The sequence below is a fragment of the Trichoplusia ni genome, chromosome 4 (genome assembly GCF_003590095.1).
Source record: "Trichoplusia ni isolate ovarian cell line Hi5 chromosome 4, tn1, whole genome shotgun sequence".
In the NCBI taxonomy this organism is placed as follows: domain Eukaryota; kingdom Metazoa; phylum Arthropoda; class Insecta; order Lepidoptera; family Noctuidae; genus Trichoplusia; species Trichoplusia ni.
This window is the reverse complement of record NC_039481.1, coordinates 17,135,703-17,207,791: the sequence shown is the minus strand read 5'-3', so window position 1 is coordinate 17,207,791 and position 72,089 is coordinate 17,135,703. Positions and strand designations below refer to the sequence as shown.

Here is a 72,089-nt window from a genome sequence, read left to right as displayed (position 1 = left end):
CTCAATACTTAGCTAGTGTGGTCACGCTTATGGATCAACGGATAGAGTTTTGAAATATAATACTATTCTGTACTCATTCATACATTCATGTTTACCCAGAAACTACACCAGAAAGACTAAAATAAATTAAAGGAGCCTTAACATTCGTTTGGTAATATTTCTCACTCCAAGTTTCATCGACATTTTTTTTTCATAATGTTCCTGCTTGCTCAAAATTTTAATTATGCATTCAGTTTCAAATTACACAGAGAATGTGTTCATTAAAGGGCTGTTAACATAATTAATTGTTCATTGTAATAGCACTTAACATTGCGCACTATATTTCACGGACATGAATGCTTGTAAACCACAGATTAAGTTATCATGGCATGCCAATCACTGTTATCACGTTATTACCTACTCGTGTGATTCACATTACTTATATATCAAATGAATGCAAACAGAGTGTGTTGACGTGTGCTCGCAGAAGATAAATTCTATGAAGTTTATTTTTGGATTTTTTTATAATGTTGTGAGTTTGGAAAAGTTTTTATTTGCACTGTCACTTAGGCACAATTTAAAATGCACATTTTTTTTTTTAATAAGATGAATGTTTGTGTAATGCCTAATTTTTTATCATTAGATTAAATGTTGCTAAATCATGGCTTTAATGTTTAATCAAAAAACCTAAAATTTCCCAAATAGCAAAATTTATATAAACATTTTACTTAAGAATGTTGTGTGGATTACACTTCCTTATTTTTACCTAATCAGGTAAGTCTTTTAAATGTCAGGAAACCTAAAAGTAAAAAAAAACTTTATTTATTTTAAATGGCCTAACCTACACCAAGTCTGGGAACTCCTGTAGTAAGTGTTCTGAAGTATTATGAAAGCTTATAAATGCATGTAATTTGTATGTTATTTGACTTACTTACCTTACTTCTACTGATTACCAATGTCCAAATCTAACTAGACCCGAGGAACATGTTATGACAAGTTCACAGTTTGTTACAGCATTCAGGTAACTTGCTGCTGCTTGTCACAAATATTTCTATCCTCCAGTAAACATATTTTTTGCATCTGTAGAAGATAAATTATTATGCATATCGCTTGTTAACAATAACGGTTTTAAACACATATTAGGTTTTGTAGCAGCGGCTATCAAATTGGCCTGAACAATATCAGAGTTTTCATTCAAGATCTTGTGAGGCTCTTTCTTCTTATCCATCATCATGAGCCTTAAATGGCCCACTAGCATAGGCCACCTTTTGTTAATGTAATTCTCCCTTGCATTGCCATAAGTACAAGTTATAACAAATTTTATTACTTCTTCTCGAAACTTCCCGTTTTTAGATGTACATCATGATGATGCTCATTTCACAGAAATGTCACTGGAATCTAATCTTAATGGAATTGTCATGTTTTAAAGTTTCCTAAAATTTTTGATGTTTTGAAGGTTGCACTGCTGTTTCATCATTACTGTTTACTTTTATATTATATCCTGTTTCTTTTGTGCAATAACGCACAACATTGTAGTTATTCCATACATCATTTGTGATTTAAGTGCATTGATTGTTCCATATCCCTCTTGTTGTAGTACCTATGTTTTTTTATGTTGAAAAGACACCCATGTTTAAGACAAAACAAGTTATTCCATAGAAGACAAAATAGTTCTTCAGTGATAAATATGACAGAATTTAATGAATAGGTAGTATTGTGTAGTATTGTTTTGAGTCATAAAACGTCCTAGCAGACTGTTATGACATAAAAGAATGTTTATGATTAGTTGCATAAGAAAATAACAATTTATAGGTTGGTACTAACAAATTATTCAAAGAGTCTAGCATCACCTCCTTAAATATTGCGGTGGTGGAAATGAAGTCTTTATTCGATTCTCGAGCCAGTCCTGAAATACTGCTATCGGAACAAAGCAAAATTGAGCGAATAAGTATCGATAATTAGCGTAGTAAGCGAAGGTAGTACCAAAACATGCTACTGTTCGAAGAAATCAGGGTGTCTTTGTTCATGTGACTTGAGTGTTTGGACTAAATTCCTTAGAGCGGGAGTCGTATAACAAAACTCGATCTCATTTCGATAAAAGCCCTCGATTCTGACCGGTAAAAAGCCCATCAATAAACAAGCCAGGGTTAATTTTAGTATTAAGGTACTTTAGTTTTTATTAGAAGATACCTTAATAAATTTATTTATAGTAAAATTAAAATTGATAAAAACGTTAAATACTGACCTGTTTTGTTGTTCAATGATTAGTAATCCGGAGTTACTTAATTGATAAATTAATTAAGCCATGAATTTTTACTGTTATTATAAGTGATTGCTTTTATAATTATTGACTGTAATTTCGTCATATTATAATTGCACTTTGAACTTTCGGCATAATAAAGAAGTAGTTCTTTAGTTGGTTCGATTTTATATTGTTAGTACTGTAGGTGTATAGGTAGTAGTAGTAGGTAGATACAATAGTCAGACTTGATTATAGCAATGATAAAGATGAAACATCAAACCAGTTTAACAAAAACTTATAAACTTTAGAAACTAAATTAAAGGGGACTTACAAGAGGAGTCTAAAATCTGTACTCATGTGGTTGTGTCGCCGGGGAACACCCTGTGTCCAATCGGTCGAGCTTCCGCTGCTGTGAGGGGCATATTAAATGTATAATGACGTACGCATGGTCAGCAACGATACTCGGTAAACAAACGTAGATTTACTTACTTATAATAAAAGTATAGGTACTTGGTGTACTTTGGTGAACATTGGTTTGTCCAGCAATTTAACTGTCGAATTCTGAGCATCCAAAAAAATTACGCGCTTTTCGATTTAAAACGATATTGTGGTTGGAATTTCACGATACATTGTCACTTCAGTACGCTTAACGACTCCCACACCAAGGAATTTAATCCTTATATCGCGGGAGATTTCACAAACATTCAAGTCAAAAAGACACTCAGACTCGGAACAAGCTTTCGTGGATAACGCACACGCTTGTCCCACGCGGGGATCGAATCCATCGCACACATAAATTGAAGCTGGGAGCTAACTGTAACTTCACTAGAGGCTTTGGCTACTTGGTCTACCACATTTAACTAAGTTGTATTTGGCTGAATTCAGGAGTGATCTAAATCTGTATTAAGACGTGCTCATGCAGTTAAGTTGCTGTCTGTACTGACATAATATGTAGTCTGGTGTCAGCTGAGACGATTAATTTTGGTTTTGCCTTGTGACGTCGGTAAACCTGTTTTAATCGTCTATAAAAGACATTTATTTTAGTATGTACTCAAGTAGTGAAATTGGGACTTACTTACTTGCGTTAGCAAGTTAGTATATAACCGCTAAATTAGCCTAAATAGTAACTTTGAATGTATGAAATACTGAGAAAGGTCAATAGAGTTCCTTGCATCCTTAATTAACATTTTAGGAAGGTATTAAGAGCTAAAACGATGTTTGAACTTTCTTTGCGGTACACTTTAATTGCGCCAACTTGGATGGTTTGGAGTGAATCTTAGTAGAAGTAGTGACGTCGTCCTTTTTCTTTCAGAATAATACCAAAATGGAGGAAAGTGTTATTCCAAGTACGTCAATTAGCGTTCCGATTTGTTTTGTTATATGCACTTTTAAGAATTGCTCGCCATGAGTCAATGGCATCTCCGTTATCAAACACCATGTTCCTTTGCTTTTTCACCTCCCCATCTGCAACTGTACTCAAAGAAGCACGCATTTTATCTTATGTCATTAGAAGAAATTCACAGTCCCAGTTGGGTTCCAAAGCAAAATTATCCGTATATTATTGTCGAATTTCGAATACCTCAACATCAACATACATTACATACGGAAGTAATTCCTCGGTCGTTAGAAATAAACTGATGTTATTACATTAATGTGTGTCGCACCGTCGGCCTGTATGAACAAATTGTTAATTCATTACCGTAATGACCGACACACGGTTACGCAAGTCTCAAAGTAACACGCGGACGTTTTACAAATATAGATATAGTTGGTACAATTTTAGTAAGTAATTGATTATTGACAATTTTTACCTACCTATTATAATTAAGTTTTGTGTACAAATGATTCTGTAGCTGCATGTGTTTTCAGCTTTCATAACATCTATTCTCTGTCAAAGACCTTTTCGTTCTATTTCCAATTGATTTAATTGTAATCAATGCGCTAATAGTCTCCTTTCACCGTCTAGATCAGAAATTGTCTTATGAGGTATTGTAGCAGACTTGTGAACTCTGCCATGTCTTGATATGTTTTCTATTCCTTTACGTGTAACCCTTATTTATGGTATTTTTATAAAATACCACTTGAAAAGATTGTCATTATAATCCCGTCTTCATTATAAATCCCGCTGTACGTGAATAACTCAAACACATAATTGCATTTTCCCCGATGTAAAGAGAGGGGCGTTGTGAGTTCGACGTGTCTGACCGTCTGTCTGTCACGTGTTTGATGAAAGTTTTTACGGTCGGGGATTTTTATTTTGCTTACATAGAAGTAGGTTTTATGAATATTATTTAATAGAATATAAATTTCGGTAAAACAAACGTTTCGATACAACTAAATAAGACGAGCTTCTGATTGATTGTAAAGCGACGCTGGCATGAAAACAAAACCATTGTGGCAGACGTCCCCGAGCGTTGGTTTTTCGCTTAGTTTAACATCCGACAGTTTATCATTACATTAGTAAACACTTTTAAAAACACAAAATACCTCGACATGATATTTATAAACCGAAATTATTTTGTTTTCGCGTACGACTATCTTTAACCTCTGACGTCGAAAAAACCAAGGTCAGAAGTAATGAGTACAAAAAAAACTACTTATTGTTTTCGCATCGTCAGCGGACAGCCGCCATTTTGGCATCCACAGGTTTGTATGAGTTGTAGATACGTAGATATTATCGTTTGTGAATGAAGCATAGCGGCTAGCCGTGTATCTATCTAACTTAGATTTCATACTCGTACATCGGCTGCGTTAAATACCAGATAAGATAAGATAAACAGTTATTCAAAATAGCTCCGAATTCGTTTATATAATTTTATTCGTATTTTTGTTGTCTGAATTTCAATAGAAGCTGATCTGAGGTGTTCGGATAGTTCTTCTCAGGACAGGTTTTCTAGATTCGACTCCAAATTTGAAAAGAAAATTAGTCATCCATCACATTTATGACCGTACCAAGTGTACCAACGTACATAAATCGCAAATGTTATTTTTATTTGTTGTTGCGTGTTGCTTCTTTATCATTTGTGATTTTCAACTATTTAGCTGTTAGGGTTCATGGCATACTGCGTAGTGAAATATGGATAAACATGAGACAGCGGAGCCTTACTGATAGGGTTCCTCACGATATGTCCTACACACCAAATAAATATTGTAGTCTTACGTTTTGAAGCAAATGATTTTCCGTCACAATACAACAAGTTATAACTAATTCCATGCAAAAATCAGGTCGTTGTACATTTGATTATATGTACCTAGAAATTTGATAAATACTGATATTTGTCTATCCGGACAGGTTTGTCGTTAGCATGTGTGGGTCATTCTTGTTAGGAATATTGATTTGTCCTGCATCCATCAGAAAATTATGTTCTACTTCTCTTCTTCCTTCTCAAACTTTTAGCTTAAAAATAATACATTAAACGTGTAATAAGTTTGTTTGTTTACCTCACCAGAGCTCAGAAATTACGCCATTACGATAATCCAATATTAAAAAAAAATCAAAAACAGCACAGACCGAACAAAAACATTATTTCGTCAATGAAGCGATAACATAGACATAGAATATCCACTATCAGTATCCACTTACCACCATTATCTTTCGGCAAACATTACGTTTGTCTCGCATAACTTAATCCTGGCCATATAGTTTATCAGCTCGACGCATCCGCGACGCCACTCCAGCTTGAACGTCATTCAGTCATTCGGAGACTGTTGCCAGGCGACCTAGTACACCTAGTGCCATAGAAAGTCGCCCACACGTTACTTGGAAAACTCGGAATACCCCGCCAGCATTCTTGCTGTTGATAAATAAACACAGTTTTATTTACTGAGAGTGTTCACTTTGTAACGAATGCCGAGTAATTTGTTACACGTGTTTTTGGGAACTTTTGGATATATTTTTAGATTTTTGTAACATCTGATCGGGTTTACAGATTATACTAATGTTTGTAGTTATTTTGAGAGATGATTATTTTGTTATAGCGAATGTGTGTAGTTAGACAACATCATATTAATTAATGAGACTAGTATAGTAGGCATTCATCGTCATCATTATCATCTATAGCTTTATTCCTCCCATTGCTGGGCACAGGCCACCCCTTTCTCGTGCCTATGTCTACGGTCCTCTGCCAGCCTCATCCAGACTCGACCCGAGACCTTTACTTCATCGATTCATCTTGGACCCTGACGCTTCTTTTGCCTTGTCTTGGCCACCATGCTGTCACCGATAGTAGGCATGGCCTTTTAATTTATGTTAATGACTATTCGTCATATGGCATGAAAACTAAAGTCTTCGCAAATCTGGAGCTAGTGTCGCCTAGCGTCCGAAAACCGTAATACTACAGACCTCATAATATAATAGACACGGCATCAAGTTTTTTCCTTAAGTACATATTACTAACGATTTACAAAGTTTTTTTGCGATAATTTGAAGTATCAAGATGTGTTATGTAATGGCATTGCGATGTTTTCCTTATCAACCGACATAAAGAGGAAGAAGTTCTTAAGTCTGTGTTTTTGTGTAAATGTGTAATATTGCTGAATACAATTTAGTTATAATGTTGTTATCAAGATTAGACCAAGAACTTCATAGATATGCACGTAAATTAATCATCATCGGCCTGGCCTTTTCCCAACTATGTTGGGGTCGGCTTCTAGTCTAACGGATTAGCTGTGTACCAATATTTTACAAGGAGCGACTGCCTATCTGACCTCCTAAATCCTTGTTTATATTCCGTACTTCAAATATTGGCATGACTAAGTAGTTAAGTTCATCATGCCAAACCCAGTCGCAGGTTCGATCCCCGCCTAGGATAAACATTTGTGTGATCCAAAAGTGCTTGTCCTGAGTCTGGCTGCCCTTGTGCATGTATTTGACTTGAACGTTTGTGAACCCCACCGCAATAAAAGGATTAAATTCTTTAATGCGTGAGTCGTTTTATGTAAAAAAAGCAAAGAATATGTAAATTCATTTGAATTATCCCGTTCAATAAATTGAACGTCAATAAAAAATAAAACGTCTACAAACACGGGCTTTAGATAGGTACATAAACGCATAATATAAGTAATTAACTCGTATTAAGCGAGTAATGCGTTAATAAATATCGTTATCGGGGTATCATAACCTAGTGCGTGATAGTGCGATAATCATCTGGCAAGGTCGGGGTGGAGGGCTGACCTTACTGGAGTCGATACACTTGGTACAGGTTCAAAGGGTCTACCGGAGCGTGCAATATTGTGTTTAGTAAGCATCCTCCGAGTTATAGTTATTCATGTTTTTTACCAAAAAAACCCGAAGAATATTCTATTCTATTCTTAATATTACAAATGGGTTTTTGTATTTGTATAGACTGTGTGCCTCGGAAATACGACTAGGGAGGTTTATGTACTTTTTGGATGTACTCGCTGCAATCTTTGTACTGTATTTCGTTCTATTCACATCATTAGAGACTTCCGCCATACAGGTTTATAGAGGCTCATTAACAAAGGTGTAATCAAAGTTTGTACGTCGGGACGTGTCTTAGATGTATTATTTTGGATGATTTGAATTGCTAGAATTAGTTGATGTTTGAATGTATCTCCTACATTTGTATTTGTACAAAGCATCGAACCAGCCTTTTGAAGGCATCGCCTAACCTTCTAGCTGCCTTGCTTTTTTCTTTTATTGAAAAGTAACAAACACGCTTACCCAAAATTATCAGCTGTATTAAAATGAATCACAAGTATTAAAATACATAATGTTGTAATTCCAGCGACGCCAAGGATGTGGTGTTCCGCAATCCGCGTCACTCGTCGAAGTACCTGCTGGCGGACAGCGGGGACGGCTCCGAGGCGGACCTGCTCGGCACCACGCCGCCGCGCTCTAGAATCCGGGACAAGGAGAGGGGGAGACGGTGAGTCCATACACCTCAAAAAATAGTAATATTATAGAGATTTACATACGGCCCTGTAGTGCTTTGTTGACCCCCCACCCATAGACAATGGCATCTACGCCGGGCGCGTAGCTTTGGTCTCTAAAGGTCAGCTCTACTGGTCTCGCAATGTATCTGAACAGTACGTCAGATATGAACTTCCACCAAGTTCTATAGTGACACTTTAGCTGTTGTTAAAAAGAGATGCCGCTCTACGCCCTGTAGTATGGAATTTTTATCCCCGCAAACAACAGTTTTATGAGTTAAAATGTAGTGGCAAGCCTCATGATCCTTTATTCCGATTGAGGATGAATATATAGCGATGTTTTTTATCGTCATCTAATGGTTTAGACTCTTCCCAGCCACCGGGATGTCCGACTGGGTTATGGGAAAGAACATAGGTGTTATAGTCAATGAAAATCTGACTCTCCATTCCGCTCAACCCAAAGTGAGAGGAGGCATTCGATGATTTCCCATCCCAAAGAATGGGAGAAACTCCTACTATTTATACGGAAAAGATAACCCATACATTTCTGAAATCGCGCGTTTATTAAATTAAAACAGACGCAGTTCGCAGTTCTCGTCGGCGATTTGTAAATATATTCGCACGATAAGTGTCTAATGTACGTCTGTTTGAGGCCTTGACCAAATGTTTTTATTAATGTGTCGTCGAACGATTGTTATGTTAATTGTTTTTAGACTTTGTAATGTTTGTCTTCCTAGTTTTTATGTAGTATCAGATATTTGATCGTGATGACTAATGCCTCAAAATGCATCCTGGACGTTAGCGTAGACATTTTTATTCCTAAAATTTAGGAGTCCATTACTCTGTCGCTGGTCGATGTAACTGAAGCATGTACCATTGCAAGCGAGCCATGGAACTGGTCTTTTCAGTAAGCACGGGTGTAATCTTACTGTCCTAAATGGAGATAATATCGATAATGTATCCCATCCCAATTCAATATTCCAGGGCAGAAATCTAGGTCTCATTAAAAAAAAATGCGCATTACTTCGAATTTCATCAGACTCAAATTAATTGCTTCTCTACTTGAAATTTCATTGCTGCGGCCTTCAATGTCTGACAGTTTTAAATTCAGACTTATCAAACAAATGTAATTTCGCTTCTGAAAATATTTATTTACTCTCTTTACTATTCAAATAAAACAATGGAATACAAATAATTCGTTACCAAATTACAATTGAAAGGCGCTTGTTTGTTTAGATAATAACTTTCAGCATAATAGTCTAAGCAACAACGTTATATATTATTAAACAGTATCGTGGTGTGATAAGATATCGCTACACTACGTCTCTGTACGTACGATCGTAGCGATATAGATAGCGTCGCCAACAGCTTCTATTTACTTCGAATACATTCTTTGTGTCGGCGTGCATGCCAGCTGATGCCGTGGTGCAGGACATTGCAAGTGGCGAAGGGAGACAATGAGAGGTAGAAAAGTTCTCTTACATATTTTTCATGGGATTCGGCAATTTTATGTGATTGTTATGAAATATTTTGGACCATTTGGAATGTTGTCCGTATTAGTGTGTCATGTACAGTTGGATGCACTGGGATACTGATTAACAATGTAACAGTTATGGCTGTTTGTTTGATAAACAAAACGTTTTCGCGATGATACGAAGTTTTAGTTAGAGGTTTGGCGGTGTGTTCAGAGATGGCGTTGTTTTCAATATTATTTTATTTTTTCATTGATATTCAAGTCCTTTGAAAGGTTGCCTCACAAGCTATTTCTGTAAGGCGTTTTGCCTGGTGTTTATTTCGATATTCCTATCAAATACGCCTACCTTTTGTTGGACTAAAGCAACACGTGTTAAATTTCCTGGAAATTTCCAGAAATCGGAAAATTCTGCATGTAATTAATAATTTCATGCATATTTTCCGGGCTTATTTTACAACCTCCATTGTAGTTTTTGTTTCAATGCATTTAAAGTAGAATGAAACACAACATAAGAAGCAGCTCACTGCACTTATGCTCTTCGTTCAATGGATTTTTGAAGCAAGTTTGATGTAGAAGACGAGAATCTCTTTAGTAACGTTCGTTTCCACTCGATCCACGCCATAGTACGCTGTACGTTGATTTATGAAATTTGTCATATTTAGTGACGAGGGCTTGGTTTTCCTTTCCTTTCGTTCTGTATTTCATTGATGATGCGTAAGGATAATCACTTCTTAAATAATACTGTTATCAGCTTTTATCTGGTATAGCCCACATTGATTATTACCCGTCTAACCTAAATGTGGATGAATGGGTATGTTCAGTATAATTAGTCATGATTCAGTAATTTCGCGGTACCATGTTGTTGAACCGATGTTAATTGATGATTTATCTATACAATCAGTGAGTACATGGAACAGCTCTGCTTGGTCACGATTTTCAGAATGGAATGATCGTGAAAATAGTTGAAACACTGAAAACAACTAAAGGCTAAAGGTTAGAGGCTAGTTATCTGACTGTATAAATAGGAAATTAGGCTAATATAGTTGTAACAACATCCTCAGATACTAAATTGTAAATGAACACATGATTAAAAAGTACATGTGCTTGATGACGTTGCTGAATGCGGTAGTGCCCAATCATTACGCCACGCATTGTGACGCACTAACCTGGCGCCAAGTGACTTCGCTCAGTTTCATCATGCGCATGATGCCCACGATTTGCGATATCAAAACCCACCGCCACTTGGTATCTTCAAGCAATGCGTGGTCATCAACAGTACGGTCTCGTTGATGTATCAGGTCAGCAGAACCAAGCTAGAACTTAGAAGACAACTCCCACGCACTTCCAGTCGCTCGTTAATACAGAAACATCGTAAAGTAAAAGTACTACAGGTGCAGTTCAGATATGACGAAGCTTTGCGGAGAATATTTATACAAAAATAAGTTCTCATGCAAAATATGCGAAGGTGATCATGTCGTCAATTACACTGAAGTCGTCCAGTTTAGGCAGACGGTTTTTTCGCCTGTACTGTGCCTTCGTTTAACACTGCTTTTGTAAAATATCCGTCTGTGCAGTTTGATCCTCCATGACGCGTGTCGCAAAGATATGAAAAGCCAGATAAAACCATCCCCGTCAGTTTGATCAGATCTCAGTAAAGCCTCACGCAATACCTGTGATGCATGCTGTAACAAATATCAGACTTTCATCACATAATGGCTAGATAAAACGTATTGTTTTCCACACTTCTAAAGCATTGCAGGTTATCGCAGAGTGAGACTGATGATAAACAGTATGATAGCAGAATTTAGAGTGCTGACTCACAAGCGAGGCTCGGGGAGTATGTAGGCCAATATTAATGAATCATTGATCGGATTACACCTGATAGTGCATAAGCAAATAAAAATAATTCAAAATAAAGTTAAAAGCTTTTCCCGGATGTTTCATATCCGATGTTATTATTGTAATGATAAGAATTTCTTTAAATAACTTTATGATGAATTGAATAATAGGATACCTATCATAAGTCGGATTCACATTTATCATATAATCGGATGGTTTACTCACGGTCATGAGTTATGAAGGCCTTTGAACTAGCGATTCGGCTTGGAGCCCGAATAAGAATGTAACAAGTTGGGTAGACCCCAATCATTATTGACTTCGGTCTTGCACCTAGTTGAACCATCCCGGTCATGTCTCCTCTCGTAAACGAGTTTAGAACTGCTTACACTTGTCTCCGGTCTGAGAAATGGTGGTTACGTCCTAAAAACCTGGCTTTGATTAATTGCGGCTTAGACTATCTGATCATTTATATACCTAATTATTCTACTCACTAGAATTTTTAGAACGTCAAAATACACTGAGGGACGTTCATGTCCGTGAAGACTGCTATACCCAACGAATTATTGCCTCAAAATATAAATCTCATGGATTTTGAAGATTACATGGGCACGGTAAAAACTCTCTGGAAGCCGGTATGCCTAATTATTGATCGTAACAGACAAATACAGCTCTAAAGACGTAAGAACTTATATGTTTGTTCTTTACAGCAGGTCTTACTAGCTCCTGGTCAACGACCTTCAAATTGCAAATATTGCACAAACATGTAAATTGTTGGGTAAGAAAATGATTGAAAAACTTGTGACTATTATCAAGAGGTAACGATACGAATACCTTATGAAACTGTCTTCTGTGTACGACTGATTACGATATGATTTTTTCTTCTGCTTTCGTTTCACTAATATTCAAGGACAGCTTTGGTTATTTTTTTAATTTTCCGGTTTGTTTAATTTTGTAGATGTACGGGTGGGTGGCGAAACCTTGGACAGTTCTCTGTAGGCTAGTCGAGCACTCCGATAATCCTCCCGTAAAATATGTATTGCTCTGTAGATTTCAAGATTTTTCGCTAATGACCTTTCTTTCTTGGCTAGAATCCCAATTTTTTTTTAAGTATTACCAATGTTTCTCGTATATTAGGACAACTATACCCGAGAAGTAAACTTTCATTTTAAATAGTTTATATCCTTTGCATATTATTCAAAGGAAACAAACATTTTAAGACTTACGGAACCAGGTCTATTGACTGACAATTCAATATAATTTCTTTGTGTTTATAGATAAGATTGATTTCCAATTAACACATACCTACTTGAGCTCAGCTATTCGCCGTATTTGGACCATACCACAACATCCAAAAGTAATAATATTGCCATTGTGTAAAAGAGATGGCCATATGAAATGTAGAGCTCTGTCACGCTTTCACTTTATCCACCAGTATCACTCTAAGTGGGTGTGGTAGGACCTTATAACTACTGCCGTGTGTCGCATTACATAAGTGTGAATACTAACACGTTTACGTGTAGATGTCGTTTCCATATTTCATTATAGTTATTTTATTACTGTATTAGGATTATAGTGAATGTTATCAGAATTTATCACTGAAACGCTTATTAGATATGGAATCGATTCTGTGTCGATAAATCATATAATATTATACAGGACACGTTTTAGAAGATTTCGAGATTGTTTGAATCAGCTTTAATTTTCTATTTCTTCTATACAGTTTTCCTTATGTGTCGTAACCTGTGGACCTCTAAAAATATAACTTTGAAATCTTTTTTCTTATCATCTATAAACAATTAAGAAAAAGCTTTGAGAAATATCCAAAAGATGGCGCTAAGCAATGTTATCGCTGAATCGTCATTTTCCTTACTTGATGTCCGCTGTGATAGCCGATAGCCATTTCTTCGTATTTACAGATGTTTATCAGTTTAGGAAACGGAGGACTTGAAAAAAAACATATTAGGTACCTACGTATGTTATTTTTATCACTAACAGCTGGCTGTTAATTACACAGTAAAGATGTTTCCAAAAAATATCCAAGAAAAAAGTACTAGTGTGCATGACAACGCTATACACAGCGTTGAGTTTCGACTCTCTTTTCCAGAACTGCAAGATAGCTTTAGCAGTGCTACGGCTCTATACCCAAAGGGTAAAAAAAGCCTATTACTAAGACTCCGCTGATGGTCCGTTTGTCCATCCGGCATTCGCCAAAAAATTGTTGACCATCGACATAAGATTTGAGGTAACCTAACTTAACTCTACAATATTGTTTTTATCTTTAGCCTGTTTATACGTAATCCCCCGTGTTGAGGCTCCGACTCTCATTTTTGAAATCGTTTTATTTTAGTAAAAAAGAGCAGTTATAGCGAAAAAGTGTATCCCAAATAATTTGGTTGTAGTTCGAAACCTGGTACCTTAAATCCTATTTTGAATGAAACAAGCTCTAAAGACAAAAACAAACAATCTTGAGAATATCAACAACGATTCGAATAAATTATCAATAGGTCAAGTTTCGGCGTGTGGCCGGCACTGGCGAGGTCAACCCAGTACACTTGCCACACTCATGCCGACAACACGTCTAGTATTACAAACATTTATAAGATGTAAGATTTCAATCTTATTTAAAATTATAGTGACAATAATCGGTGAATAAATGTTGTTATAGTTGTAAATTGTACTAGTGAAGTGTATAAGTTTGATTTGAAAATACTGTAAAAGAAAATGTAAGTTATTATTAAGTAGGTAATTATCAGAGCAGTTGCCTTGACAACGCGTGTTTCGAGTTGTGGAAATTAACATCGTATCTTTGATAGATACTGTAGTATTTTTAATTATTCCAATCGATATTTTCAGGGTTTTAATTTTGAGATAATTAGTTACCCATGTGCTTTATTACATGGGTCACAAATATTGAGTATAGATTTAGACCTTTGCAAGTCTAGTATAACGTTGGTATTTTGTTGGTATTTTGTTGGGTTAGTCTTACAAACTAGATGTCTTATATAATTATTGTCATTGACAATATTTTCCCTCAGAAAGTATTATTCTATAATTACAATTAACTTTAATTCTACTTGATAGATTTTTCAATAAAAGTAAAAGCAATCTTATTTTATATATAGACGCCGATTTGATTCAACGATTTTTATTATCTTTTAAGTAACCAATAAAGTCAGTGATAACAGCATTCTTATTACGTACTTTGTGGTTTCTAAAGAATGCAACAAAACAAGTATCTATCTCGTTCTTTCATAAGGCATTTTTTTATACTATTATTTATTATTTATTTATTTCTCTCTTCTGTCACGGGATAACTTCATGGGAAGAGACCGGGTCCTTTTCAAAGCCGAGCACGGCTCAAAATTATTGTTGTTTGTGGTGATAAAACTAATTTCGGCTATTGGTATTATTATCTTAATTGTAATCATTCCTTTCATATACTATGGGAAACTATGGCATCTGCCGTTAAAAACTTAGAACTGTAATTATTATATTGTATTATGTGATAACATTGTCTTTTTTTTGTTTTTCAGGAGTCACCTAGACTCGCCGGGTATCCAGCGGGTGATCAAAGAAAAATGGGACACAGTGGACTTCTCTGCGCAGGACCAGCCGTCCTGTATGTAGTTTTATTAATTTGTTCAACAAACCCACTGTACGGCAAAGGTCTTTCACCTATTGTTTTGTTGTTGTCACTGCACACTGAATAGCTTGCAAGATTTACTGTGTGCCTACATTTAAATTTGGCACCCTATGTATTGAGACTTGTAATTAACAGTGTAATAATCTTGTTTAGACAATGTTTAAATACTGTTATTTTTCTTAGCTCTTAATAACTAAATAACTTAGTCAGGACTTATATTTGGTTTTGTTTTTAGGCGATAAGCAAATGACATAAAAGTGATTAAGAAATATTAAGTTGTTACTTTAAACCTGAAGAAGTCCAATCATGATCTTTAAAACGATTTTCTATATAACTTATTCTTCTATTTTCCTCTATCCCCCAGTACCAGACCGCATGAAGAAGCGCAGCAGCCTGAAGCTGCTCCGCAGCCGCGCCCGCGACAGCAAGCAGGACCTGGGCCAGGACGTGCGCTCCGACTCGCTGCCGTCGCCCAACCCGCCGGCCGTACCCACCTTAGTGAGTAGAACGGTTTGTATATCAACTGGAATACTTGTAGTGTGTGTACCGGCTTTTAATTATAAACTGCAGCCTCTGTGTTTAATGACGTAGTGTATGAGTTATTTTTTTAAAATATTGCAAGGTAAACCAATCGTGATGTAACAACAATTGAAGTAATTATTAAGTCTGGTTTAAAAGATTCGGTGCTTAACGTGGATAAAATCTTATAGTGATAACTAAGTCACTCATGCGAAGTAGGTGTACTTAATAAATACTATAGTCTCTAGATCTGTAATTTAACATTTCTTAAACACCTTTAAAGCCCTAATAGGAATAGAAAAACACATTCAAAGTCAAATTCTTTATTTCAATTAGACAGAAATATACAAGTTGCGAAATAGTGTCAGTCGGTCGGCTCTTTCGGAAGGTAGATTCTCATGGAGAAGAACGAGTAAGAAACCCCATGGATACTCTTTTTCATTGATTCGACTTACCCCTTCTTAATCATTCTTTTATAACTCCTTAGGTGGAATCATGCAACCGCTTCATGTGCTTAACCTCCCGGCCGAAGAACCGCGAGTCGATATGTCCCGAGAAGGTGTCGGCGCAGGACACGGAGTCGCGGCTCTGGCGCGAGGGGGAGGAGGAGCTGCCCCCTTCCCGCGTCAACTTCCACAAGACCTTCAGCCTGCTCATCAATATGGGGAACATTGAGAAGGGCTGTAAACGAGCTGTGAGTTGCATTATTGTTTAGTTGTAGTGAGCAATTAGAAAGTGTTTGTGTATCAGAGAAATTATGAAAGTGGAGTGGAGTTTCATATGAAAAAGGTGGCTTAAGGTATTCTAAATTACAGTCTCAAAAATGTCCTAGCAAATCCTCATTAATAAAAAATACTAGCTGTTGCCCGCGGGCCAGCCCACTACAAATGAAAAATGATCCCACGGGTACATACAATTGGAATGAAGCTATCCTATATGATAATCACGAATCCCATGTGTTAACTATCCGTGGACTAAGTTTTGTCTAAATCCGGTCAGTGATTTTGCGTGAAAGAGGAACAAACATCCATAGATCCATCCATCCATCCAAACTTTCGCGTTTATAAATAATATTAGCAGGATTAGTAGGATCTTTACACCGTCAACAAATGAAACGTTAATTAGAAACCCATAAATATCTAGTAACTTGCCCCACTGCAGATAAGCCGGGAGGAGCAGGTGTGGCAGAACGAGCTGAAGGACCTGATCTGGCTGGAGCTGCAGGCCAAGCTGGCGGGCCGCACGCTGGCGCAGCAGGACGCCTTCCTCTGCGCGCAGCGGAACATCGTGCCCAAGATCATACAGAACGTGCTCGAGTACAAGTTAGTTGACGCAACTTGTATATTTCTTAAGGTTCCATACCCAAACGGGAAAAACAGAACCCTTTTACTATGTCTCCGCTGTCTGCCCGTCTATCACTAGCGCGTGTATAATGAACACGAAATGACGATGTAATTCGACTACTGCTACATCAAAAAAAAAAACAAGGTACAAGGTAACGGTTTATTTCATAATTCGCATCATTTGTCTTGTTGTGTTAAAACTCTGCAGTAAGACAAGAAACATCTGAAAAAAAACCGTAAATAAAATTAACCCTTACCTCATTCTTTTTTCAGATTTGTAAATAAAAACCCGTGTCGGAGAGCTTACAATCTATCTGCAGATGGATCTGACAATAAAGATATTGATGAAGGTAAATATCTAAGCGGTGAATAAAAAACAGTGTTTTTAGGGGTTCGCATGCGTTTGCATGTGCGTGTATTGCATACATAAAAATGCTTCAATTATTTTATGAAATGCTTGTGAATGTTTTCTATATCTAAATTTAAAATCTTGTCTATATCTAAATGTTCGTGGTCGAGTGGCGTACGCACCGGTTTCAAGGTATCGCTAGCTCTGAGGTCCCGGGTTCGATCCCCGGTAGGGTCAATGTAAAATTCATATTTCTACATTGTCTCGGGTCTGGGTGTTTGTGGTACCTTCGTTTCAATCTGAATTCCATAACACAAGTGCTTTAGCAACTTACTTTGGGTTCAGAACAATGTAAATATGTGATGTTGGTCGCATTTATTATTTATTATTATTTTGTCCCCCCACCCCAAAAATATTTGTTTAATAATAATAATATTTTTTTATTTAAAAACAACAAAGGTTCATTACAAGTTTTACCAAACTACATAGAATTTAAAAACATGGTAACAATTAATATTGTATTGTCCAGAGAGACTTAGTCCTCTGGGTTAAAACATATGTGAGTGGGCAATCCCATTTAGTTTTTATCACATTCAGGAAGCTGTGGCTGCTCCCGACTATTCTGCTATGCAAGGATGCAGACTTTTTACGCCATAATGCGTAAAAAGTCTGCTAAGAAAATATGTCTATTCACCTTGTTTTACAGTACGCACGGTAACACTGTCTGCGCCATCGGTCTGACTTGTAATTTTACTAATTAGGCCGATATTGCTAATTACAACATTGGATCACTACATTTTTGCACGTCACTTTAACAATCGAATTGAAGGCTTTAAACTCTTGGTTCATGACCTTGGTAGTTTACGGGCCTACGCAGACCGGGACGGCAGGGCAAGGGATTTTACTTTTTAACCGACATTCAACCGTTCTGTTACAGAAATATGACATAAATTGCTATGCTTTAGAATGATCGCACGGCATTATGCTGCAGACTCATTTTGAAATATTTATCTTATTTACTATAAATGTATAAATTTTATTTTTTCTATTTAACAGTTTCTGTACTATTTTACTTATTATTATTACATTTTTTTTTAATATCCATCAAGAACTCATTAACATTATAATACCCTTTTTTACATAGCATTTTCTTTCAGTTCATTTTTAAACAAAATATCGGAAAAGGTGATGTATTCTCTAGGGACTTTATTATATATTTTTTGTGTCATACAAAATATAATATAATTAAGTTTCGGAGTATGTTTGTCGCAGCGGAGCAGATGTACGGCTGCCTGGTGTTCGACTGCCAGCTGTGCTCGGACGCGGTGGGCAACGCCATGCGCGAGGTGGGGCTGCTGCTGGACTCCTTCTACAACGCGGTGTCGCTCTACCCCTCCAGCCGGAACATGACCATCGAGCATCCGCAGATCGCCACGCAACACTTTAATAATAGGATTAAGGTATGCGTTTCCTATCGTACTAGGTTTGAGTGATTTTATGTGAATAAAATTCTCGGTTATAAATATATGTAAAAAAAGTTTTTTTTTTAATAACGACTCCCGCACTAAGGAATTTAATCCTTGTGTCGCGGGGGGTTTTACATACATTCAAATCACATGCACAATGACACCCAGACTCAGAACAAGCATTTGTGGATCACACAAATACTTATCCTATGCGGGGATCGAACCCGCGACACGACACGCACAGTAGTTTTGTCGTGGTGACCTCAACCACTCGGCTGTAAATAATATCTTATAAAGCGGACTCGTTATCCTCGGTCGTTCGCCATCAGTCGTATGTCGAGGTGAATTCCGAAGATGCGCAGATGGTGACGGACCGAAGCAGACGCGTATGCGTTTCCGCTCACTGCCCGTGTCTGACAGTGTGAGATACAGATTTGCCCGTGATATCCGGGGCTTTGGTGCCTCTGTTTTAGACTTCATACTTACATTCCTCTGACAAAGTTTCCTGAATCCTAATGTTGTGCGTCCCCTCAGGCCATGTGCCTGTGGTACAACACGGCGCTCCCGCTGCGCATGAAGCTGGCGGCGCTGCGCCGCATGTTCCGCAGCATCAGGCGCAAGGCGCAGCGCCGCGCGCCGCCGCACCGGACCTCCGTCGACAGCCTGCTCAGCGGGTGAGCGCACTTACTGCCAATAACATTAGTAAAACAGCCTCGACTGCAAAACTTTCACGCCCCCCCCCCCTCACAACTATTAAATGACTGCAATGATTAAACAAATATATCTCAAAATAATTGTACATAATTAATTAACCTAAAATATAAAACAAAATTGAAGTCGCTCAATCTAGTCGGGAGGTAAAATGCCACTGACATACATACAGACAGGCACGTTAAAACCTGTCTTTTTTACAAGCTTTTATTTGTTTAAAAAAGAAGCGATACAGCCTTATCTTTTAAAGTATTTACACATTGCGATGAAGCAGATCTTACGAAGCTGTTCTCATATCGCATTGGCATGTAATAAATCCGTGGATGCCTAAACACGTTGACCGCCCGGCAGCGCGATAGAGCGCCATCAACGATATCACGGCTACAATCACGGCGCAGTAAACACAATATAATGCTATAAATGTCTGTAACGATAAAATTTAATAGGCTTAGCAGTAACAGTTAACGCTGCTTTTATCAACATATAGTATTTTATTGAGTTTATCACCCGACTAATTGCCACGCGGTTCTAACCATGGTTACAAAATTACCTACGTTTTTAGCCACCTATACAGTATGGAACTATAAAGCATACACTCACATTTTATCTTGATAAATGTATTTATTTCGTATTTTACCTAACATTTCATCCACAGCGAGTCGACCCCCAGCCGGCAATGCCAAGTGCGCTTCAACGTGGCTAACCCCTCCGGCTCTAACAATAGCGACTGCAGCGCACAGTCTGCAGACTCCTGCAAAGATGAATGTCGAGAGGTCAAGGACGAGTGTCAAGATGTCAAGGACGAATGTCAAGATGTCACGGACGGGAGTAATGAGGTCAAAGACGAGACCAATGAGGTCAAGCACGAGTGTCATGAGGTCAAAGACGGCCAGGACGGAGAGGACAAAGAATATAGCGAGAGTCTTCATGAATCTGGTGAGTGAACATTTGTGTGTACACGTTAAGTTTGCCACTAAGGGATAAACAAAAAACATATCTACACCCCTCAAAATTAGGTTCATCTTTGCGCTCCATTTTTAGGAAGTAGACAGTTTATGTAATTCATTATCATAACTTATTCAGTATCACATGGGATGTCATAATTCATGAGATCATCCGATGCAAATGTACGCATACGTTGGGGCAATCGATTTCCCTTTCAAGGGATGGTGTAGGTATTTATGTTATCGCATTGTTTATGCTTGGATTTCTCGGGTCATGTCATAGTGGCTTAGTAGAGCTATCAATTATCTGGTTTGTGGGCGTGTAGGTTCGAACTCTATATGAGAATGATCTTTTATGTCTTTCTTCTCACATTCGATCGGTGAAGGGTAACATTGTGTGGAAAACTGGTTACCTGGTTGGGGAGATCATACAATTCACATAAAATTTCAAATCGTAAAGGGCAAGCATGGTCCATGAATATTCCTTCCTTATATGAGGAAATATCTTTGGTGTTTTTCAGTACCTTTTCATCTAAATGCCGGGTAAAGGGTCCCTACAACATCCCCCTTTACCCCCTCCCGCAAGCTCCTCTCTCTCCGCCCATTATTATATGATTTCTTTTTCTTTCTTCTCGGCGTCGTCCGAATCGTTTCAGACTCTTTAGGAGTCCTTAATAATGAGCTGACGCAGCCGTCTTCCGAGTCGGAATCAGACGATGAATCCCGGAGAAATCAACGTAAGTAAACTGTGTTGTAACATAAATAATTATTATTAATCTACTACTACTGTTATTCAAAATTAGATTCTTATAACTTTTGCTTAGAGATTAGATCAAATAGGCAGGTAATCGTCGTTGTGTTTTCTTCTAATTTCTTAATAACAACTAGAGATGGGCCGAGTACTCGTTTGATACTCGGTACTCTGCGTACTCGGCGGATTTTTTGATACTCGAACTCGGCCGAATAACTCGGTTATTTGATAACGAGTAAGGAGATACCTACTCCTTACTCGTTATCAAATAACTTTGTTTAAGAAAAGCAATATATTTAGGTAGATATAATGAAAACAATTGTGAATCAAAAAATAATTATTAGTAATTTAGGAAATCTTTCAAAATCTGAATTACTAAAATCAAAATTATGTTAATGACTAGCTTTTTGCCCGCGGCTTCGCCCGCTTCGAGGTCGGTTATAATGCGTTTCCAAGAGAACTCACCAAATATCTATGTTCTTTGTCAAGGTCAACTCTATCTTTGTACCAAATTTCATTAAAATCAGTTCAGTGGTTTAGACGTGAAAGCGTAACGGACAGACAGACAGAGTTACTTTCGCATTTATAATATTAGTAGAGAATGAGGAATTTAGGAGTAATGAGACAAAATTACGAGAACATTAATGTTACAATGTGATAAAAAAGTAATGTGACGGTAAAGAGACAAATATATGAGAACAGTAATAAAAATAATTAATATTGAAACTTTGACAATGGTAAGTTATGATGCAGGAGCACAAGGCTCTCTACCCGTTCTGGTAACAGCCTATTCCCCGACTTCTTGACCGGCGCAAACCTGTTTGCACTTGTTTACGCGCCTTTTGATTGAAACGAGTTACTCGGCCGAGTACTCGGTTGAAAAAAAATTGAGCTCTCGGCAAAAGTGTTACTCGGCGCATCTCTAATAACAACTAAGTATTTACTAAATGCATGTGTGTAATGTTATTAACTTGCTGTTTATGTTTGTTTTGACTAACTCTGGATCAGGTGTTGTTGACGTCAGTAAGTAATCGCCATAGCCTTAATAAAGAGAAAATATATAATAGTGTATTTGCTTCTCAACAATGCCGCACTTACCAATTTTTCACAGCTGTTTGAAGCACGTCATGTAAAGCACGGTCTCCCTTCACAAAGGCAAATTTCTCTCTTTACAATGTAGTATTTATCCAGGATAATATTGAACGCTACTGAATTAAGGCTATGTTAAAATTTCAATAAGTGTGCGTTCTTAGAAATGTCGTACAACGCAAACTACATCACTCGATTTGATACGGTTATAATTCCTTTCCGCGCCTGGTTTATTTTTTTAAGCACTCTCCTGAGTACTAAGGAATTTAACGCGCAGGCCTCAAAACAAGCGTTCGTGAATCACACAAATGCTTGCTAATCATGAGGACCGAAGCATCGACACGTTGCACATGGTGGTAACCTTACCTACTCGATTATCCGTGCTATCAAAATAGTAGTAGTTGATAATGCTTTCCTCCGTGTGGTCAGAGCTATGCTGTAACGGCATGCCGCCGGCGTCGCCGCCCGCGCAGTGGGGCGCGCAGGACCCGCACGCGTCGCACGAGAGCGGGTACGTGTCCAGCGAGAGCGGCGCGTCCGCCGTGTGGGGGCCCGCGCTGGCCGTGGGCGCCTTCCAGCTGGGCCCGCTCGACGACTTCACGCACATGCGCCTGCTCGACAAGTGCGAGGTCTCGCTCTTCAGGTACCGATACAATTATATTTTTGCTAAATAATAAGGTGATATTTCGACAATCCAATCATCTACGACAAAAACAAGAGTCGAACTGACTTCATTGCTTATTATTGCTAAAACTACATAGTTATACAGTTTGGTTTAGATCCTATTTCTGGACAAAGGCTTCCCGTTCTCATCCAGACATCTTTTGCGATTTCTGGCCATATGCGCCTCGCATTTGACTGAATCAACTATTTATAAAAAAATGTAATTAAATTGAATCCAATTACCTACAAAAAAAAAAAACAAACAAAAGGTTCAAATCAACTTCATTGCTTGTCATAGCTTCATTGCACGTCCAGCCAAAAAAAATCAAAAGTGTTTTTAATTATTGTACATGTATGTATTTGTGTTTTATGTACTCTTGTATAAATTGATTATACATGAAATACTCCTCCCTGTAGAGAGCACCACCGTGAGATCCTGAAGACTCAGGGCGTGCGCCGCTGCATGATGTTCATACACAAGATGCGCATGAACCTGCTCGACAAAGTCTACATGACGCTGGAAAAGCCAGAGGTAAACTACACTACTGTTATAATATACTCTTATGTAACACCTACTTTAATTGATATATACCCGTATCGATGATTTAGGAACTCGTACTTATCGTCCCAGCCTTTTCCAAACTATGTTGAGGTCGGCTTCTATTCTGACCGGATTCAGCTAAGTGCCAGTGTTTTACAAGGAGCGATTGCCTATCTGACCTCCTCGACCCAGTTACCAGGGCAACACGATTCCCCTTAGTTAGACTGGTTGTTCAGACTGACTATCCGTAAAGACTGTCAAAGATGTGCAAATAACAACCTTGTGTTTTTGATCTATCTAATCATATTCAGTAAGAACGCAACAAATTATTATGTCAGACCCCCTCGCTTATTTTTGCGGCAATAGAATCGCGGTACGCAATCTTGGTAGGCGGGAACAACTTTGTAAACTATTACTGAATCATGATAATTACTTTGCCCATAGAGCTTACCTACGGAATCATTAGACGAGGACCCTGAAGAGGTGTTCGAAGACTCCAAGGATGACCTAAGACCTGAGTTTATACAAGACGAGGAGGAGATGAAGACTTATGAACTGAAACGGTAAGTCTGATGTTCTGGTAGATTATTATAATCCTTACTTTACGTCTAATGGGTCTTCATTATGTTTGAATTATTTTATTCTTAGCTATCGTAATATTTAGATTTATAACTATAAACCCATAAAATTTATGACCGTGCCACCGTAGCTTCGGAGATAATTAACATTACTTACATGTATCATCTGTAAAATTCAACTGGATGAATAGGGTAACATTTTTTACCCTTTTCGACCAATATGATTCAACCAGTATCATGGGCGTAACGTAACGCTTCACAGAACGAGCATGCACTATATAAAAATCTAAGTAAACAAATGCTCGCTTTGTATTATGGCATACTATTCCTTCTAACAAACAATCCAGGTATTCTTCATCTCCTTTCACTCCGTACTCACTCATTCAGTACTATATCTCTGCCTGTAGTTACGGCTGCTGGTCTGAGGAGTGCATCGCGATGCGCCTGCCGTCCTACCGTTCTCACTTCCTGCTGCTCTCCGCCACTTGTATGGAGGCTGTGCACGACTACCTGTCCTTCAGGCTGGAGGCCACGCCCGAACATCCCTCCTGCCTTACCGTCAAGCAGGTACGTGCTGGTATATAAAAATTGTAATGAGAATGTTTGAAACTTCATGTTTTAAAATGATTTGGATAATGTTGTTAATTGTAGAGGAAATATTCGTCTGGAAACGCGTATTTTTGTAAGACTGTTTCTCCCTCTAAAGACTAATATATGTAGTAACAAAAAGGTTAGAAATATTGAAATTGTATTTTAATTTTGCTTTTCCTTTCGTTGAGTATCATTTTAGATCTTCCTGATCTAAAAGCTAGCCAGGTCGATTTTAGTTTGCTAATACCATTTTAAGTATTTTGGGGTAGTACTCACTTCAGTTCCAAAAATACTGAAAAAAATACATACCTGAGCAATGACACTACCTGTTCCCGGCAGCTGATCCACGAGCTGCGCGAGGGCCTGGACATCTCGTCGGAGATGCGCGCGCAGTTCGCGCTGAACGTGCGCGCGGCGCTCATGGCGCGGCCGGCCGGGCCCGCCGCGCGCGACCTGCTGCTGCTCACCAACACCTTCGACAACACCGTGCGGAACCTGCTCAAGGTATGCGGCTGTCACACTGGGAAACTACCTACTTCATTGTTTTGAGGATTAACGCAAACGAGTGTTTTGAGCCCTCGGTTGTCAGTGACAAAAAGGGTTTAGGAAAATTCTCAAAATTGATAATGTTAATATTTGTCACGTATAAATGTTGTTTAACATCTATTGTAGCATATCTGACAAATCACTTACATGTACATCCTTTTGAAGATGGAACAAGGATTTTCACACAAACTGTATTTTTATGTAAAACCAACATAACTAAGGTGAGGGAAAACAACTCCAGACCAAAAATTTTGATTGTGACTTTTGGCAAAGTTCCATGTAATTAATACAATGTAATGGTGTGTGCAGCAATACCTGTCGTACCTGACGACCATGTCGGAGACGGAGCACATGCCCCGGCCGCGGCTGCAGGCGGAGTGGGCCTTCACGGCGCAGCTCGCCAAGAGGATCAAGTGCGCCGCCGTACTCGCGCCGCTCACATTCTCGTAACTATTACATTACATATATGTTTATAGTATTTATTGTTATATAGTACAAGGTTTATTCACTCGTGTTTATCGGGATTGAAGGACTTATTTCGGACCTAACTGTAGTCCCTAATTATGAGACTCAGCCCGCCGCGGCAACAGAGTAAACCATTCCATTATTTAATAATAATCAGCTTAACATTACATCCATAATAGTTTAGTTCCTTTTTGGATTGTTGATGCTTAACACAATTTGTATTACAGTTTATTGCAGTTGCAGAAATTTAACTTAAGTATTTATGTTCTAGAAAAATCACGTGCAATCAACTGGACAGGCTGCTGCAGCAATACGAGACTGAAATCAAGAGTGTCGTCAAAAAGAAACCAATTGATCCTGACAAGTAAGAGATAACTTTGTACTCGTGTTTCAATCATTAAGGAAACAGTAGGAATAACAGTTATATCTGTAGAATTATATTGGAACAAGCACCTCTTCATTTTCTTATCCTAGATTACATTAAATGGCTCGTCGAAAACAGTCGGTTGCTTCGTAGGTATACGCACATTCGTTCGTTTTCGTCGACTAGTGACGACATGGTCATAAGCACTACTTGCCAATTTTTGTATTGATTTGTTACGGAAGCACTGCAGTGGCGCCACGCTAGTGGGGTGGACTAATTACTTGATTTTACTAAATACCTCTTCTGTGACATAGTTGCCTCACAGCAGCGCAGCTCGAGGCCTGTTGTCATATAAGTTGCACTTAATCCCTACTTTATTACTAATATTATAAATACGAAAGTAATTCTGTCTGTCTGTTACGCTTTCACTTCTAAACCACTGAACTGATTTTGAGAAAGAACATAGGATAGTTTTTATCCCGGACTTTTGAAGATTTCTTTTGGAAACGCGATATAACCGACCTCGACGCGGGCGAAAAGCTGGTATAATATATATTGTGTGTGCAGGCACTCCATCTACGCGGTGTGCCGCAACGCGCAGAGCGTGTACGCGGGCACGCGCGACGCCGCGCTGCACGCCGCGCAGTGGGCGCGCGCGCTGGCCGCCCGTCTGGCGCGCGCAGAGCCGCCCGCCTACCTCGCGCAGAGGGGGGACATCTTTGTGAGTACTCTGCATACCGTGCTAGGTTGCGCCGGGGCCAGGCTACACGAACTGATATCCCTGAAGATGGTTCATGGAATATGTGACGGAAGGTGGTAAAGGACGTTGATTATAATTGACTTGTCAATACTTTCGTCTACAATAAGATAATTGAAAAAAGAAACAGCATGTTTTCAATAATATCCTGGAAATTAATCAATTGAAATCTAATTTATACGAAAAATGGTCTTATTACTTTTATTAGTTACTTTTTCTAAGGCTCTTTAAGAAACTCTGTTTTTGCAAGATCGATATTTAAAATGAATTTCGACGTATGGTACACATTGAAAACAACACATACACTACCATATCTATTCCTGTCAAATCAACCACCACTACTACGGTTACTAAGACTATATCTATCGTGAACAGAAAAGTCTGATGTCGATCCGCGACTTCATCTACTGGCACATCACGTTCATCCTGGAGCGCAGCCGCGCCTTCCCCAGCAGCCCGGAGGAGCAGGTGCGGGACCTGGGCGAGGTGGTCGTCACGCGCGTGCGGGAGCTGCTGCTGCAGATGTTCAAGCTCGGCTTCGAGGTAACACACTCACACACACACACTCAGAGAGAGAAGGGGTTAGAAGAAACTACTTACCCAAGCAAATTAAATAACATATGCTAGTGAAAGATGTTTTCGATTACAAAAATATTACGTCATCGAAAATATATGATTATTCTAAGTTATAAGTTTAGACCAAAAATCAAATATAGCCCTGAGTAAAAATTACTCGGTTTAGGGCCGATTTTTCAATCACTAGATAACTTTTATCTGAGCAATAAATATGGCCGTTTGACATATTTTCTATACAAAAGCTGTCGAAACGTCAAACATATTCGTCGAATAAAAGTTATCTGGCGATTGAAAAATCGGCCCTTAACTGAATAATTTTTACTCAGAGCTAATACATATTTGATTTTTGTATTTATTAAACCCTACTGGTACATAATTAAGGAAATTAATCCTTGCTATCTGTGCTAAACTGACTTACTTTAAGCTTCAATTTTATAATTTAGCTTCTAACAGTAGCACTTATATGTTTGCCAGCATGCTGCATTACACTCGCACGATCGATGTATAACTATACCCTGCCTATGCTTATGCACATAGTTTTCTCAACATTATTTGCAAAATCGAAGTAACACTTCCAATTGTCTCGTCGTGGCAATCAAATCATGTTAGTCCGTATTCTCGAAAGCAATTTAATTTTAAGAAGTCTTATCTTCAAAACATATTTATTTATCACTAATGAGTAACTCACTCAACATTTCTCAACAAGTTTCTAACCACGAGCTATCTTAAAGTTAAGCTGCTTTTTATTCTGAAGGAACTCACCAAACACTCCACAAGCTAACCGCATGCACTCGCACGACTTGTCCACAGCTGCACAAAGAGATATACAAGTACGTGCACGTAACCGCGCCGATTGAGGAGTTGTCGCTGCGAAGGCGGCCCATCTCGCTGCAGCCGGTGAGGGCGCCTGTTGTGGAGCGGCGGCGGAGGCCCGAGACCATGGTCATCCACGAGTCCGTCAACCCCATGGTAGGGACGGGAGGCCAGGGGGCAGGGTGTGTCGCTTTATAGGAGCTCTAGGCGTTTGACGTCATTGGTTGGTAGATGTGGGCTTTTTTTGCTTCCTCTAGTTGTGATTAATGTTTCTAGATGGTTCTTCATCTCTTAATACTTTTTACTGAAAGATCCTTCACTTGTTAAGACTTGTTTATCAATTCAACGAAGTTTTTGAATTGCTTGGTAAGTGCCTTTGCGATGTTTGCAGTGTGTTTTGATGTTGAGAGATTTGAGCTAATTTTCTTTCTAAAGATATGTGACTTGAAAAAATGACGTGTTGGTATCAACTGACTGGGTTCAGTAGTTCCGAAGAGATTTGACTTACACGTGATCTGCAAGAAATTGGACGAATTTATGCTTGGGATCACTTTTTTTGACATATTCAATTCATTATTCATAACTTTCATCGGTTTTCCTCTTTCGTCTGATCTCGAACCTCAAATAAAGTGGTGTTAATTCCATTCCGACTTTACAATTAGTTAGGTACATTGTAACAACGGTCTTCTGACTGTGTCTAAAGCACAATCTTAACTCCATTTGCTCAACTTAAAAATGTAAACGACTTTATAATGGAGAATCTAAATCGTTGTTCTTGTCGCACAAACACGTGTCCGATTTGTTTAAGTGATATTTTGGATTTGGTAATCTTATTGTTAATTTACGTTCGTTTTTACTCATCATCATCATCATCATCATCATCTCAGCCTATCGCCGTCCACTGCTGAACGTAGGCCTCCCCCAAAGAGCGCCAACCATCCCGGTTTTTACTCAGCTAGTTTAAAATCGAGGTTTTAAGTATCTTTACCAACGGAGTTTTCAATTCGCGGAGTCTTATCCTCAAAGTTTGCTATAGAGTGCAGCAATTCTACCGCTTTTCGCCTTTCCTTTGATTTGCTGGCTCGGCACGCTAAGGGTATGTACAGTTGCATGTTTATGCTTGCTTTTATTAATGCTTGTTATATTGCACTTGTGTTCTAAAGAATGTTAAATGTCTGTTTGAGTTGTGTTATAGTATATTTCTTCTATAATGTCTATGGTATTTTGTGAATGTTAATAATGCCAGCTTATAGATGTTCTACTGCTGGGTACAGGTCCTTTACAATATAGAGTTTAAGTAACCACCACGCTAGCTCAGTGCGGGTTGGCGATATCAGATTCTAATATGTGTCCCTTCGCGTTTTATCAGTGGTGGCTTAGTCATAAATATATGAAGCAATATTAATTTTTAAAAGAGGTTGACTATGCTTTTTACCCACAAAACCAAGCTTGTCTTCTAGTAACCTTCCCGCTACTCCCTCCAGATCCACAAAGAGCTGCACCGTTTCGCGGCGGAGTCCCCCTCGGCGGGCGCGGCGCCGCGGCGCTCGCTGAGCTCGGTGAGCTCGCCGCCGCCGCCGCTGCCGCCGCCGCGCAAGAACCGCTTCCTCAGGAGCGACAGCATCGTCGACGAATACGAGAACAGCGTCTTCGACGAGAGGCTCTTCGACAATATACACAACTTTGGTGATAATCCGGTGAGGAGATGATAATTTGATGAGTAGGGCTCAAGTTGATGGTATATGCAAGATTTGTCGAAAATTCATAGCATTTGTGTCAGGAATATCAATCAAAATAATAAATTTCAAATGTTAAAGGACTCAAGTGATGCGGCCGTATAGAATTGAATTTCGATGCATGAGAAAGTAATGAACTAAAAAAAAGTTGTTTTAGTAACGGTTCACTAAATGTTTTTGTCTGAATTGTAAATTTGTAGTTACATACACTTTTTTTATTAAGTTTATGACTATATTTTTACTTTTGCTCCATTCTAGCTATCTTAGAGCTAATTTTTGATATACTTGTATTGACAGACACAAGGCAGCATCGAGCTCTTGCTCTCAGGCGAAGTTCCCGACGAGGCTGAGGAGGTGGAGATGAGGGCGAGCGCGGGCGGCGTGAGCGGTGTGAGCGGCGTGAGCGAGGAGGAGCGCGCGTGGGCGGCGTGCGTGGCGCGCGCCATCATCCAGTTCGCGCGCTGCTGGATGCTGTTCGTGGTGGAGCGCTGCGACCGCGGCCGGGGACTCAGGCCCAGGTATGCAGCCCATATGCATACATACCACTATACACTCCCAACTCTCTAATTCCATATTCAGCAACCGAAGTTATGTCATAATACTGTTATTGGTCCGCGGTTTGTGTGCTGTTAGAAGTCATCCGCAAGATGACTTGAGATGATTGAGTACAACGTTTAAATCATATTCATCCATTAGAAGACACCAGCTGCCACCACCAACACTGACACAGCTATTTGAATTACAGATGGGCGAGCCAAGGTTTGGAGTTCTTGATGTTGGCGTGTGACCCGCGCAACACAAAACATCTCAGCGATGAAGAGTTTGAGGTGAAACTTAATTTATTAAATTAAAAAAGACCTTTACCTGTTTACTCCTTATTATATTGGCCTTAGTTTTGTCATTAATACCTATTATTAAATTGTGTTGTGTTACAGGACCTGAAGCAGCTGATGGACGGCTGTATCTCCCACGTGGTGGGGTCCCGCGCCACCGCCGCCGCGCACTCGCCGCGACCCAGACCGAGACTGCCTGTGAGTTTACTTAATACAAGCCACTTTTATTAAAACCTTTTATCCTACTATCTCTTAACCGGGTAAGATAATTATAAAATTAAAAAGTAAACCTGACGTCGTGCATTAATGCATTTTTCTTAAGTTTATGAGTTGACTTGTGTGTTTTAAATTAAAAGCAAAAACACTGAAACCAGTCATACAATTTCAGACATTTCTGTCTCCTTAAAAGAACTCAGTAGAATTTGAACCTTGTTTTGGTTTTACATTGTTTTGAATAAAACATAGTAACATACTCATGAATTTATCCTTTTCCCCGCAGAGTCCATTCCCGTCCAACACGAGCCGCGAGCCGGCCGCGCCGCCGACGCCGCCGCCGCTGGAACCGGAACTGCTCTACGCCGACACCGATACCACCAGTCAGTATATACTACACGATACTAATATCTACTCGTATAGTACACTATACTTGAATTTTTATGACAAAAAACATGAAGAAATACTTTGTTTGATCTAATTGCCAGTCATCTATAACGTAGTTAAGCATTTATAATCTTTGAACATCCTATCGGTCACCAATGCCCGAAAAACAAAACATTTCCTCCAAAACATTGTTATCTTGTTGCTTAAAGTTATTAAGCATCAAATAATACGTGTACAGATCACCGGCGCCGCGTGCTACAAGCTACGGAGCGCGTAGACAACGAGCGCGATGAACGGCTACGGAGTACTCGCACCGTAGGCCGCGTGCTACAGGCCGCGCTCACCAGCTACGAGCCTAAACTTAGGCAGCTCACCTTCAAGTGGCAGCGAGGTCTCAAGATCGGGGCCGGGACCTTTGGAAAGGTAATATTTAAGAATATACATCCGTTCTTAAATTTGTTTATAATAGGCGACTTTTTCAAGTTAAAAGGATCTTCATGATTAGATTGAAGAAAGCCGAAGAGTATGCCTCTTATTGTCTAAAATCATTAGAATAGTCTTCGAACTAGGACACTGGAAACTTAATACAGAAACTATTGTAAAATTGTCTCCCAGGACTCACAACGTTTATTGTTTGCTATCATGACTCAATCTTGGGTATAGACGTTCTGTCTTTTTTTGGTAAATCGGGGTTATTCAGAGCATTTTCAGTAAATTCGTCATTCACTTTAAGTTGTAAAATAAACGAGTATATATCCCCCCAGGTGTACACGGTGGTGAACACGGAGAGCGGGCAGCTGCTGGCCATGAAGGAGCTGTCGGTGGGCATCGGGGACCGGCGCGCGCTGCAGCGGGCCGCCAACGAGCTGCGCGTGCTGGAGGGCGTGCTGCACCCGCATCTCGTGCGCTACTACGGCTGCGAGCTGCACAGGGTGCGTACTCACCGGGGGGACACTGTCACGTCAGCATCGGCCTAGCCTTCTCCCAACAGCTATGGGGTCGGCTACCAGTCTAACAGATTTCAGCTTAGTGTCAGTGTTTTACAAGGAGCGACTGCCTATCTGGCCTCCTCAACCCAGTTACCTGGGCAACACGATTCTCCTTGGTTAGACTTGTTGTCAGACTATTCAGGCTTCTGACTACCTTGTAACGGCTGTCAAAGATGTAGGAATAACAGCCGGGACCCACAATTTAACGTGCCCTCCGAAACACGGAGGAACTCGTTATGACAAAGATGGTCACCCATCTACGGATCAACCGCGTTAAGCATAGCTTTACCTGTGATCGACTCACTTATGCGGTTATAGCCACGAGCTCCTCTCTACAATCACGTGTCGGTAACTAAACGCGCCTGACGTCACCCGGTGGATAATTTAGTCAGTAAGAGTCTGACACTACCCATTCCCTCCCCAGAGGGAACGGGTGTCCATGAGGATTCCCCAGCCTAACAAAAAAAAGTTCCACTCTACAATGTTGTGATTGACAAGTCAAAGTAACGTGTTATTAGGAGTGAAGCGTGAGAATAATCGATCGAGATAATCATGTTTTATTTAGACTGGAAGAATACTTGACGTAGTGCGTTTTAGTTATTATTGGACTTTGTCAGATATTTCATTTTGTATATCAATTAGTCTTGCTAACAATAAGGCTTTAGAGAGGGATCGCATTTCAACTGTGATTGTCGACTGAATCGATCAATCATCCTCCGACCGATTTCGGCCATGGCGACCGCTTCAGCTCCTATTAGGTATTTTGGCGTTCATGCGCTCGTAGATGGCTAATGTACCCATTTTTGCGATGAAAGTCCGAGCACAATGAGGGAAGGTGAGTTTGCCGTCTTGATAGTGATAGGAAATAGCAGCATCTGATCTTCATGATGCTACGAAGACATTTTAGGTCGAATCAATCAAGAGCACGTATATGGCAAAGATATAGACACCACGTCTCTGAAGAATATAAGAGGTTTGGCAGCATAATAGGGTTGTTTCCAATTTTCGCAAATCTATTTAAATAGCTTCTAAATAATTTGGAAATCACCCTCTCTATCATTTCACCATGATCTTTGCAGGTATCATGATACCTGCAAAGGTTTCGAAACGTCGGGAACTAAAATCTAAAATTAAACCGCGATAAAATCCGTAAAAGTAGTTTCATTTCAAAGAAACCTTGGTGGCCAACTTAAGATCAAGTGAACAGGAAACCTCGGAACGCAGCTTACCGAATGCTGCAGCTGCAGCACCGATCCTGCTGTCGATTTCAGCATGAAGGTCATATGTACTTGGATGTTACAGTGCTCCCCATGTAGCGAAATTTATCTACCTGCTTTAGCACATCCTGGCCAAGCTTTATAGTCAGTGACTCACGACCGTGAATGTCTACAGACACCACTTCTGTCTTATTGACTTATCTTCAGGCCGAACTTGCGGCAGGCTTGGTAGAAACCAGACATCAGCTGCTGCAGGCCATCTGGAGATTCAGATAAAAAGCACAGATCATCAGCATACATGATCTCAGAGATCAGTGCATGCGAAACCTTGGTACGAGTCTTAAGTCTAGCCAAGTTGAAAAGATTGCCGTCCGTGCGGAATCGAATGCGGACTCCCTGAGAAACTGTTTGTAAGACTTCTCTAACCACCACCACAAAGTATAAAGCAAACAGAGTAGATGCTAACACGCATCCTTGCGTCACTCCACAAGTAACGGGGAAGAATTCAGTCTAAGAAGTCTTCGAATTTTCTCAAACTTTTCCGTGTACCCGAGCTTTCCCAGCACCACCCAAAGCGCTTCACGAGGCACACTATCGAAAGATTTCTCCATGTCAACAAAATAGAGGTACAGTACGACCCTGCTCTCTGCTCTTTTCCTGTACTTGCCGTACGGCAAAAATTGCTTCGCATGTACCACGGTCAGGTCGGAAGACAAATTGAGTTTCTGGCAAAATCTTTTCCGATAAGGCCTTTAGGCGATTCAGCAGAATTCTGGCAAAGACCTTCCCAGGGGTCGAAAAGAGTGAAATACCACGGTAAGAGTTGCAGTCAGACTGGTCAATGCCAGCCGCCCGGTTGTTCTGTTGCTGCCTAATAGCCGAAACGACCTCGTCACACAGCAGGGGCTCATCCAGTTCAATGGCTAAAGATAGTTGGGTTTTAACACGTCCTCCCTGTTTGTCAATAGGTGCCTACCGTCAAGAGACCTTAAAGGAGCCTTTGTATGGTAGGATGTGCCAATCAGCTTACGCACCTCACAGTAAAACTCCCGTGTTCTCGTATGCTGTCGTAGAAGGTCTCGATGTTTATCAAGTGCCACCCGCAGAACTTCATCATTAAACATCATTCGCGTACAGTTGAAGCGGTTTCTAACATTTGAGATGCTAAATTTCCCCAGGCAGCTTCGACATTATCTATTTCGGTAGTGGATGACAGCTTTCTAGGCAATGAGTCAGCAAATATGTTTTTTCTTGTCTGAGACCGACGCGGGCATAGGAGGCGGATTCGCAGCTTAGCGACAATAAGTCGGTGGTCGGACCAACAATGCGCACCTCGCATAGCGCGGGTTATCTGCACTTGACTGTAATCTCTTTGCCTCACAATAGCATAGTCGATCAAATGCCAGTGTTTGGATCTTGGGTCTAAGATAGTGGCATCCATGTCGTTTTGTACTTGGCGGCAAGTCGAAACATAGTGTTGGTAATTGCCAAGCCGTACTGAGCACAAAGACTTTGTTGACCGTTGCTGTTCATGTTGCCATCACCGTGTCTACCTAAAACTCTAGGCCAGACCTCACAGTCCCGCCCAACCCTGGCATTGAAATCGCCAAGCAAAGGTACCTACTCTCTGGCGTTTATGCTGTCAAGGCAAAGGGACACTTCCTTGTAAAATTTGTCCTTGATATCATCAGATTTGTCTAACCTAGGCGCATAGACTCTGATGACATTAAGGTAACTGTCTTTGTCCAGATGAAGGAGCAGCGTGGTTACGCGGTCGGATCCACGTTATAGCTATGAAGTTCCCGAGCTACGGCGGTCTTGCATTCAGAACAGGCATTACCATCTCGATCAAGTAGATTTCTCACGTTCCACGCGCCGAATGTCATAACCGGTGTCATGTTATTGTTATCAAATGTTCTGTATTTTCGACCACGATTTAAAATGATGCGATGGCAGCCGCGGTTACTACCACCTATCGAGATGGGATGAACATTTTTTAGGGAACCTTTTCTAGCCCTTTCCCTGGCTGCGCAGTGAAAGCAGTGTCTCCCTAAATAAGGCTGCTTTGTCATCTCGGGTGCTAGCGAATCCGCGCTGGTGTCCCAGTAGTCACACCCCCGTGACCGTCTACGTGCAGGTATCAGACAAAGCCTAGATGCATTTGTCTAAACCTCTCTACTTCTACCCGTCGCCACAGGACTTAACTCAATCGGAGTCCATTAACGGAAGCGGTCAAATACGCAGGATATATTTAGGTACGCAGACGTTTGCGCACACGCAGGTGCACAAACTCGTCTTTACCCTCCTTGGACCAGACGAACGGAAAATCGCTACGACTGAAGGAGGGGTCGGATGCTGTGTCTGGCCGACAGTGACTATACGCCCTCCACTGTCGCCCTAGGCCATCCACCTTGCCTTGCTGACCCGCCGAGTTCGCCAAATCACATTGCATATAGAACTGCGTTGTGTTGCCTTCCTCACCGAGCCATACTTTGTGGTGAGTAGGAGGGAACCACATGAAGGAAGGATTTTGATTTGTGAGGAAGGAATTCAGGAATCGGAGAGGTGGGATACCATAGCCACGGATAATCGGAATGTGGACTAAGGTAGTTTAGGGAAGGCGGGATCGCGTGCCTGTACACTCAGTTACCCAAGTGCCCCCTGCCTGCGATTGTATACTGACTGCAATTGAACTTAATTTGGACTGCACATTTGGTTTGCAGTTCTATTTCGAATCGACTGTTTTTTTAAGTTGAACTTGAACTGCTATTTGCAGTTGAAATTTGGCCCGTCTGTCTAGCTCTAGAGTCTAACGGAGTTTAATAAGTTTTCGATAACTGGCTAACTATGACGGTACTGGTATCCCCGGCAGGAGGAGATGCTGATCTTCATGGAGCTGTGCGTGGAGGGCTCGCTGGAGGCGCTGGTGGCCACGTCGGGCGCGCTGGCCGAGCACACGGCGCGCCGCTACACGCAGCAGTTGCTCAGCGCGGTGCACGAGCTGCACGCGCGCGGCATCGCGCACAGGGACATCAAGAGTCAGTACACACACACACACACACACACACACACACACACACACACACACACACACACACACACACACACACACACACACACACACACACACACACACACACACACACACACCTCAACCCTCACTTTTGATCCATCAATGACAGCAAGACAATCCATATAAAGTCTCCCCACTATACTGTTTGCGTTCCTATGACAAACATGTGCTTTGACTATTTGTGCAAATCATTTAGTGTTACTACTCATTATTTACCACTATAATCCATCACTGCCCTAGCTTTTTCGCAACTATATACCGAGCAGACGTACGCGGAACGCGTAAACGCAATTAACTAAAATAATCATATTATCAATCTACCATCGAATCAATAAACAATCATGATTTAACAAAATTGACCCTTATTACAAACTTATGTAAATCACTTATGTTACCAGGTGGAAACATATTCCTAACGAACGAGGGTCACTGCCTGAAGCTGGGCGACTTCGGGTGCGCCGTCAAGATCCGCGCCAACACCACCGCGCCCGGGGAACTGCAGGGCTTTGTAGGGACACAAGGTATGGCGGAATAGCACGGTTATGGAGTTATGTAAGAATGTAGAAGTTCAGTTGTATAGTCAATAGGGATTAAACCAGATCTACAGTGATAATATTGAATCTATGCTGCAACAACAAGACACGACATGGTGAAAATACTTGAAGGAGTCTTTGGTCCAACAGTTCTTCTTAAATCAAAAAGTGTGACAAAGCAAAGTCAAAAGCAAATATCGTCAAAAGGAAATCCTATTCTTTGAAGAGTTGTGATGAGCAACATGACAAACTGTCTTTTTATCTCAATATATATATATATATATAAATAACACTCAGACACAAGAAATGATCATGGCAGCAGCATCTGCACAATAGTCGTGCTCATTACACACATACTGATCCTAGGTGGAAATTAAACTCCCGACCTCCAGAATAGCAGTCACTGACGTGAACCACCAGACCTGAATTTTTAACTAATATTTATTACCATTGCTCAGAGAACCGTAATATAATCAGTGTACATGCTAATGATACTTCGTTTTGCAGCATACATGGCCCCCGAGGTGTTCATGAAGACTTCGGGTCACGGGCGCGCCGCCGACATCTGGTCGCTCGGCTGCGTCGTCACGGAGATGGCGTCCGGGAAGGTATGCACACACAAACACACACATATACACTCACACGGCGATATAAAACTGCCACGATCCATCATCTGATATTTCAGCAATCACAATCTGAGGAGCGTCGCGTTAGTTACCCATGAGCGCAGATTTTCGACATATTTTTGGGCTGCGAAGTACAAAAAACATTTTTTTAATACGTACAATATATATACAGTTTAAAAAATTCATCACGGCATTCGCGATTAGTCAGGAGTCGTAGGTTCGAGTTCTGTGTATACTTTGAATTTCTTACCCGTATTATTGGTATATAATTACAAATATTTTGAACATCAGAAAATCACCTCCACATTCAAGTCTTGACTTCTTATAGCTTCGTATAACTTTCGAATAACTTCAACTGTTTGTTCCGCAGCGTCCGTTCTGGCAGTACGACAGCAACTACCAGATCATGTTCCTGGTGGGCAGCGGCGGGCGGCCCGAGATCCCCACCACGCTGTCGGACGAGGGCCAGGACTTCTGCATGTCGTGTCTGACGCACGACCCGGACCTCCGGCCCAAGGCTGAGACACTCAACTTACATCATTTCCTTATGGTAAGGACACCTGCCACACAATGATGATGAATACAGTGTCATGTTTCTTCACGTATAAAGTGTCTAGACTAAGATGTGTTTTCAGTTATTATACTGAAACATATCTGGGTGTAATCATACCCTACCAAAGTTTAATCATAATTTGATCATGTTTTACGTAACTTTTTAGCAGTTTATTCATACAACTGCAATAATTCAAATTCCCATTGCAGGTGAAATCAGACGAAACTGACTGCAACTGCGAGCCGGCCTACCTGATCACATAATAGCAGCGTGACGTCACGACACGACACGACACGACACTGCCGGTCCCAGGCTCGAAACATGGAACGGAGAAATCGAATGATACGATGAAACGACATTTACAGAGAAGTCTGTTAGTCGATAAAATGAGAATGTGAAGTAATACAAGGAACTTGAACGCATAGTGTTGACGGTGAAACCGCGTGGTTTGTGCGCGTGCATAGTGTGTTTACTCTTGATATACAATAGGTTATCGCATCGTCAGCTAAACGATTTTTTATAAAACAGCATTGAACTTCATTTGGTTAGGTTCATAAAGGTAAACAGTCTTAGTTTTAGCTTTCATTCAATTCAATTTATTTTTGAAGGCACATCTAATTTGTTTACTTTTATTGAAGTAACTTAACAAATCAAATATAGATTTTGGCGTTTAAATAGAAACTGGTTAAACATTAATTAGGCAGTATCACTGACGAATGCAGGTACATAAATGTACAATAGAAAATGCTCATTCCAAAGAGATTCTATTAATGTTTTATCTGAAGAACAATCCCGAAAAATAATTATAAGCATATTTTTTATTCGAATAATTCTGTTCGTAAATAAAAATGTATTTATTTACCTCTGAGGTTAATTTGAATCAATTTTAATGAACTGACAGATGATATTGTGGCGTTTGTAACACAAGTATGAAATATTTTTCACTTATGCCTAGAATTCGCTGAATCTTTTGCGCTTCGCAAGGCTTTTAATCGAACTATAAATTACAACGGTTCCTTATTTTTTACCTTATTCGCACAGTGTATGTAAATGTACACTAAAGTAAAAAAGTAAAACGAGCTTTGGATCTTAAACCTGTAATGAAGCTGTTATTACATAAACATTATCAAATACTTGAAATTTAAAAGTCGAAAGTTAAAAGAGTGTGTATTTTTGTACATGTAAAATGCATATTAATATTTTAGTACTTAAAAATGATTATGACATTTATTTCTAACCATTATTATATGATAATGCACTTTTAAAGTGTTTGTTGCATTATGACTTGTTCTAAATAAGAACTTATTGAACTTATGAAATGATTCAAACTTTGCCTGCCCAGGGCATGGCTTGACTAAGCCATTGAGTGAAGATTGAAACTCGAAAATGATGAATGGCTTTATGATTTGCGAACTTTTCTTGTGTAGGATATCACATTCAGGCACTAGACTTGTTGTGTCTGCAAACTTTGCCTTTACCTGGGGCCTAAACTAAAATTATAAGATTATTTACACCTTCGACGTAGGTAGCTGTTGTCAGAGTTTTAGTACTTTGGACATAAGTCCATTTTAGCAAGATCTTACTCGAAATTCAGTGTGAATATCATATGTTTGCAATTAAATAAATCTTCGGCTTTAAAAGCAGAAAAATGAATTGCATTTTAAATGTTATGTTAAAGCATTTGCGTGGCATTACCCAGCGAGATTTTGAAGAATTTATTTTAACTTTATTTTTTGATACATGATCATCGTTTTCTTATATTTTATATTCACATTGTCGATAATGCATTTTTTTAATTGTAAATATTGTTTTTAGTTCATTAGACGTATTAGAGTTGAACCATATTTTTATATACACTTTTATATTTAGGTACATTATAATGCATTTGTTAATACGTCCTAGATTAAACTGTATTTATTAAGGAATTGTCATATGTATATATTGTAGTTATAAAATATAAATGGAGATCAAATTATTTTTTAATATTCACCTATAGGGATACAATTTGTGATGCCTTTCGTTCACAAGACTTCACTATTACCATTATATTTGACGACTTTAGGTTTCAACGACGCCTGTTCCCGCGCTTTGAATCTTAAGTCGTCGAATATCGCAGAATTCCGTTGCTTCCTGTGTGAACGGCCTAAGATAATTATAACCATTTTAATGTCAGTAATAGAGTATTTATTTTATTTAATATTTTCAGGTGATATGGATAAAATTAAAAATATAACGTAATTGAATATGAAAATAAAATCTGGAAATGCCTTGAATGTTAATTAAAACAAAAACAGTTATAAATGTCCACTTGTTATAGTTTACGAGTCTATGGTATACATGTTGATTTGTTGCAATTTATATGAGATTATACGTCGTGGAAATAAAATGTATTGGTATACCTATGCTGAGGTTGTTTCACTTGCATCCTGACGCTTTTTGTCTTTAAAATTGTGACTATAAATAGTTTGTATTCTTCCAAGAAGTATTATTGTGTCCTGATCATTTTTGCTGCTTCTCTACCTGACAACTTATGACGCCATTTCATATTAGCTAGAGCTTTTCCTATTTAAGTTATGTGTTTTATTTTGTTGGTGTATGTACCAGGGTGGACACTCGTAGAAACCCGGATTTTGCACCATAATGGTGATTCGTAGCAAACACGAATTTTTGACCAAGTCGGAGATTCGTAGCAATCCGAATTTTGAACAAGCGTGGACATTAGTTACCCGGATTTTCGGCCATGGTGTTGATTCGAAGCCACCCGAATGTTTGACTAACTTGAACATTCGTATCAACCCGGATTTGAACCAAGCATGAGATTCGTAGCAACGCGGATTTTGGACCAAGAGGGACATTCGTAGTAACCCAGAATTTTGAACCAGGATGAACAATTTAAACCAATTTGTATATTTTCGTTAAATAAAAATAATGTAACGTAATAAAAGTCGTATATTCCCAATGAACTTTATTGAGAGCAACATACAATTGACACCGATACGCTTACACGCTACAGATATGTTTGAGACACCACAGAGCAGTGTTACAGTTACACAAGTACTAAGACCATTACATATATTATGGTTATATATAAGATACACAGAGCCATCATAAATACTTATCAATATATTTTTGATGTCCTAACATCACAATCGTACACGAAGCCGCTGAATATTGGTTTTAATTAATATTTGAATTAAGAGGATCTGATATTCTTGATGTGAAATACTTATTATAGGTACCTGATGCCCGGTAAACCTGATTATTGGTGTAGCCATGACAAACACCTTGGCAACGCCGTGGCATCAGTGTATACTAATTAAAAACACCTAGTTTTTTTCTGTTTTCAAGTTCTTCCTTTGATTTCAAGTTGAATTTCTAACGGGCAGTGAGCGTCTCTGATTTGAACTGATGAACTTGAATTTCTGTTCAGCGGTGTTAATTGTTACAATTTGTGCCTCGACACCAAATGTAGAAGCTTTGTCAAATTGCGCTATAGATATGATAAACAGTTTTAAATTTTTTGTGAGTTCCATTTAAGAATTTTGCACGCGATTACGCGTGTGTGATTTGGAAATGGAACAACCAAAGTGACCTTTCATAAAAGGACTTGTTTGAATCAATCGTAGACAAGATTTATATAAATATGTTTTAGTACATCCACAATACGTATACCTACATATATATTATTCATATTTATCGTTTAATCATGTTCCAAACACATGACGATTTAAGAGAGTAAAATTGGCTCATGACAATTCATCTTGTTACTACATACATACATGGTTTATTTATAATTGTGCAACTGATATTTCCCTACTCTGTGGTTTATTTCTTAACTACAGGTACTGGTGACATCTATAATAATACATTTAACATTAACATCTATAGATATACACGATAATATACGTTAAGAAGCGATATGTTTTAACAATCACTAGAGGATATGACAAGGTTATAGTTTAATATATTTTGGTATCTACTGTCTCAATATGATGAGAGACTTACTAACACCATTGGGGTGTATAGTTCTGTTAGTAATTATTACCTACTTTCAAATGCTGATTCTACACTGTAAGTTTGTATTGTAGGTTGTAGATAACAGGTATCTTTTTTCCTAATTTTGTTTTTAATTTAGATCTGCATTTGAAGTAGGTGAAGCTTCAAAACTACGTTCAATCTATGTTTCGGTTGCATTAACGAACATGTATTGGTTAATATATGGTTAATAAAGTAGGAACAATGTATTTATATTCTAACTTTTAACCTGACTGTGTATAGGTACTCATTTGATATGGTACAAGAAATAATGATAGAGGAATAATATAATCCCGAGGCGCTGTAAACAACCTGCATGCAGCAGGTACCTTGATACTTCATTGTGTGTAGGTTGGCAGTAAGTAGATAGGTATCTAAGTATACCTATCTAACCGTCATAGTTGTTTTTTCAAGAATTTGCATATCGATCAAGTAAATTTTAAAACAGCCATATTTCACGATCTTACTTGTCTGACATTATTATGATCTGTATCAAACACACTATCTGCTTGTTGTTAATTTCATCAGTTTTTTAACCTCATACAGCACTCTTGACGATAATTATATATTTATAAGTGACCAATTTACCATCCATTTCTGACGCCCCCATCTTATAGAACAGATGGACAAACATCTTTGGACACATCAATACAATATCATGTTACAATGAACCATTTACTCCTCTATCTTGCAAATGTATCTACATATATAGATACCTGCGTCGTAATCTTACAACACTCAAAGACATTTATACCACCAACTACAGGTTTAATAAAACTTAGCCTATGACACAGTTCCAAAGAAAATGCTTAATTCTCACTCAAGCAAGGTGACAGATACATATGTATGATTATCAAGATAATTACAGCTATAACATTTGTTAATAATATATTATTGATACAATGTTTTATAATATCCAATAGGTACTTGATACAATATTTAAGCAAGCAAATCTGTTTATGATCAAAAATTGAAAATCATGTCATAAATACACATTTACTCTTTTGACAAAGATAATAATTATCTATACTATGTAATAACACAACAGCTAAATATATATTCAAATAATTAACAAATTATATTCGTTGATATTTAATTATTAACAGCAAATAAATCTTTGAACGATAGAAACATTTTTTTTCGTTTTTTAAAACAATTATCTACTCTAGTTGTGCTTCGCGGCATGCACTTACGTTCTACTTATTATAATAATATATAAGGCTTTTAAAAGCAAATTATGATTTTTTAAATCAAATTTTGTAACAGCAAATAAATGGGGTTAAACCTCCTATCAATTTTGTTATACATATAGTTTTAACTATAATTTTCAATAGATATCCTTTTGATACACAATTGTAAGTATATTATAATAACGTTGCGTAAATTTATATGAATTCCAAAAACAGGCGCTACAGCCACATCGACGCTCTGTAAATATATATGTATATTTAATTTCAAGAAGAAATGCAATATAGGTACAACATTGTTTAAAATACTGGTAAACTTACAGACTACGAATACTCTATGAAGTCCTTTAAGTACATGTGATATGTATGTGTGCCTTAACAACTAGTTACTCGCTAAACTTTGATATGTTTTTGATATTCCTGGTCATGTACAACATGATAGTTGACCAACGATATGTATACGTTCCCTTAATACTAATTTATTATATTAAAGTCTTAATTATAAAGGAAAATTTTTCAAAGAACAAAGTAAACATTTTTTTAAATAAATAAATAGGAAGGTACTTAATTATATAAGTATACAGTCCTATGTAAAACTTAAAGATAAATTGATTGGAACATCTTAAATAAACAGTAAGAGTGTTAACCAACAGGACAGTCAGGGAGGAACATTTAGCTAAACACTGAATTATTTTACAAATCTAAATATTATGTTATCACCACAGCATTGACATTTTATTCTCTTACATTTATTTGGTTGGTCCGAACCCGCTCCTGACGTGACAAAAATCTTGTTGAAGATTTTGATAAGTATAGTTAATTATTTCGCTCTCTTTAATTTCGCACACAGATTTCAGAATAGGTATCAAGCAGAACCTCGACATGAACATTGTGCTGATTTCATTAGTCATGTTTTTTTAAAGCGACTTCCGACTTGAATAATTTAATTCTTATATCGCAGCGTGTTTCACAAATATTCAAATCACATGCAAAGACACTCAGACTCGGAACATAGCTCACACAAATGTTTGTCAAACCAGCGACCCGTCACGCTCAGTGGATTTGGCGTGGTGACCTCAATCGCTCGGCTATCCGTCCAATCAACTTCCACGCTGTCAAGTTCTTTGTTTTGTAGGTATTTATTACACACATGCCATCATTCACATATTTCTGTCATCAGAAGTTGGTTCGCCACAACCAAGTCTTTACCTTCTAATGTATATTTATATATATGTACTAGAAATCGTGTCCCTAAACATCAATATGTTTAAAATCTAGTTGCATATTTCTATAAATTGATAGTAACAGTGCAATTTGGATTATACACTTAGCCACTAAGAGTTTTAGCACGTTTCGGCTGAGAAAGTAATACTTTAACATTAATAGATCATTTTGGATAAGACATTCGTTATCAGACACATATTTTTAGGAAATTATTAACATTTCAATAATTTTGGCATTACTCTTACGTAATGACTTTTTAATATTTTTGCAAATCTTTAATTTTTTGTTACTGCGCTACGCCAGTTAATTAATCCAAGTTAATATTTTCTCAAATTTTATTAAATACATATTTAATTGTATTATATTGGACGTTGATATAGGTTTGCATCAATAAGTTTATAATATATATAAGGGAGAAGGCAATAACAAGTCATTTTAGTACTTTGAAACTCTACGATTCCTCATTTCTTTAGTCCATCCACGCTACAGGGTCTCGTAGCTGCTAGAATGGCTACGTGTCGTAGCAAATTATGTTACACATATTCCACAGTTCTTAGTTTACGTATTCTGCTATGTTTAGTTGTCTCTTTGACTAAATTGTATGAATCGCAGTGTTTCACTTCAGTCGGTCTAATATTAAATTCTAAAAGTTAAAACATATTGTAGAGATAGAACAACAAATGTATAAATATAATTTGTAAAAGCTCTAAATGTTATAACTTATACAACTATGTAAATTCATTGGCTAAGATATATATAGATATGTATTCGTGACCACAGTACTGGCTTTACGTAAATATCTACGTTGTTAACGTAAGCTGCTAAAGCTTTGTGCAAACACACATATTACATATATGTATATTCTATACCATAATATGTCATACATCATAGAAACAATATTAACATGACATATATTTTCCTAATCTTATGTAGAAAACATTTAATTTAACTTTTAATTCAAATATATATAAATTTTTTGTATTAAATAATAATAAATTGATTGAAATATAAGTATGTCTGACTAGAAAAGTTTTTGGTTTCAATTTTCAAAAAGAGTTAATAATTTGAGTAGAATTGAAAGACTCTTCTTGTAGACTAAGCTTTGAAGTCTGATCTCAAGTTCCGTGTCCTAGACATCCAGGCTCTACAAAACCTTTATTAAAATTTATACAATATTGAACAATGTTTATACAACTATAATAAATGTAGATATGTATATAATTGAGATCATAGTCTTTGCCATTAAAAGGACATACATTGATATGTTTCAGTTTCCTTACAATATTTAACATCAATATAATCTGATATATACTTATTATATAAATATTTAATTAAGAATAATCAACAAAAGGATAGTTGTAAATATTTAGAAAAGAAATATTTCTTACAATAATTGTGTGATCTGTAAGTATAGATCATTGAATAGTGCTTCGCAGGCATACATATCATTTTATATAATACCACACTAGATTAATCCCAAATATAATTTTAAGTCAATTTAAGTAACTTAAAAGGGGTTTCATAATAATACTTTTCTTCATCCACGACTTGCTTGTAAAGGGTATTGAGGGATGTACCGTTGTTATTTCTTTAGGCATAATTCTTTCTTTTGTCTAAAACACCAAACCTACAGTGCCTTTTCACATTTAAATCATACCAGTGCTGGTGCCATCTATTGAACGGGATCCTACCAAGAGTTCTAGCTAACCTTCTCAATTGTCTGGCTTACGCGCTTGGAACATCAGTTTCATGGAGTCGAGGGCTTCTTCTAGCGACTGCCTGAAGGCTTCTGTGTTGGTGACGCTCGAGGACGTGAAGGAGGATATGCAGAAGATGATGGAATCCTTCTTGGGGTTGTAGCTGCAGCCGTAGCCGTCGGGGCAGACCGCACCGTAGCCCATAAACGTGCCGTCAGTCGTGGTGGCCACCTGCGATAGATTGATAAATTAACAGATATATAGAACATACAAAGGTATGTATAGAAGAAATAGTCTTGATCTCTCCTACCTGACTAGTGCTGAGCTTGAACTCGATCATCTGTTTGTAGGTGCTATCAGAGAACACTGGCGGCAGCTCGCCGAGGGTCTCGCGCGCCGCCTCGCGCAGCCCCAGCAGGTGGTTGTCCAGCCCCTTGCCCAGGATGTTCGCCTCCATGATGGACGTCTGCTTACGAGCCGCCTCTTCGAATAGCTCCAGTTTCTTTTGCTCCTGTGTGAGGTGTTGCATTATTATTTTGCAATACTTAGTTGCAAAATGTAGAAGTGAAGAGTATATAGTAGTTTCGTTAGGCAGATAAGGAAAATGTATGTGCCAGGCGAACCTTCGGTAGTGTGAAGTTAAGTTCATTAATCGTAAAGATGAATCTTTTGTGATTGATTTTGAGTGATGTGAAGATACAGGTATAGAAAGTAATCAGATCGGGGTTTGAATTGGTGCTCGGTAAATGGTCGTATGTTCACTTTGTATGTTGGATTCATCGCTGTTCGAGGTGTGAAGCGTCATCCATTTCCAAAACAAAATTCTCACCCCATACAAATTGAAAGAAACCTTCTTCTGTCCGTCGTCGCCGGCGTCGCTGAGCGGCGGCGTCTCGGCGGTGCACATGGCGGCGGCCCACGCCAGCGCCGCGCCGTGCGCCGAGCGGATGTTGTCCACGCGACCGTTGCGGAAGCGTCGCAGAGAGGCCGACTCGTATGTGGTTACCAGGTAACCGTACATCCTGCCAGAGTACACTTTTATAGTCCACTTATCTTGCCGATGTTTTTTATTGGAACCCTTCATATTCGGCTTTTAAGTCAGCACTTACTTGTAGTAGGCATACTGCAACGCCAGCTGGATGTAGACGTCGGGACTGGTGCGGCAGGACTTCATGAACTCGCGTCCGTAGTTGCGATATGTGTACACCTTGTGGTCCAGATCGGCAATAGCCCTGCGAACAAAATTATCAGTATTTCCCCGCCTAGCAAAAAAAGGCCACAATGTTTTATTAAAATTCAGCTAGCGTCGTAACATAGAATACTGTAACGTACTTAATTCTTTATTGCATTCCACCATATAGGCTTAAGTGGTAAACATTTTTTGATGGGTAAATATTATGGACTCCTATATGAGACATTGATTTAGCTGTAGCCAGAGGTTGTTACCGGTCGAGGTCCCTGGCGGCCTGGTCGATGGCCCGCTGCACGTCGCCGGCCACGCTCCAGCGCATGGCCTGCGGCGCGGGCAGCAGCGCGGGCGGCGGCGCGGGCCGGGCCGCCACCTCCGCGCGGGCCAGCGCGCGCTCCGCCAGCCGCACCACCGCCACGCCCTCCGCCGCGCTGTGCTCGTAGCACATGCCCACCGTGCCGTCCGACGAGATGATCAACTGCTCACCAACGCAAATGTAGATTAGAGTACGAGCCATTCCAATATTTTGTATAGATGCTTTATTTTATTATCATTTTCTTCTGAAAATAACCTCGTACTTGAAGCCGGCTGAGACAAGGCCACGGTCAATTAGAGCATTAAACGATTATTAATAACTCCGCTCACAATCAAGACATATAATCTTCGATGTGTCCACAAGTCCCCCCCTCACCTGCACGGTCTTGTCGAACCACCTGTTGGCGGAGTGGTGTCGGGTGCCAGCGCCGTGCATGGCGCGCAGCATGGCGTTGGTGTCCGCGTCGGTGTCGGCGCGGTCCCCGCCCGCCTCGTCCAGGCACAGGATGCACAGCGCGCGCGAGATCAGCTCCATGTTCATGCGGTTCGTCTCATCTAAGACATAAAAATACATCTAAAGCACATTTCTTAGTGTTATTGGAAAAGAAAATTAAAAGATCATCATCATTCCCCTGCCCTTATCCCAATTATTTTATTTGGGGTCGGCGCAACATGTCATCTTCTTCCATACCTTCCTATCGGCCGTCATCTCACAAGAAACACACTTTACAGCCATATCGTCTTTCACACAATCCATCCATCGTTTCTTTGGTCGTCCTCTTCCCCTATATCCATCCACATCCATGCTTAACGCTTTCCTTACCACATGATTTTCATTCCTCCGCATAACATGCCCATACCATGACAGCCGGTTACCACGTAGTTTCTCTGTAACCGGTGCCACTTTCAAACTTCCCCTTATATACTCATTTCTTACTCTATCCGCTCTCGTAACACCACACATTCCTCTTAACATTCTCATCTCTGCTGCATGCAATTGTCTTTCATTCATCCCTTTTGTCGCCCAGCACTCTGATCCATACAAGACAGCAGGTCTGACAATGGTCTTATAGATCTTCCCCTTAAATTTAAGGGGAATGTGGGGGTCACAAATCGTTCCCGTTACCTGCCGCCATTTCATCCATCCTGCGTTAATTCGGTGCTTAACCGCCCGATCTATTTCGCCATCGCTCTGAATGAATGAACCAAGATACCGGAAGTCGGAGCAGACTGGAAGGCGCACACCATCAAGCTTTATAGCTTCAGGACTGGAGAGACCGCCGAAATCGCAGAACATGTATTCTGTCTTTGTTCTGCTGATTTTCAAGCCCACACTCTCCAGCTTCTGTTGCCACACCTCCAATCTGCTCTGGATCTCGGGTCCATTTTCCCCAACCAGAACAATGTCATCGGCAAACAGCATGCACCAGGGTGCCTCTTCCTGTATGTCTGCCGTAAGGGCATCCATAATCAGCAGGAAGAGGTAAGGGCTTAATGCCGACCCTTGGTGCAAGCCCACTGCCACACTGAACTGGTCGGAGTTGCCAGCAGACGATCGGACGTATGTACAAGATTGCCTGTACATAGCACGAATTAACTCCACATACTTTCCAGGCACACCTTTCTCTTTCATAGCCCACCATAACACTTCACGAGGCACCCTATCATAAGCTTTCTCGAGGTCAATGAATACCATGTGCAAGTTCTTGTGCACACGTCTGTACTTCTCGCACAGTTGACGAAGTGCAAAGATGGCATCCATTGTCCCTCGACCTGGCATGAAACCAAACTGGTTTTCAGTAATCTCACTCTCTTCTCTCAATCTTTTCTCTAACACCTTTTCCCATACTTTCATAGTATGTGACATGAGCTTTATCCCCCTATAGTTGTTGCAATCTTGAACATCCCCTTTATTTTGAAGATGGGCACTAGCGAGCTGGTACACCATTCTTGTGGGATGTCTTCTTCATGCAACAACTTATTGAAGAACAAAGTCAGCCACACATATCCTTCATACTTTAGCACCTTCCATACTTCACCTGGTATTTCATCCGGTCCCAAAGCCTTACCATCTTTCATGCCTTTAACTGCTGTCATTACTTCCTCCATGCTAATTTCTCTTACCAATCCCTTATTAACCTGTGCCTCTTGAAGTATACCATTCCAGCCATTCTCTTCGTTCATAAGTTTTTCAAAATACACCTTCCATCGCTCTTTTATTTTGTCATCTTCACATAATAAATCTCCACACTCATCTTTCATGCATTTCATATGTATTACATCTCTTGCTCGTCTTTCTCTCTCTTTTGTAATTCGGTAGAGTACCTTTTGGCCAATAGGGCTATCTAGAGTTTCGTATAACCTCTCCTGCGCCCTAGCCCTGGCAACTGCTACCGCCTTCTTTGCTCTCTTCTTGCATTCATTGTAAAGTGCCTTTTTCTCATCTTTCAAACTTGCATTCATAATTTCTACCCCTTGCCATTCTTTAAACGCGGCCTTTTTTTCTTTAAGGACGTTTTGTACCTCTTCATTCCACCACCATGTATCCCTGTCTATCAAACCTTTACCTTTTGACTCTCCACATACGTCTTTTGCGCTTTCTCTTATACACTTTGCCATCTCACTCCAGCATTCATTCACAGATTTTCCTTCCATCTCACTCATTTCCGTCATCTTATCCACAACTTGATTCCTAAACATAGTAGCACATTCTTCCTTCTGTAACATACGCCATCGTGTCTTTGGGGGGGGTCGGTGTTTCCTGATTTTGGGCGAGACACTAAATTTGGCCTCCAAAACAATCAGTCTGTGTTGGGTAACTAATGCTTCGCCTGGCAGCACTTTGCAGTTTTTAACACAGCATAGACTCCTTCGCTAAGAAAATTAAAAGATAATCCCCAAAAAATCTCCTGTTGTCAAGTCAAGTTACGTACCGCTTTTTTCTGATTATAAAAAAATATATCTAGTATAAATAAATGGGGACAACATCACATACATTGTTCTGAACCCAAAGTAAGTTGCTAAAGCACTTGTGTTTTGGAATTTAGATACAACGAAGGTTGGTAGAATGGTTATCTAAAAATGATTCCTGGAATTATTTTTACATAACCATTACAAGAAACGAAAATAAATCGAAAAGTGCTCGAGCCGAATAAAGCCGGAACCATATTACTGAAAGACAAAATAGTAGGATGTCTGAAGTCCTGCAATACCTTTAATGAGTTGTTCCCTGGCGCGCGCCCACTGGTCCCTGTTCATGGAGGTGAGCAGGCCCACGCGGGGCGCAGGGGGTGCGCCGGCCGCGTCCACCATGGCGTGCAGCAGCTGCGCCTGCATCTCGCCCGCCGTCAGCCGCCCGCGGTCCGCCGCCTTCACCGGGATCGGGTAGAACTGGGACAATTTCAATTACTGTTACTAAAATTACTAGCAATATCTAAAGGTAAAGACTTCAAAGTGCCTAAAAGTGTACGTACATCAGAGCAGTCGTTGACATAGGGGGCAGACAACATACTAAATTGTCATAAACTAGCTCAACCGTAACCACCTCGTTAGGTATTGGTCCACTTACGTAGCCTATAATACCTACTGACTGATAAGATGAATCCAGTATTAAAATTTCACTTATTTCACAAACTCTCCCTCTTTACAAAATTGTCATACTTGAATTGATTTGATGTTTACAATTAGACAAAATGGCTTAAGTGATTTCGTGTGTTCGTGAGACTGAGTTATGTTTTGCAAAAACTATTAATTAGAAACGAAGTAAATTTTTTAACAGAAATGAAAATCAGTCAAAATTGTAAAGGATGACAAAAGGAAAAAACTGAAGCATTGTTCTTTTGGTCATGTTTTACTTTTTCCGTTCATTTCGTCCTCTCGGCAGGAAGTTTAATTCATGTTTCTTGTAAATGGGCTCGTATCACTCGCGATCGGCCAATCGCGTCGTTCTCACGCCGATAACAACACAATGGGAGCTCACCACTGATTACCGCGCTGCGAGACCTATCCACCACATTGGATTACTTACACCACTAAGGGAAATTACAAGATTTTCACATTGAAGAAGCGTTCTATCTAATTAATGATTTATAAATTTGGCTTCGTTATGAATATACATTGTTTTGCACCAAAATGTAATGGGCTGAACAGAATAACTACTTAGACATAATCAATATGTAAAACAAGTATCAAATAGCCTTTTCCACCTGCAGGAACATCCTTTAAGCATGAATCACAAAATTGCTTTTTGTATGAACAACAAACAAACAAAGGAGCAATAAAGCACCAGCTTCTATTCTAATTAGTAGCTTTCAATTAATACTTAATTAGTATGTTTATTGCTTGACACCTGCAGCCCGTTTATACAGAATCATATTTAGTTTACAAACAATGTTTGCCGCATAGACCAGCCGAATGCAACAAATATAAATTTCGACCACAGTATAATAAGTTATTCATATTTGTGGACGTTTTGTTAACTAAGTTTTGTGCTTAAGTGATGAAGTGCACCGCAGCACGTCTAAGTGCTAACTCAGTTAAGGTCCCGCTCCCCAATAATGGAGTTAAACTTGTTACGTTGGGTTTACTCAACGAGTCTTCGCGTAATATCATTTTTGTATAGAAATATTATTATACTAGGGAGCCGCAGTTTCTGAGTGATTTAATTATATAAGTTTGATAACGAAAAACAATTATTGTGTGAGAGATCTGTCTGTGTCTATAGATATTTATATTTTTAGGTCTTTAATACTTTGATAGTCATTTCACTTTAAACTTCTAATTCATAGTTACATTTAATCCAGGTTGTAAGTTAGTTAAATTTACCTTTGTTTAAAATTTTTAGGTCACTAAATTATTGGATCGCAAATTAATCTCCATAAAACACACATTTCTCAATAAATATGTTATCTGAGCCAATTCTTTATGGCTATGCTTAAGTTAGTGTCTAAGTGTCTATCATGTAACTCACATAGTTCCTGCAGGCCACTACGACGAGTTCCTCCCCGTCCTCAGCGGCGGCGGGGGGCGCGCGCGGCAGCTCCAGGCGGTCGCGGCCCACCTCGGGGATGCGGCACACTCCCAGAAGCCGGTAGAACTGCTCCATGCACAGCGGCTGGCCCTTCTCGCGGCTAGTCGCGCGCTCCAGGGGCAGCTCACCCCTATCAAACAACATTTAATGTTAGTTTCTGCTCATACGTTACGACTCGCACTTTGCCGTTTGTCCAATAATACTTTCACTTCTGTATTTCCCTAACCTGTCCAGCATCTCCTTGTAATCCAGCAGGTCGTCAATGAAGAGCGCGCCCAGGTCGGCCACCTCCTCCATCTTAGCGAAGTGCCGGCGAGGGAACACCATCCCCGGGTTGGAGTTGATGGGCAGCGGCAGCCGCACCCTCAGGTACATGTCGTCCAGCCACCAGTCCGTCACCTGACAAATATTTATCATCAAATTGACGTTTTGAATAAAAGCCAGCTCATCTCTTCCCTGGCTAGAGAGAGACGGGGAATAGAGAGGGTTTTGTGGTGCAAATCGTTACAACAATTTCAGACCCTTTTAGTTGAGAGCGTGGATTAGCTGATGGACCTACGAGATCCACACTACCGAAATAGGGCCTTGTTTCAATGCGCAATTGTAGACCATAAAAATGATTTTTCATATGCGGGGATCGAACCTACGGCACATCGCAAACAGTTTCGGTGGCGTCTTTTTCGCGACTAGCCGAACAGTAAGTAGGACGGGGATACCGGACATTTTCAACTACCTGACTCAGGTATTTTGTAGTAAATAAATAGTTGGAATCGTTGAAATTATACTAAAAACAATATGTTAAGAAACTGAATGCATGTATTAGCTTCATAGAGCACAGCCTTACATAAAGGAGTTAGTTCTCCATTATTTCACTCACAAAGTATACGAGCATTATGAGATACAGTCTGAGGCATGTCGCAGTTACAACAATACACAAATCGTTAAATCTTCCTACTATAACCTTGATAATTTATTTAGAAATTAAATAAAACAAGACAATATATCACTTAGAACATATATTGAATTCTTACAAAAACTTAAAAATATTGATTATAAGATAAAGTTGGACTTAAAAAAAAAATGGTTCTCCTTGGCCTCGGTGTGTTGGGCTCCTGCGTGGTGGAGCCGTCGCCGTCTTGCCTGCGCGGCGCCGCGGGCCGCCCCTCCTCCGAGGACACGCGCTTGCCCACCATGTGGTCTAGCAGCACAGTTTTTTCCGTTGCCTTCACGAACTCAGAATTATATAAGTAGTTCCGAATTGAATCTATCCTGTCTTTAAAGAATTTTGGCTTCTCGGTCGTACGCCATATTGGTCGATCTATGACATTGTTTATTCTTGATTTTCTTGAAATCAATCCAATTCTTGGGACAATATTTTTATCTGAATTTGATGGCTTGTTTTGTTTCACGGTATCGAAGTGGTCTCCAAACATACTGTCGGTATGTTTCATAATTAATGGTTTAGGTCGCACTTTATATTTAACTCTGGATTTATCGATAGTATCGAATTTAGGTCTCAAAATAGTGTGTCTTGGAAATGACGTGACAGGTCTGTTAATAGCAGGCCTATTTTTAAATAGGTTCCGGCTTGTAACAAACCGATGCTGTGAAAAGAAATCTTGTGTATTCATCGTCATGACTTCCATTCTTCTGTTTCCTAATTTCATTCTTTTCATTGGCTTTATTGGCACTTTAGGCGGAGGTACAATTTTTGAGGCAAAAGAATTTAGTTTTCCGAATGGACTCAGAAGCGAACCTTTATTGAAATTCATTTGTTTGATATTTTTGTTTACTATATTTTTATGTAAGTTTCTGTTGCTGTTAACACCTGGAACTGTATTTTTGGGAATGTCATTGAAAGGTGGCTTTTTATTCTTTTCAACTACAATATGTTGACGTGTTTTATGTGGTTCAACGGGTGCGCGTGGCTTTGTGATCGATTTTTTTACCGGATCTGTGTGTATTTCAAATAAGCTTCCGTTGTCTTCCTTATGTAAGAACACATTATTTTTTACTTCTTTTTGTGGTAACAAAGGTTTGGGTATTTCAACAGTGTGTTGGATACTTTTGAGGGCTCCAGTCGGTCGATTTGAATTGGTGTCTTTTGTTGGAGCTACATTAAATTTATATTCAATCTTAGGTGTATTCACATTATTATCTTTATGTGTGTGTCTCTCACTTTTAGGTAGTTGAGCATTTTTCAAAAAATCAATAATATTTGAATTTGTAACAGTATTTTTAACTGAAGCTGTGCTGTCATTCAATGTTAACATGGGAAGTAAATCCCCATTGTCTTGTAAGTGGGTGAACACGTTACTATTGACTTCTTTTTTTGGCAATAAAATTCTATTTTCTTCAGTTGCTAATTTCCCATTTTGAAGTTGTAAATTTGGAGAAACACTTACATTAAATTGGATCGGATCCCTGTTTTCCTTTCTCGGCATGAATAAATTCGTTTGGACTTCTTTAGGTGTGTATGGATGTGAATTTTTGTTCTCCCTTAGAGCAATAGAATTAAAATCAAAATTTGGAAGTAAGTTTTCACTGACTCCTTTTTGTGGAATATAATTTGTATTAAGTTTATTCTGATATGGATTATTATGATACATAGATGATGTATGCAAATTATTGATATTATCTTGCCTCGAAGTTACACTTACTATTAAGGGTGATACATTTTCACTGTTTTCATTTAGCGGAAAGTAATGTTTGTTTTCTTTTTTGCTTTGAACGAAACCACTGTTGCTTCCAACGGGTACATCTTTGAAGGGCATTCCTTCAAATCCAAACGAGGGTCGTAAATTGGTAGGAAACAAACCACCCGTATCCTTTTTGTGCGTAAACAAATTCATGTGTACTTCTTTGGTTGGATGCATGTTTTGTTCTACCATCTTTTGATTTTTTATCGAAACTTCTTGAGGATTTTTGTGCGTAATCTTGTATCGAGAATTATCTTCAAAGTCTACAGTTGACAGTAAATGCTCCCTTCCTCCTTTTTGCAAAACTAGATTTTTATTTATTCCAAGAGTTTGTTGCGGATTTTTATGATGTGCAGTTGATGGATACAACTTGTTATTATTACCTTGCGTTGATGATACGTTTACAACCACGGGTGATACATCTTCACTTAATGGGAAATAGTGGTTGTCTTTTTTATTTTGAGTGGAAAAATTATTAATACCTTTAATTTGAGGGGAATTTCCTTGAAATCCATACGAGGATTGTAAATTGGTGGGAAACAAACCCTCATTATCCACCTTGTGTTTAAATACATTCATGTGGACTTCCTTCTCCGGGTGAAAGTTTTGTTTACTTTCCACCACTGGCGATTGTGACACCGTTAAGCTTCTGTTTTTAATGGCAATTGGAGCAATATTATTAAATTCTACAGTTGGCAGTAAATATTCTGTTTCTTTTGTTTGAGAAACTAAATTTCTGTTTATCCCTAAGGTTTCTTGGGCGGTTTTGTGTTCCGGAACTTGACGCAAATTAGTAATGTTACCCTGCGTTGGAGTCACAACGGCCGGAAAATGTTCACCGTTTTCGTCTATTGGAAAGTAATGTTTGCTTGTTTCTTTATTCGGGACAAAAACGCTATTTATTACCATAGTGCGTTGAGGATTTTCTTGAAATCCAGATGAGCTTAATAAATTTGTATTTTTTTGTTTCCCAGGATCAGAGTTATAATCCGCCATTTGAACAAAATTATTACTGTATTCGTTTTGGAAAAAATAATTCATATTTTCTACATAATTCGGGTCTAATTTTATTTTGGCTGCTTGTTCATGGACGGGTGCTCTAACTAGTCCGACAGGCACGTTAAAAAATGCATCCAAATCGTTTTCAGCCTGCGGTGCACTGATCTTAGAGCTAACTATGGGAAGCAAATTCGTGCCGTCTCTTTTTTGTGGTAACAAATTAACGTTGGTGCTATTATTCGTTTTAATGCTTTCTTGGAAGTTTCTTAAAAATCCGTAAGATTTATATGAATATGTGTTGTCTTGATTGTCTTTAATTGGCGTAGTGTTTGTATTCAATTGCAACATTGGAAGTAAATATTCACCGTGTGAAACAGCACTATTTTCTATTAAGTTTTGAGGTAATTTTGTACTTTTTGATATGGTTTGATGAGAATTCTTAAAGAATTCAAGTAACGGCTGTGTATCTTGACTATCTTTGAATGATATAGTACTGATATTCAAATCTGTTATTGGAAATAAATTGTTTTTATTCTGTGGAACTTCTTTAAAATTTCCGGAATCCGTTGGTATCACAACTTTTTTCGTATCAATACTTGGCTTTTTATGAGCGATTGTATCAAACACTGAAGCTGAATTCGTATTTACAAATTTAATAGGTGACCCACTTATATTGAAATCCATTATTGAGAGTAAATTTTTATTTTCTCCTCTATCAGGAAATATGTTACTAGTTAAATCAAATACCGGATCTGAATATTCTTTATTTTTAGGTAAAGCAGTGTCTTTAATTAACTCGAATGAATCAGCATTGAATTCAGAAAAATTATTAGTCGATAAATTTTGATTGATTTTCAGTTTTGACCGAATCTCTTCATTATGACTCAGCACTGTCTTTCCAGTAGCCATTTCTTCATTAGAATCAGAAAGTATTGCTAGGGTATTGTCTGAGTTTGGTTGGCCATTAATCAGGAGACGTTTATTTTGATTAACTCTTGGAAATGGCGAATTGTTCTTGTTACTTTTTTCATCATCAGCCATGGTTTTGCTATTCATAAGTAATTTATTTCCAGGAACGAGCTTTGACTGGGAATTTGTGTAAAAGTTTAATAATGGTGGTTTTCTATTTATTTCTCTCGTAATTTGATGTTTATAACCAGTTTCAGTATTAAGTTCCATTAAAGGCAAACTCATTAGTGTACCGTTGGTGGCTTCATTATTAGTAGTTTTTGATGTCAAACGTACATTTTTTGTTAATTTTTTTGGGAAACCTAAATAAGTTTTTTGATTGTGTGTCATTGTTTGTTCTGTGCAATTGGCTGCTTTTAGGGCAGCTATGAATTCAGTTTCAGAACTGAATGTTTTTTTAAGACTTTTTAAATGATTGCACGATTTATTGAGCCCTTGAGATTGATAATGTGGTTTTTCGTAAATCTTTTTATACATGACTGTGTTAAATATAGGTTGACTGTCAAATTTAAGCAATTCAAGATCTTCCTTTGTAGTTGGTCTGTATGTGTTATATCTTATACTTTTTGTTACTGCAGCTGGAGAAGCTCGTACAGCACTTGGTCTATGTATGCGTGAACTGAATATATTAACACCTTTTTCTTCCCTCAGCTTGCCATTCTGAACATTGGATAAAAGTTCTTGCAAATTGCTAGTGATAGCATCTTCCACGTTTTTTACAAACTTATTTTTTGCTTTATCATCAATAACTTTGCTGTTTGCACCAAAATATTTGTCATCTTTATGTGAATTCTTACTTTTATACGTTGTTGATATTGGTTTAAGTTTGGTGACTTTTATTTTGGATAATTTAGGTGTGTAAATATATGAAATGTTTTTGTCTGCTGTGCCAATTTTAAGTGCAAAATTTATGTTAGTTTTATTATTTTTACTTATTGCTATTGAATTAAATCCATTATTTGCATGTGATATATTGTATGAAGGAGACGTATTCTCAGTAAGTTTTTTCTCGTTCACATTTTGACTGAATAGTTGGGTATAAGAGTTAATGGTATCTGATGGGTTCGTATAAATATTAAACATTTGTGTAGTGCTCTCTACAACGTCCTGCTTGCTGCTTTTAGATTTGCTTAGTTCGAAACTGTTTGTAAAGCTATTAATTTGTGTTTCGACAGGCACCAAACTTAACGTAGTAACTCTACCCTCACTTAAACTGGTGATGTTCTCTATGAAATCAGTTTTTTCTTTTCTGTTATTATTATCAGTATGCATATTTAATGTCGTGTACGCCATAAATATGTTGTCCGTTGAATATTTCAATTGCTCTTTGTTTTTATCAACGCCCCGAGTTAGAATGTTTTGCATTGTATATGGGTCTAAAAGGTAAATTTTAGAACCTATCATAGTCGTGTCGACAGGTTCCAATTTCATTGGAATTCTCGTAGTTTTCTGGGTGGATAGAATGACATCCATATCGTTTTCGCTATCTTCAGGCGTTTTTGTCGTTAGCATAAGAAGTATGTTATTTGTAGCATTTTTTGTAAGGGGCGACCCGTTGTCTATATCGGATTTCGATTGGTAGTTTTGGTATGTTCCTGTCGAAATAGGGTTCGATTCATTATAAGCTTGATTGTTTTGATGTTCTGAGTGTTCGTCACTTGAGTCTTCATAGTAACTAAAAAGTGTCGTTGTATCAAGTTCGTTGATTCCATCCATTAAATCATCCGTATGGGTACGATTTTTACTTGTTATGTATTGGTCATTATTGTAATCATATTCTGGTCCCCTTAAAGTTGAAATATCTCCAAAGCCGGGTGATCCCAAAGCCTTTTTCTGGGAATATTTGTCTTTTTCTAAATTATTTTCCGTGTATATGTTTTCATTTAAGTTAATCTTATTATTATTATTTGTGGGTATTTTTATCATGATGTCTGTTTTCTGAGTCTCTGATGATGGTAAGTGGTTTTCAGTATCTTCTAAGGTTGTCTCTGTCATTTGCACTAATTTAACACTTGTAAAGTTGTGTAACCCAAATGATGAGTAAGTCGTGTTCTTTACATCATAGGCTTTTGTTGATGTACTTGGTAATAATTGTGAAAACGATAAATCAATTTTGGAAAAGTTTCGTTCTTCAGTTGTTGTTTCTCCATAAGGAGTGCCAATAGTATATATCTGGTCCAAAGACGTCAATCCGCCAAATTGGTCAGTGACTGTTTTATTAAAATATTCGTTTGTCTCATCAGTATCCTTTTCACTAACTGTTGCTGGCTCTGTGACAACCGGAATCAAATGCGTGTAAGGTGACGATTTTCTATCCGTTGATGGAGTCGCTGTCGATTTCTCTTGCTTCTTTGTTATGCCGTCTTTAAACATTTCCTTTGATACGTTTTTTATATTATTTTTAATTGTATAAGTAACTAAGCCGGTTCCCGTTGGAAGAACATTGAGCGTTCTATTGATTTCTTTGTTCAGTTCATGTTCTGGCTTGTCTTTTGCTTGATCCTTTTTATTTGAGCTTTTGATTGGTAAAGTATGCGAGTTGACACTTGATTGAATAGTTGTTGAACTACTCATATTATTATTGAAGAGCATTTCGGATGTGGTAGGTATTTTTGATTGCTCGTCATCGTTATTGAGCAAGTCCTCTAAATGTAAAGCATCTTTTTCTTTCGTGGTCAGTATGAGAGGAGAAAGTAGTGATCCTACTTCTAAATAATTTGGTTTATTGAAGGTATTGTTAGGAATGCCCTTGGAGCTGTCAGCAGAAATATTTTTGTCTTTAACCCCTGAGGTTTTATTAAAAGTCCTATCGAATATTATTGTTGCAGTCTCTACAGTAGGGATAGCATCAATTGAAGACAATGCTACTCCTTCACTTTTATTTACGTCAGATTTTATATTTGGCTGTATAGCGATCTTTACATTAGACAAAACCTCTGAGTTGACAGCTTTCAATTTATTTTCTGTAAAATTTCTTGAGGCAAACTTATTTATATTTTCTTTAATTAATATTGAATCTATAACTGATGCTTTGGGCGGGATCTCTTGTTTATTTGTTATTATTTTTTGAGTTTCGTTACTTGTATCTATATAATCACTAAATTTATCATAATCTTGGTCTCTGAATGTTTCCAAATAGGAAACACTGTCCTCATCTTTCATTACTTGTGTCGGGTTAGTTGAACTTTTATCGTTTATTAAAAATGTACTTGATATATTGAATACCATGATTGTTGTTGGTGTTACTTTTCCAGTAGCGGCTATGGGAGACTGTTGACTTATTTCAGTTACTTCTTCAATTTTATACAGGTTTTTTACTTTAGTCGTATTAACAGTTAATTGAGCTTGATATGTGTTGTTATCTTTATTTAAAGTATCATAGTATGAACTTATCCGGGAAACACTTGTTACTTTGTTGCGGTTATGGAAATGTAATTTGCCTGCAATATCGCCAAATGTTTCGTTTGTAGAAAAGGTTAGCTCACTCTGCAGATTAGGATGGTGTGCATTATTTTTACCTGACAAGCGAGAAGATGTAATATTCATGTTAATTGCAGACTTATGTTGAGAATATTCCAAGATTAACTTTTTATCTGGTTCTGATCGTTTAGTAGTCGAATGGTAAAGATTTGCAGTTAGTCCGTTGCTAATTATGTTTTCTTTGTTATCTGTAGTACTTGATACTTCATCAAATTTAGTTAAATATTCAGTTGTTATTTCATTTGTTTGCGAAGAATCTCCTATTGATATAGTTTCAGATACGGAAGAAGTTTCATGGAGATCAGGAATGGCTTCTGTTTCGTGATTTTTCATGCTCGTGTTATCATATTGGCTAATTATATTGTCGTTTGTATCCTTAGTTCCCGTTGTTTCTTGATGAAAGTCATTAACTTCTTGCGCTAGAGTTCTAGTTGTAAACTTAGATTCTGTTGTGTCGACATAGTTATCTTCAGTCACATCTTTTTCTGTAAATCTTGTTAAAGCATCAGTAGTCATATCGCTTGCCATTCCATATTTTTTGCTTGAAAATGGTTTTGATACGAAGCTTTCATTATCGTAATCATGCGTAATTTGACTGTAGGGATTTTGTAAAGTAGTATGTTCAAAATAGTGTACTTTGAAGTTATTAGTTTTGTTATGAGCTTGCATTTTTTCTTCATGTAATTCAGTCAAATTTTGGAAAACATTTAAACTATTGGTCACTATATCCTCTTTAGTTGTAGAGCTTTCAGTATTATTTTCTTTGTAATTGAGATAATTCCCAATAGTTACTGGTGACGATACATTTATTTTGTTAAAGACTGATGTAGCCAAAATGTTTGAATTTAACAAAATATCGACAGTATATTTCTCTGTTAAGTAATTCGTGTTATTATTGTGTGTCATTGCTACTTCAGGCATATCACTTGTACTGTATAATGGTGTTTGAGAATATAACTCGTTGAACGGTGTATTTACTTTATAAAACTCCGACTGAGTTCCTTTAGTTAATAGAAACTCTTTACTTACTTGAGAATATATTGTTGATTTTTTGATTTGATTGTTCTTAAATTGTGTTTGACTTTTAGGATTTGGTGTTGTCTTCTCTTTAGTCAATTGCTCTGTAACATTATTATTTCTGTAATTCATTTCAGTTGTATATTCACTTGCTGTGGTAATGATACTGGTATCGGTCTCTTTAAAATATTCGTTAGAATTCTCTGTAAACTTGGTGTTTACGTGATACATGTTTGGTGTAGATTCACGTACGATGTTTGTTGTTACACTAATTTGATTTGTTTTGAGCGTTTCATTAAATTGCCCTTTTAGGGGACCCCTCACAAAATTAGGAAGCGTTGTAACTTCATGCATAAAACGTATCGTTGTGTCAATGTAGATATCAGTATTGTTTGTTTTTTGTTTAGCTTGCAACAGATTTTCCTCTTTAGTTGAGCTTGATACTTGATCTTGATTCGTGACTGTAGCGGAATGTGGCAATACTGTGATATTTTTTAATTCTTTATTTTCTTCTGTTGATTCATTATTAAAAGTATACTTAAAACTGCTCTCACCTAAAGAAAATGGAATTGCCATTAATCGTTTTTTTATTTCATTATCTAGATTAACACTAGATCTCTCTGTTATTATTGCTACATCATCAAGACTTTTTGGAACTGTGCTAGTAGCTGATGAATTAACATTACTGTACGATAATGTAGTGTATTCATTATTTTGGACCATTATGTCTTCTAATTCATCTAATAACTCAACTTCCGAATTGTATCTGTTATCCGAGGTGTTAACCGATTCTGTGGTATTTATTACATTTTTTACTTTAGGAGGTAATGGCTCCGTAGAGTTCGTGATGCGTGTCTCTGGTAAAACATATCTTCTAATCATGGGCTCACTGTCAGTGGCTTGAGGTTTCGTTGAAATTGATACATGTTTTAAACTGCTCTTGTTAAAATATTCATTTGTGACATCGGTATCATTTATTGTGAGAATGAAATCATCCACATTGTCCTGAACGTCATTTAGCGTATCTAAAATTTCTGCAAGACGTAGTCCGTTTTTATTCGTTGAATCAGTATCAGTATTGATTTTAATAGTTGTTTGAATTTCCTTATTTTCCGGGGAAACACTATTTATTGTAGACGTAGATGTTTCAGCTAAGATTTTTTCATCAAATTCATTAATCATCGATTCAGATTCGTTCAAATTACCATCAAATAATAGATTTCCTTTAGTACTAGGGTTTGAAAAATCTGCTTGATTATTTATTGTGTGGACTGGTGTGATTTTTTCAGGTTTATGATCACTGTATTTACTGTTTTTGTTGTTGAGTCTTTTAGTATACGATGTTGTTTCGTTTAAGTATTTTTTCATAGGAGTTGAATCATTTAGAGTAAGAATGAACTTGTCTACATTGTCTTGGACTTGGTTTATATTTTCTAAAATTTCTTCGAAATTTACACCGCTCTGCTTCAAACCAATAGAACTGGTGGTTCCCAAAGTGTCCTCCATAAAATCCCTTTTTTCTTCAGATGTTAACGTGTTTTTCAATAATTTCGGTGTTGAAGAAACAGTTATTGAACTTTTAGTTCTTTTGTTAATTTCTTGTTTCAATTTGTGCATTATCATTTTTTTCAAATTTTCGTTATGTTTTAATATTGGTACATTAGTAGACTTGTCATGTATCGTATAGTTATTTCCTAAGTAGTCACTGACTACATTTCTCGTGAGTACCTCGGGAACACCAGGTTTAAATTTGGAATCCTTATCGATAGCTGAATACGGGACGTTAATGTTAATAGTTAAATATGGTTTCTTTTTTCTTTCTTGCTGTTGGCTTTTTGTTTATTGGTTAGGAAAGTCTCTGTATCAATGATCGTATTTCTTATTAAACTAACATTGTTTTTAGAAGAAACGCGTATTAAATCCTTAACCGTTTTCCGTTCACTAATTAATGCCGTAAAACTGTTTTTTCGTCTTGTGTCATTTTGGACTGCTAAAGTATTAACGCCTTTTCCAATTTGCATGTTATTAAAAGATCCAGATATATTTAGATGCATTGTATTTTCGTTGTGGTTAGTTGGGTTTTCGAAATCTCTTAAGTCATCAAGCTTCATACCCCAAAACATATTTCCACTTGTTATATTACTGGGTCTCTTAATTGTTTCATTTTGATAATGGTTGTCGTTTACATGTTTTATTGCAGTGAAATTTGTGGCTTCACTTGTTTCATCAAGAATGTGCTTTGGTTCCGGCAACAAATTTTGAGATATTTCTAATGGTTGAAATTGAGTTGGCTCTCGTATTACTTCGCTCCGTACGGTGTTTTCAGTATATGGCGAGCTTATCAAACGTCTATTATGAATAACATCGGTGTGAGATACGTTAGGAACGTCAGTTGCTAGTTTATCTATCTGCCCATTGGGGGCGATTGATGTGTTTGTACCAGCAAAATGTGCTGCTGTGTAATTACTTGAATATTTTTCAGACATTAATGTAGGTATGTTGATAGTAGAAACGGTTTCTGATAAATTAAGAGCGATTTGTTTTTTTGAAAATGGCATATTTACCGTCGCTACATCAGTCAGATTTTTAGAAGATGTTTTCAGTCGTTTATCTTTTTTGAAAATGGTTTTCGTTGGTTTTAAAGGAGAAGTAGCATTTCTTTTTAGCAATTCACTTATCTTGGCCAACTGCGATTTACTTAATTTTCTGCCTTTAAGTAACTTGTTAAGTAATTTTTTTAACGTTTTATTCCTGACCTTTGTTTTATTTGGTCGTTTAACTGTGACTGAATCATCGAATGTTTTAAAACTGAAGTCATCATTCGTATTACTAAAAACATCTTTATTGAACTTGGTACTATTACGGAACCTTTCACTTTCTTTTAATTCAAGAAGTTCTTTCATTCCAAGCAAATTTTTAACGCTCTCAGTGTTGTTCGTGAGACTATCTTTAAATTCTCCGATATGACCTTCATACAAATCTTTCATTGTATCTATACCAACTTCCTGTGTTAGTATACCAGGAATCATACTTCGGTGTTTGAATTTACGAGTACTATTTTCGACAGTTAGAGCTCTGAAGGTGGTGTTTATATTTTTATTATTTTTAGCTGTTTGCTGATGTGTGGTTTTTATATTTTTATTTTCAAACGAAGAAATTTCGGCGTTTTGTTTTTTAGCATTTGTTATCTTTACTGGTAAATTTCTAGATAAGTTATCAATGAAAGAATTCATTTCGTTTAGATTTTTACTTTCATTCTTAAATACATTGGATTTTCTGGTAACATTCGTGTTAAAGAAAATTATGTCATTGGTCTGAGGTTTGTTTGAATCGATTAAATCAATCAATTCATTAAGATGTGTGGCTGATAATTCCAAACTATCATTTTCATCTGCTGATGTTTCTTGTGAAAGGATTGAACTCACTGGTGCCGTAGATGCATTTGATATTATATCTAAATTTTTATTACTTGCCATTCCTAAATTTTGTTTATCGCTTTCCGACACTGAAAATTGTATTCCATTTTCACTGGCTTCTAACCCGACTTTTACATTAAATTCAAATGTAACAGGATTTTCAGTTTTTATGTTTGATTTGTGTTTTAAAGTTTCAACTTCGTTTTGAAGGATAGCTTCACTTTTCTTAAGCGTACCATTTATATCGATCACATCTGTTAGCGGCTGAAACTCAACTGTAAAATTACAAATTGAACTATTTTCGATGTAATTGTTATCTGATTTCTTGGCTTCATGTTCTTCTGTTTGAGGTAGCCTTGTATCGGATTTATTTAGTGCTTGATGTGGAGCTAATGCCGCATATTGATCTACCTTATCCGTTTCCTTGAAACTCTCTGTGTTGTCAGTATTTTCAAAATTACTTATTATTTGTGTTGAATTTTCATCCGTTGGAATATATGTATCCGTTATTTTGTACTGAATAGTAACCGTTTCTAAATTTGATTCAGCCACATTTCGTGATGAGTTCATAAAAGATTGATTGTTTTTAATTTGATTCGGCGCGATACTGTCCGCCTTTAAAGTTGCGCGTGTTAATACTCTTGATAACGGTTTTGTTGTTGATGGTGTCCAGGTACTTATTTGATTTACATTTACTTCTTCATAAGGTATTGATAAGACATTGTCTAATGCTGGCTCGAAAGTTGCTAAGTCGATAAGTGGACGATTTTGATTTTTAATCGTCTGTGAAAGAGGCGAATGTGTTGATGTGTCATGAAAAATATTTGCAGATACAACTTTTACAGTGGTCATCTGTTTTTGGTCCATAAATTCTCCTAAAGAGTATTCCTTTGAACTAGTGACTAATAAGTTGTTTGTTGTTTGGGCATTAGTAGAGGTATCTTTTGTTGTTACCGGTGCATCGACAGACTTATTTACTGTTGCCAAAATCTTTGAAGTGGCATTTGTTTGGATTAGTTTATTATTTTCCACGTCCAGTTTTACTGATTGATTGTCACTGATAATTTCGACAACATTGTAACTAATTCTCGACTTTCTGATTGGATATTTGGGATAAGTATTAACATTCATGTCATTTCGCTTTTGTATTTCTGAACTGAACTTATCAGTATCGCTTTGATTAGGGTTGCTAGTGATATTATTTTCCTCATGTCTTTTATTAACCGGAAAAGTATTTGAATAATTTCCCGTTAGTTTTAAATCAGGGTTAATAACTTTATTTGCTGTTTCATCTTCAATTTCTGAATAGTCAGTTTCATGGCCTTGTTTGTATTGAGTTGTTTGATTCATTTTCGTGTTATTGCTTACAACTAGAAGTGGTTTAACTTGTTCGTTGTCAGAGAGCACATTATCATTGATTGCAGTATTTAGAGGTCTCGCCTCTATATTTTCTTCAGTCGGTTTAGGACCACTTTCTTTAAATTGTTGAAGATTACCTATCGACATCGTAAAAGATTCGACTTCAGTTTCAGATGCACTCAATTTTGGCGTTGTGTTTCGAGTTATTTCTTCATTATTTGTTATGTTCGTTTTTTTCGTAGTTGTAATGTTGTTAATAATTAGGTTTTCGTGTTCAGGTTTAATTTCCTGACTTATGGACTTAGAAATAAATAAAACCTGGTTCGTGATGGTAGTGGAATTTGGCATTATTGCAAACTCGGACTCAATGCTATGATCAGTTGGAATAACGGTTATTAACATATTTCTGTTTGTAATGCTATTATCGAAATCATTGTAAGGCTTGAATTTTTCAATGAAATTAGATAAAACGTCAGAAGTAACATCGTTGTAGGCTTCAATTTGATTAATAACATTTTGGGTTGAACCTTTTACCGTCGTTGTTAAATTTGGGATATCTGTCGAATTTTCTTTGTTAAAGGAGCTTGATTCGTTGTCAGTTCTTATAAATATCTCATTCGTTTTAAATGAATTTGGTTGTGCTATTTCGTGCATCGGTGGTATTGTCGAAAAATCATCGTCTAAGTATTTTGAGGATCCCTGAGATACATATATTGGTCCATTGTAGTCGTACATTTTCGTTCCATTAATAGGAACAGTACTTGAATTTTTCAACGGAAGATTGTTTTCAGTTTTGTTTATGTAGTTTCTACTGAGATCATTATCAGATCCTATTTTATGCGATAGAACTTTGTTGCTCCCTTGTTCCGCATCTAGGTATTGTGGTGTACTACTATTCGTAGTTTCAAGCAATGATGTTAAACGTTTTTGTTTATAGGCATTCATTAACTCTCTTGGAATATTGTTTTCCGTAGATGTAGTAACCTCTTGTAATTCTATAGAGTTCAAGTCTGCAGCACGACTATACTCATTCACAATTGCAGTTTTAAAGTAGGATTGTTCTGTGCCCAAGTTAGTTTCTAGACTATCGGTTATCAACTGCGGTATTTGGCTCATTTCGTTCATTTCATAGTCAATGGTATTTTGTTTATCTTGCAAATAATCAGACTGCATCTTTAACCTAAGATTATTTCTTGTAGAATCATGTATCTGGGTTGTTTCTTCAATGTTGACTTCATTTGTATTTAGTAATAAAGAAGAAGTTATGGCTTGAGACCGATATGTTATTGTTGTGTTAGATTGTGCATCAGCACTCGCATTTTGCAAAACTTTAGTAAACTGATTACTTATTTCAAAACTGTGATGGTCCGGTTCAGTTGTATCAATTGTATCGGCATGATTATCAACAAATTCTTGATTCATATTGGACCGTAATACATCCTTTAGTGCCTCTGATGTACCCAAGACTGATGGAAAATTTGTAGCAGTATTTAATTTAACATCTGAACTCCATTCTGTTGTAGTTGATTTTAATAAATTGTCTAATTCTTCTGTATATTTTGTTAAATCAGAACTTATTAGTTTATGATCCGTGGAATATGAGATGAATGGGGTTGTTACATCTTGTCCTATTGTTGACACCGGATTCTGCCACAAATCGCTGGGTATTCGATTATCCCTCGTCTTGTTATTAAGATCTTGATTAGTATTTCTTTTAGTAGTTTGTTTAGACACAAAGTTATTCAAAAGCAAAATCGCACGAGTTACTTCACCTAGTTTTAAAGGGTCGTCTGAATTTGACACTAGTTGGTTGATGTCATTTTCATTGTTCTTTATTTGATTGTTTTGTGAAGAAGACAATTTTTCCGAATTTAAATTTTCCACATTGTTTTGGCTTTTTTCGATGTCATTGGTATCAGCCTCGCTTGGCCGCAGCTTAGTCTTCTCGTAGAGGTTTACTAGATGTTTTATTTTTGTAATTGTGTTTCTATAACTTCGCACTAGGTTCTTTTGATCTGTCGTATTGATATTTTTTACTTCAGGTTTAACCGTCGCTTTCACGTCTGAGTTATTTATGAAATCCTTATTGCACTGAGAAATCAGCGTACCATTATCACAACAAGTGTTAATATAATCTGTATGGTTCAGTTCCATGTGTATTTCTATATATATTTTTACGTAGTCGTGTTTCCTAATAATCTTGAATACATTCGTAAGATTATGCTTGTCACTTACTGCTAAAAAAATGTAGAGTGATTGTAAATTACAATCGGAAAGAGTTTCCGGTTTCGCGATGTCATCTCCTTTCTTATCGTACTTTGTGTCTATTATATCGATATCAATGGGAGCGGTAGTATAAAGCGTCTCAGTAACGTCTTCTTCAGGGACGCTAGGCTTTATCGATAGTGTTCCATTTGATTCAGGATGTAGAGTTAGTATAACAATAATATTATGCTTTAATGTACTACGCATATGAGGGTTACCTTTGCCGTATAAATTATACCTTTTTAAGGTATACTTGTGCAAGTGTTTCGTTTGTATTAATGCCTTAAATAATATCTGCTGCAGTTTGGACAAGGACGTGTTTTTTTCGATCGGTTCAGGTTCATGGCTGACGACTGGTACATCATGAGTATTATTTCTCTCATCCTTGCCACAGTTGGAGTGATTTAAGTATGTTTCTTCATCGACTCTCGTTTGATGGTTTCGATTAATTAGTTCTTGTTTTAAATTGAAACACGTGTTGTTGTAAATTTTTCTATAAAGTTCGAGTACTTTCCAGTCGGTGCTGCTTGATTCGGTTAATTCCAATAAACTGTTGTCTACAGTGAACTTCTCTTCCTTGGCTTTTAGCGTCTCGCGCATACAGACACACAGACTCTTCAAGAGTTTTATCGTTACATCGAGTAAATGCTCGTCACTAGTCGCGGCATCAACAGATTGCAGAATCTTCATCAACAAGGGGCTGTCACTGGTAGATAACGATGTTTTAAGTTGCACCAATCCATGATTTTGAAGCACTTGAGTTATAAGACACAGAAGAATTATAGTTTTGATTTTCATTTTAAGTAGGTAGTTGTATAGGCGTCATGTTGGTGGGGCAGAGCGAGGCCAATTGCAGAGAACAATAACGTTCACGTAACTATGTTTTGGGTAATGAAGGAAAACGTTAATCGCCCCGATAAGGGCGTCGGCGCTTGTTTTGATTTTCATCCGTCCTGCACAGCGTTCAATGTCTAATGAATCACGAAAAATAATGATTCACCGTGATTGAGATCATGATTCTTAAAAATGATGTCTTATTTACGATTTATTCTTTACGTGTCTAAATTTAGTTAAGGCATCGAGATTTCTCATTCTTAAACAGTAACTGCAAATATCTTTAAAAGCTACCCTAACTAATATTCCTCCTAAAACCAAATGAGCAGGAGCTGCTTACCCAGTTGTCCATCTCCTTCTGCCTATCCAGCAGCATTTCCTGCAGGCGCGGGCCCAGCTCCTCCATGAAGCCCCGCACCAGGCCGCGCGAGTGCTCCAGCGCCTGCTGGCTCACCACCACCGCCGCGAACTCCAGGTACGTCTCCATGGTGGTCTCCAGCTCCGGGACCGGGAGCTTCGGCAACTGGACATTCTGCAATAAACACGCGTATTCAAAACTACAGTCAGGCTTCTGATTCTTTAAAATGTTTCTGAAAGCCATCGTTTGTAACAACTTTGAGGTGCTTATTTCTGGTTTTGTAAGTTGCGACGTGCTTGTAGATGTTACCAAAACATTAAAGCATGTTTTTTTTTTGTTTAAAATTGAGATCAATTGTTCTTTACTTCGTAATGCAGAATTTGAGATTAACAATTGACTATGAGGTGGTCAGTGTGTTTGTTCTGAAAGCGGTGTTTACCTGGAAGTCCTCGTCGTCGGCTCCATACACCTGGGTGCTGAGCCAGCGCCGCGGCAGCGACAGCAGGGACTCGCCCCATGCTGGAACAATAACAAATAGTTATTAAGGTTTTATACTTCATCAGATGCGACTGGGCAGAATTATTCGGTATTAGCAATCTGTATTAAAAATTAAAGGTAAAGTTAGTCGTATGCACCTGCATATATAAGTACAAAAATGCCCAAATACAGGCGTATTGCTCTTAATTGTTTGTATTTAATCACAAATATCAACTTGGTCTTCGTAAAGCCCCTAGTCAAGTAGGCATTTGGATTAAAACGATTGTATATATATTTGTCGGCGGCTTGGGTGTTAGGATAGCCGACATCGGGATAGGGTATTCAATAAAACACATATTCAAGCCTCATTATCTCATTATCGTTTAATCCTAGCCCTATCTGGACATATTCCCAACAACGCCCACCCGTCACCGCTTGCTAAGCGCGCTGGAGAAAACAAACGGCGCAACAAACTCCCCAGCCTTGCGCTGTCCAGTCATTTAACATTATTTAGGTTGTTTACACAATCTATATCACAATATTAACATCTCTATCACTAACTACCTCTCAATAATTACTAACTTTAATCTTACGCAATAATCAATTAGTGTCACGACATCTTAAATCTTACAATCTACTATTCTTAATTCAAATATCTTGCGCTTCTATTTTCCAACCTGCCAGTATTGGCGCGAATAGTAGCTATGCAGGTCTCATGAATGAGGTTGCGGAATATTTATCACAAATGAGGTTTTAATTAAGATTTAGCACTTTATTCGTATAATCATCTCCGACATATTCAATGACAAATATTAAGCAGCAGAACAATTATCTTAAGCGGGTCGTGATACAGTTCAAGCGATCTTATATTCATGGGATGCTAAACTGAATGTAAATAGTTTTAAAAGTTTTAACTCCGCTACATTATTGATTTAAGTTTCTCGGTTGTGAGCTCTTTACCAAGCTTTTAACGTATGCTGTATCATGTAGCTCAGCTTTAGTGGGGGTGAACACAGCTGTTGTGTAGTTGAAGTTCAATTGTAGTTGACCACACATTTATGCTCAGTTAGACATTGGAATTGTTTGTGAACGATGTTTTTGAAAGCTTCGTTTTTTTCTATCTGGGTTTAATATATTAATTAACATTAAACAGTTGAGGTTCTATACTTCATTTCTCTCAAGGCCAACAAGTTTTTCATAAGTTAAATACATATATTGTACACACACACACACAGTACTTGCCTT

At 38.1% G+C, this 72,089-nt stretch overlaps 3 protein-coding genes across 8 annotated transcripts in view; 1 reads left to right on the top strand and 2 right to left on the bottom strand.

The window, feature by feature from the left end:
• Window positions 1-40,700, top strand: part of LOC113493354 — a 42,030-nt gene extending 1,330 nt beyond the window's left edge. Inside the window, exons 2-33 of one of the 6 annotated variants that reach the window (XM_026871293.1) lie at window positions 7,969-8,109; window positions 14,960-15,045; window positions 15,434-15,567; window positions 16,076-16,282; window positions 16,747-16,910; window positions 17,205-17,281; window positions 18,553-18,740; window positions 19,281-19,420; window positions 20,113-20,393; window positions 21,058-21,138; window positions 22,671-22,884; window positions 23,322-23,436; window positions 23,890-24,008; window positions 24,431-24,590; window positions 24,954-25,118; window positions 25,470-25,606; window positions 25,897-25,989; window positions 26,557-26,710; window positions 27,122-27,289; window positions 28,133-28,291; window positions 29,620-29,832; window positions 30,169-30,389; window positions 30,617-30,698; window positions 30,807-30,902; window positions 31,204-31,300; window positions 31,543-31,727; window positions 32,069-32,236; window positions 36,383-36,548; window positions 36,982-37,104; window positions 37,624-37,724; window positions 38,113-38,292; window positions 38,505-40,700. In XM_026871293.1, the coding sequence (XP_026727094.1) occupies window positions 7,969-8,109; window positions 14,960-15,045; window positions 15,434-15,567; window positions 16,076-16,282; window positions 16,747-16,910; window positions 17,205-17,281; window positions 18,553-18,740; window positions 19,281-19,420; window positions 20,113-20,393; window positions 21,058-21,138; window positions 22,671-22,884; window positions 23,322-23,436; window positions 23,890-24,008; window positions 24,431-24,590; window positions 24,954-25,118; window positions 25,470-25,606; window positions 25,897-25,989; window positions 26,557-26,710; window positions 27,122-27,289; window positions 28,133-28,291; window positions 29,620-29,832; window positions 30,169-30,389; window positions 30,617-30,698; window positions 30,807-30,902; window positions 31,204-31,300; window positions 31,543-31,727; window positions 32,069-32,236; window positions 36,383-36,548; window positions 36,982-37,104; window positions 37,624-37,724; window positions 38,113-38,292; window positions 38,505-38,558 (4,669 nt within the window). In that variant the 3' untranslated portion in view covers window positions 38,559-40,700. Of the gene's footprint in view, window positions 1-7,968; window positions 8,110-9,498; window positions 9,578-14,959; window positions 15,046-15,433; window positions 15,580-16,075; window positions 16,283-16,746; window positions 16,911-17,204; window positions 17,282-18,552; window positions 18,741-19,280; window positions 19,421-20,112; window positions 20,394-21,057; window positions 21,139-22,670; window positions 22,885-23,321; window positions 23,437-23,889; window positions 24,009-24,430; window positions 24,591-24,953; window positions 25,119-25,469; window positions 25,607-25,896; window positions 25,990-26,556; window positions 26,711-27,121; window positions 27,290-28,132; window positions 28,292-29,619; window positions 29,833-30,168; window positions 30,390-30,616; window positions 30,699-30,806; window positions 30,903-31,203; window positions 31,301-31,542; window positions 31,728-32,068; window positions 32,237-36,382; window positions 36,549-36,981; window positions 37,105-37,623; window positions 37,725-38,112; window positions 38,293-38,504 lie in introns of those variants that run through there. The other 5 variants (XM_026871291.1, XM_026871292.1, XM_026871296.1 and 2 more) reach the window with 5 other exon arrangements.
• Window positions 40,701-46,288: 5,588 nt separating this feature from the next.
• Window positions 46,289-70,627, bottom strand: LOC113493189 (choline O-acetyltransferase). Its single transcript, XM_026871038.1, is given in 9 exon segments — window positions 46,289-46,669; window positions 46,749-47,460; window positions 47,548-47,700; window positions 47,885-48,105; window positions 48,319-48,497; window positions 51,155-51,332; window positions 52,912-53,101; window positions 53,198-53,370; window positions 70,350-70,627. Coding segments are annotated over 9 exon segments (2,283 nt in total). The 5' UTR covers window positions 70,611-70,627; the 3' UTR covers window positions 46,289-46,453.
• LOC113493351 lies at window positions 53,659-59,773 on the bottom strand. The gene has a single exon (XM_026871288.1). It carries the CDS (start codon window positions 59,631-59,633, stop codon window positions 54,009-54,011), a length of 5,625 nt encoding a protein of 1,874 aa, XP_026727089.1. The 5' UTR covers window positions 59,634-59,773; the 3' UTR covers window positions 53,659-54,008.
• Window positions 70,628-72,089: the final 1,462 nt, after the last annotated feature.

Excerpts from the sequence above, each read along its gene's own strand:
- LOC113493351 (XM_026871288.1), bottom strand. The coding sequence starts at position 59,633 with ATGACAGAGACAACCTTAGAAGATACTGAAAACCACTTACCATCATCA.